Raw genomic sequence first — 72,089 nt, 5'->3', positions numbered from 1 at the left:
AATTATATGTGTGACAATGTGTTTTATCATTTGCCACCTCTTAACTATCCTTTAAGATTAGGCTGTTCTTAAATATTGCTGTACATCGTGCCTCACTCATGCTGTTCTTTTTTCAGCTTTAACATCTGAACTGTGAAGGAATAGAACGTTTTAGCACACTATATATGCTGTAACCAGTGGTGACATAGTTACTATGGAAAAGTAATCTGATTACTGATTGCTCCTTTAAAAAGTAACTTTACTTTATGGATTACTTGATCTCAAAAGTAACTTACAAGTTACTTTATTACAGAAGACAAAAAATGTAAAATAAATAATAAATATATTATCAAATAAATAAATGCATAAATAACTGTATAGATGAGAAAATAAATTAATAAATACATTTTATCACGAAATAGTACACATTTAAAATAATATCAAGAATCTATTTCCATATTTCCATGCATGGACCTTTGTTTGGGGGGTGTTTCTGCATTTATTTATTTGTTTCTACATTTATTTATTTATATATTTCTGCAATTATTCATTTATTTCCACATTTCTTCATGTATTACCATATTTCTGCATTGATTTATTTATTAATTTCTGCATTTTTATATTACTTAGATAGGCGGTCCTACCCTTGCTCTAAGGCAGGATTGGTCAACTGGTGTTTGTGTGTGTGTGGAGAGAAAGGGGGGCTTGCTGTGTATGTGCGTGTGAGTGTGTGTACAGGCCTCGTAGCTTTTCCCTTCCAAACAAGAGGACCTGGCTTCAGACAGCTGGGACAGCTTCACGCTGGGCAGGAAGTGACGTAGCTCCAGCCTGGGGCCGGAAACGGAGAGACGCCCTGATGACGATAGAGCTTAATCTAGGTCCGCGGACACCTATCACTTGTGACTCTTTCTTTTTTATTGTAAAAAATATATATATCATCTAAAACCTATTAAAGACCCAATATTTACACTGTCATATCCAGTAACAATTTTCATACAGATAACTTAGCCCCACCCACTGCACTGGAAAAAAGTAAGAAGTAACAGCTAATTGTTTATTAATATAATGTGATTTAGAACACCTTTTAATCATGTTTTTTGTACTGTTTAGGGATGGTTTATAAAATAAAAAGGTCAATATAAAATATTACATACATGCTTTCAACTGAATTGAAATAAAAGAACTATTAAATATTTAAGTTAACTGAATTTATTTGTTACATAGATTTCATAATAAAATATTAGTCTTCTTGTCTGTGCATTACAGACAAGTTTCATTATCTTAAAACAGGAGTCATGGCTTTTTGTCTTTTAAAGGTACAATAGTCAGCCCCTGTGAACACACACAAATATGTCAGATAGTGCACAAAATACTGATTAAATAACTTCATAACAACTTTGAAAAAGAGGCCTTGAAACCTACCTTAGCCAAAATGAAATACCGCACATATAAATGTTCTACCAATAGTTACATAGAGATACATACAGATCTCATTAAGTAAAACTGGATAACATTTTGATCATGCAAAATATATATACTGAATATTTATTTATTCGAAAATAACACATTATACAATAGGACAAAACTCATATTAACAAAACATAGTCTTTCACACTGCATTAAGTTGCTAAAAATGAAAGTACAAAACATTAAAGAAGCAGGACAAGTTTTTTAAAATTTTTTATGAAAGCATTCTCCTTTTGATTATTATTTGATGAGTAAATTTAATTAACCAGAGTATACCATCATATAAGGTTGAACAATCTACTTTAACTGCACACCTTCAAATTAAAAATATGTTATCTATATATGATAAAAATATATAGAAAAAAAAAGTTTTTAGCCCATTCAGACTAATATTTGTTGGAACTAAGAGCTTTAAATATATTAAAGGCAACCAGGTTTAGACCTGTTCATGAGACTGTGTGCACTGACAGACCTTACTCCTTGTAATGAGCTAAACTCACTGTAATTGTAAAGATGTTGCAGTAAATGGCTGCAAAATTAACTTTCACTGAATTCAACAGTGAAAAACACTGCAGATCCTTTAACACCTCCAAAGCTAATGAGGTCTCAGATATTCTGCTGTGCTGTTCTTTACAAGCCTTCTATATCTGTTTTAGGGCTTCAAGAAAAATTAGATCAGTAATTTAATTTGTGAGTTTTACTGTTGTGTATGTTTTCTCAGTTGAAGTTTCAGAAAAGCCAGTAGTAGGCATGTCTACAGCAATTGTCATATTTCATGAAGAACATTGCTTTGACTGGTCTTAATTGGGTCTAGCTTACAATTACTCAGTTTCTTCACATCTACGGGATAATTTTTCTTCAAATTTGTTTTGCATTTTCTTAAAGTTAAAAACAGATTTATTACATTGTCATGACACTACAAATTACAATGATTTACAGTAATCCCCTTTACATAAGGCCTCTATATACAATACAAACTCAGATGCTGAGATTTGCCATTTCCTTGAGAACAGTCTCAGGAAACACTGTTTGTTCTGCCTCTTGTCTGCTTTCTGTGATCTTCTCATTATAATATCGTTCATACTCAATCATAACCCTGTTCTTCCGTTCTTCTAAAAGTTCCAGCTCTTTACTTTTCCTCTCTTTTTCCTCCCCAGATACTTTCAGATTTTCTATTTTCCTCTTTTCCTCACTGAACTTGGATTCCAGCTTCAACTTCTGCTCCTCCAGATTCTTCTTGTGATGTTTTCGTAATTCTTCTTCCGTTTCTCTGAGCCTTTTTTCAACATCCTTATACACACTGTTAGTGTAGCACTCGCCTCCATTACGGACCACCATCTCCTCCACTTTGTCTAAGAAATCCACAACCTGTAAGCGATCGTTTATTCTGGTGTTGTCAAAGACGTGGTACCTCCTACCACACTGCTGGATGACCTGACGGAGTTCATCATTGGCCCGACGTTTGACATACCCATCAATACCCATACCACCTGTCAGGTGATCTCCGTGAGTGAAGAGGATGATGGTGTATTTGTCTGCTTCCTTTCCAAAAACAGCTCTGATCTTCTGCACAGTTTGGAGATCCTCTTTGGTGAAGGGTCCGAGCTCTATGGTCAAGATGATGGCGTGGGGTCCTGGAGCCGTCATGTTAATGCACTTACTGAGCTCTTCCCTCAGTTCTTCTTCAGAGAGATCTGTATCAAACAGACCTGGAGTGTCCACCATTATAATCTTTCTCCCAGACACCTCTCCAGTCTCCTTCCTGCACTCTCCTGTGACTGAGATGCTGCTTGTGGCAGATTTGAAAGCATTTCGGCCAAGGATGGTGTTTCCAGAGGAGCTCTTTCCTGTGCCTGTCTTTCCCACCAACACCATTGTCCTCAGAGACACTGTTACAAAAATTAAAAAAGAAATCAGAAAGAGAAGCAGAAGACTGTGATATAGTTACAGAGTTGAGACATTGCACAAGGCCCTGTAAAGTAAGTTCATATGATGAGCAGATACAGGCAGTGATGCCTTAATTTAGGTGATGACTTAATTCTATGCCTACGACAAACAACTCATCTGTGTCACATATGATGTAAAAGATCAGATTATGGTCTACTTTTACCAGCTGTGTGAACATTGCTTAGTGCAGCTCTGTTCTGGAGGGTTGGAACATCATTCATCCAAAATTATTTGGTGTCAGTCTAAAATATCCCTAGACATATCTCCTAGACAGATCTGGTGATTGGGAAGAAAAAATGACTTTGACTTAAGCCGTTGACTGTCTCCATGTGTCAGTTTAATCCGCACCACCATCAAACCATCAGCTGAGGAAATACTGTAATGGATTTCTATTCTTCCTGTACAGTTCCAAAGCTTTTCTGATGGCTCATGGCAGCCCAGCACCATACCTAACAATTCTCGTTGATTTTCCGTTAATTTGTCCCCGTACACCTAAACACAGATAAGGCCTAAAGAGAATGTGTCTGGAAGACACATTCTCAAACAGGCTGTTTCACTGCCTGTTTGAAAAGTGTAGACCCTACTTCTATTTTTTATCTGACTCACACAACACTCCTTTCTTTGATGCTAGGAAAGTTTTGTAATTTGTGTTTAGCGTAAAAAAAATCCATTACCTAAAATGCATTTAAAATGTAAAATTTTTAGGGTTTGAGTTCATAGAGTGAAAATGAATGTAAACCCATTTCTTGGACTGTTTTGGGTGTTTACTGCCCATCCTTCTAAACACAACACAGAGACCTCAGATAGGTACAATTCTATCGCTATGCACAATCAAGTCACAATATTATGAGCACATCCTTGTTTCTACACCCATTATCCAGTTTTCATATAGGACACGGCTAGCTCATACTAATACAAATTAGGACTATGCGATATATCGAGATTTTAAAAATATACCAACCAATATATTAAAATAATAAATAATAAACCAATATATTTTCATATGCGATATAAGACGAGCCAATATCGTGTAAATCGATATAGACTACGCCGCGTTAAAGTGAGCTCATTTCCAGATTTGAAATGACTTTCAGTTGATTATATAAAATGCTGCTAGAACTGCTAGGCTACTCTAATATACAGGATACGGCACTGAATAATAAAAGTACCAATATATAATTTGGAACATGTAACTTTGTCTGAAAAGTAAGTATCTTTTTGATATTATTTTATGGGATAAAATAATATTGAGATATATATTGTATATCGCAATTCAGAAAAAAATATTGAGATATAGTTTTTAATCCATATCACCCAGCCCTAACACAAATTACTAACACAAACTAACACCTTATACACCATCAGCATGCCAGTGCTGAGAATAACCCACCATCCAAATAATAGCTGTTCTGTGGGGGTCTTGAGCATTGTTGAAAGAGGATAATAAAGTATGCAGAGAAATAGAAACAAGGACTACAGTATGTTATTATAAAATTACAAAATGAATAATGAGTGTATGAATAAAGAGGTGTTTATAATACTGTGACTAAACTGTAGGGCCATTTCACTGAATGGGTGCCATTTGCTTGTTGTAACTCTTCCAAATTAAACCTATTTATTTTTATTTTGTCAACTCTGAAATCTAATAACACATATTTAACTATTCAAAACATGTACTGGGTAAACTCAGCCAGCTTTGCCTAATTTTTAAAAGCAAGTTCACTCATTTCTTTGATTTTCACTCAAGAAAGTCTTTATTTTAAAGAAACGGTTGACTGCATGTTCAAATAACATTCATGACAAAAAAAATCACTTCTGTTAATGGCACTCATTCCTGTTACTTTTTATGTTTTGAGTAACAGGAATTAAAGTAACAGGAATTAGTTTTTAGCATAGAATCAGCAAAAACATGAAAAATAGCTAAATGGCGGCTATGCTAATAAGTCATAAGTTTTTAAAAAGAAACAAACAAGATCTAAGAATTATTTCAGGTAACAGGAGTAAGTGTTGAGATTGACCTCCTCAGTCATAGCTACAATAAGATCAAATATGCAGAAAAAATAATTAAGGTACTTAATCTTGGTCTTCCCATGATCTTCAGAAAAAACAGCTTATGTAACTTTCTGTTGTAGATGTGACTTATAGAATGTTCCAGATGTTTCAGATGGGGTAGTGCTGTACGGTAACAGGACTAAGTGAAAACCCAGGGACACAACTAAAATGTGTATTTAAACTTAAACATTAAGGATTTATAATTAAAATATATTTTTAAAGCATAGATGGCATTTGGACTCACACAACAATGCAAAAAGCATTTTTTCATTATAATTCATGGTAATGCTTGTAGTTAGAAAGTGAGGACATGTAACAAATTTAATTGCATATCTTACTTTTGCAATTAGGTCAAAGTACAAGACAATATGCTTAATAATAAAATTTATTTTAAAGTTATTTTGTGTGCACATTTATGCAAGTAATTTCCTGGGGACAGAAGTGGCACAGATTCGGTAGAATGGCTCATTAACAGTATAAAGTTAATGTAAAATAAACAGTCTACTATTCTGTTGTGACTTACTGTTTGGATGTTCAATTTCACTGCTGCTCCACCGCACCAGCTTACGAGGAGCATATTCACTGTGTTCAGCTAAGAGAGAAAGAAAGAACACAACACTGGAGTACATACAAAATTTAAACCTTGGTCAGAATGAATGCACAAATGTGCTGTCTCGATGCTTCTTCTAATACAATAATTCATGATACATAAATTATTATATCTTTTTGGGGGTAATTAGTTGCTGTGTGTTTGTGTTTCCTGACAAAGCTGAGTAATTATCTGAACACTGTGTGATAATACAATAAATATTATGGAGTGCTTTGCTGAGAAGATTATAAACATTACTCTTCCCAGTGGGGGTATGAAGGTCTTTTTCAGGACCACCCTCCGGTTCCGCCCTCACTGTAAAAACAAGGCTTGTTTTATTTACAATTAAATATCAGTGAGCAGAATTTATCTACAATAGTGTTAAAAACATTAATCCAATTTATTCAGTCACATCCACTTTCCGGAGTTCGTTTCTTTCATTTTTTGTGTGAGTTACTTATTACTAATTAAAATACAACAAACTGTTTTGTGGTGCAGCCAGATTTAGTAAAAGTGCCCTCACTAAAAAACATTAATGAGCTGCTTAATGAATTAATTAGATATAATTTTAAACTTGGTATCAATATTCAGAAGTATGTCTGGGCTAAACTGATCAACCACCGCAGGCAGCGCAGGCCTATCAGGAATAACAGACGAACAGGAAACTTGTACTCGACTAAAAACGAGTGAAATGAGTCAAAAAGGACACAAAACAGGGTATATTTGATTAAAAAAAGAATTGGTGACTTTTACGTTAAGTTTTCAGGTCATTAAATTCTTTAAAAACAGTAAAAACTGGACACACTGTTTACGACTGGCTCTCGACAACACGCGCCAACAAATAATCCGTGTTGTTCCGTTTAGAACCATTTTAAAGCTACAGGAACCCTCGCCCTGCTATATAAACAGTAGTGTATTTAATTAATGAAATACAGAGAGATTTACCTTGTAGTTTGGGGGGAATATTTGCCATTTGGGCATTTGTTGATCACGCAGGAACAAAACACATCCAGGTCCGTTCGATTCAAGTTCAGCTCTGCGCATGCGCTTCCCCCCCAACAGCTATGTGCGGCCAAAGTACTGACCGAGTAAAGAAATACCATTTGTACTTAATAATGTTTTATTTTAGCGAGTAAACTATACTTAAACACGTAAATACACACACACACACAAATATATATATATATAATGCACTTTTTAAAATCTGACTTTAAGGCTTTTTTTTAAAGAGGGACGATGTTTTACCTTTTAGCGACACCTAGTGGAAGTTCATCGCTCTGCAGTTCAGATAAACCATTGCATTTACTGTTTGTATCTGTAAACTTTTTATCTCCCTTAAAATGAAATAAAAATAAAAATAACTCTGATTATTATACACGATTAGACTGAGTTAATAAGACTCACATTTAAGTTCCTATAGATTGATGTGCACTGGGCCTCACTCATGCTGTTTCATTATCAGCTTCAATAATACAGTGGCCTGCAAAATGGTTTTAAAAGTATTCATCACCCTTTACTCTGAAACCCTTAAAAAAGTCACTTAGTTACTTAATAGAAAATGATGTATCATTTTTGTTCCACTTCACAATGATGTGCTACTTTATGTTAATCTATCACAACAGCTAAATAAAATACATTTAACTCCCTGTCCAGGCAGGATTAGTTTCTCTGGGGGTCCTGGGCTAATTTTTTTTGGGGGGTCCTCTGTGATTTTATTCTCGTCCGGTTTGACCATGTATGTGTTTTTCCCAGACATCCTCTGATACAATTACAGGCTGGATTATTTACTCCTTTTCTCTGAACTCCGTGGTCCTCCGGTAAATGTTAGTCCTGTCCGGATGCACATCTCTGAGTTTCGTCACCTTACGTTTAATAATATACCTATTTGTCCAAAAAAATGTACAGGTCCTCGTGTTTTTTCAATTGCAGTCCGGATACAAGAGTTTTATCACTGAATAAGAGTAAAGTGTGAAATATTTTTCACAGATGTCCCCCTGAGAAACTAATCCCGTCCGGATAGGGCTTAAGTTTGTGGTTGTATGGGAACAAAATGTGAAAAAGTTCAAGGGTTATGAATATTTTTGCAAGCCATTGTATATCTGTAAACTTTTTATAACTGAAAAAAATAATAATAGTTTGTTCCTTTTCTTGTTCTGGCAGATAATGGTATGCAACAATTCTCCTGCAATATATACAGGGGTTTGACAATGAAACTGAAACACCTGGTTTTAGACCACAATAATTTATTGTGGTGACGGACAGTTCTGGTGGAAACAGGAGAGTTGAGGTTCACATTGAATTCTGTCGTGATTTGATCAGCCGTGGTTTTATGTTTTTTGGATACAATCCGGGTTAGTACCCGAACATCCCTTTCAGACAGCTTCCTCTTACAGCGTCCACAGTTAATCCTGTTGGATGTGGTTGGTCCTTCTTGGTGGTATGCTGACATTACCCTGGATACCGTGGATACTCTTGATACATCACAAAGACTTGCTGTCTTGGTCACAGATGCATCAGCAAGACGTGCACCAACAATTTGTCCTCTTTTGAACTTTGGTATGTCACCCATAATGTTGTGTGCATTGCAATATTTTGAGCAAAACTGTGCTCTTACCCTGCTAATTGAACAATTGCACAATTTATTTATTTATTAACTATTTATTAAGGTTGATGTCATTGTTCAGGAAATAAATAAATAAATAAATAAGCAAATTCATAGATTTAGGCCCAGGTATTGCTACATTTGCTTTCTACAGTCATATTATGACATTTTTGTGATTAAAGGTGTGATAATATGTGTGACCATGTCTAGTTCCTGTAGAAAAAGTACTGCCAATAGAATAGAACTCCCTGGAGCAGATAATAAACATGAACCTATTTTAAAACAAACTCTGCACCAGGAAGTCTTGCTTTCTGCTATTTTTTCCAAATTTTCATAATGCGTATGTAAAATGTTCTGTCCTAGAGTATGTAGCAGTGCCAAAAGTTATGTAATTACTTTAAATTAGTCTCTTGGGGTTGAAACATAGTGAAGGCTGGCCCAGGGCAGTGGGGGACAGCTTCCAAACCAAAATGTAAAGAAAAGCAACAAGAAAACTGTTATATTATATATTGTCTTCCTCCAAAATCCTTCATCTACAAACATGCAGTCACCCCAGACCAGTATGGATGAGACTAGTGGTCCCTGGTCTAGATACGCTCCCTCTCTGTTAGAAGACAGCACCTACAGTACCTTAAAAATATTCATACCCCTTAAACTGTTCCACAATTTTTCATGTTACACCCACAAACTAACATGTTTGTAAATGAATTAACCTTAATTTTATTAGGATGTTATGTGATAGACCAACAAAATGTAGCAAGTAATTGTAAAGTGAAAAGAAAATGATCCATGTTGTTCTTTTTTTAAAATAAATAAAAATAAATAAATAAAATAAAAAGGTACAGTGCATTTATATTATCTATATTATATATTCATCCACCCCCCCACCCAAGTTATGTGGTGTGAAAAAGTGTTCCCCCTTTATGAAACAATGAGAACTAGTCAACTAGCTTAGAACTATTTTCTAAACAATTGCAATTATAAAAGAAAACAAGCAAATTCCATAAACAGTAAAAAACACAATATGAATTTAAAATTTATTCAGTCATTGTCCAGTAAGTGGCGCTCCGGTGCTTTTTAAAAAGTGTTTTTTTTTTTATTTATGTTCCTTTTTACGTAATTGGTTGGTAATTAGATCGAGGACAACAGTTCCTATGATGCCAAACTAAAGTTTAGCTGACTGACACTGCATGACGATTAAATAAGTTGTGTTTTTAAGCTTTTAGCACCATTGCATTCATTCGTTACTTTTCATGCCTTGAAGACGTTCTCTCCACAAAAGCTGAAAGATGAATGCATTTGAATGTGCAGTGGTGTCTCCAAAATCTCTAAATGTCTCTAAACATTTAATATTAGACACATAAACAGAAACTCTTATTAAAATAATCCTGCTTTGCAATTGATGGTGTAAGACATGGACGGAGCTGTTCTGCCAATGAAATTTTTATTAGATTAGATTAACAAGATGAAATACAGGACTCACAGAAGAAACCCAATACAACACAAGTCAATACACCTATCAATACTCGATTTCAAATATTTTATTTTCCTAGTATTTGTGTCCACCTTGGCAGGGAAGATAGCACTGTTGTATGAATTTTTCAAGCTATTGCTTCAGATCAATTTTTAAAGCTGCTTTCTCTTTAAAATCCCATAAGGTGTTCTGTTTAATTCAAGTCAGGTGCATTCTTGGCCAGGCCCCATTTCTTACATTTTTGTCTGTGATTTTGGCAGCATGCCCTGGATTGTTATCATGCTGGAATATTCCTCTTCTGCCAAACTTCTCGTGACTGAAAATCATCTTGTCAGACAGTTTTTATTGTATCCACAGGCATGGTGCAAGCTTCTATAAATGCAATCTTCTTTTTCATTTATGCAGCCTCATATCATCACATTCCCACCTTTGTCAGTTACTTTAGAGCAGGGGTATTTAATTAGAATTCAGTTCGGTCCAGTTAGTGAAAAATACGCCAGGCCGAGGTCCGGACCGTCGCCATTTTTAACTTGTGTTATGATTCAGTCTTATATACTTATATACCTATTACTTCTGTCAGTGTTTTATGTCATCAACACCTGATAGACAAAACAAATGACGTACTAGTATATTTCAACAATATGTTTTGTTTTAAATAGACCTGTCACAATAATTACATTCAATCTATCATAAAATAAATGGAAACACCCTGAACTTATTGAGTCTATTAATGTGAATCTGTATGTTACCTTTGTTTAAAAATGCTATATTTATTCTATTTGATTTTATTTATATTAGATTTAGGCCTGCCTGTCATGATAATTACATGAATGAAAAATCATACAATATATGAATAAATGTTTGCTGAACTTGGCCAAAATATCAGCTTTTAAAGAACAGCAGTTTATTTTATGTAATATTATTACTGTATCAGACTTTATTATGTTGTGGGTAAAACTAATGGGGGGAGTTGCCAATGCTTTTTGTCCCCTGGGGGTTACCGTAGTTTTGAGGTAGGGTTGTTTTGGGAGTAGAGAGCGCGCCTGCGAGCGAGGGTTTTTTTTTCTTGCTGAGGAGTTCTGATCAGGTGGAGTAAAGTGGAATATTTTGCTCTATTGTCTCGGTTGTTTCTCTTTAATTCATCCAGGTAACACCGCTCGGTTACATTACTGTTAGTATGTCTTATAAAGATACACTGCACCAAATAAATATAAAGAACAGAAAGCCAACATATTTCCATGGACTTGTATGCAATTTATACAGTGGCCTCATGAAGTCAAAAACACAACCAAATACTTCTGATAATAGTGCTTTGAATCTATCTTGTCAGTGTTTATTTGATGCTCTGCAAGAGATAAGTATATAAATAGCTGTGTGTGTTGTTTTGGTAAAAGGAATCAGTTTTGCTAGAGATTTGTGGAGTTTCAACAAAGCAGTTCATCATTTTCAGTTTGTGTTTAAAGTTTTGAGAAACTGAGCCCAATTTCTAAAAATGTGTTTAAATATTTGGGAAAAACTGTAACTGTCTGACCTGTCACAGGAACTCTCATTTCCACTGATAACCCCCGGGTCAAGTCTGAAGCACAAGTCTGAAGTCTGTTTGTCAGAGCTAGATTGTGCAATATAGCACACTGTCTGTGGACGGTCACTGCAGCTGTGATTACTGGTACTATGCTGCTTTGCATACCAGTGTAAACCAAACCACATTTACTACATGAGATTACAAAGGTAAAACACTTCATATAAACATCTGACTGCATGGCAGCAAAGTCTGGGCCCTGTACACTCTTGAAGTCAGTGGGCCCCTATCCATGCCGGTACATGAATAAAGTGATTGAAAAAAAATCAGAATTTTAATGGGCCCATTTCCCCTGGGTAGTCAGGTCCACTTTTTCCCCCAATACCACGCCCATGTGTCTGAACCAAATGTTCAGTACAAGAAGCTCTGATCTTTGAAGAATCATTGAGAAAGAGATTGTTTTTTTTGCAATATTTAAAATACAAGTGCTAGACAAGATTTTATTCTTTTGAACATGCATTTTTTGAACAGTAAAGATTATTTCTAAAGACTGTATGATCTGGTCGTTGTGTTTTCCTTTTTCTATGTTGTGTGTAATGACTGTTCAGTAGTGTTTTTTATTTTGATTGACTCAGGGTCTGATCTGACATCATTGTTTTCTTTTAAACACAGTTTGAACTGTGTTTTGAATGTAGTTTGAAAATTAAGTTTTGTGTTAACAGTTTAGAGATATGCAGACATGGTTTCAAGAAATGTGTCTTGGCAATTGGGAAAAAAACTGTAAAAGATCATTTTAATAGAATTCAATGTCCCCTTTTTTAGCATTCAGAAAAAATGCAGTACTGTGTATTTGTTCTAAAACTCAAATAAAAAACTAAGCCTGTTTTTATTTCCATGAAGTATATATTTTCTGATACAATTTACACAAGACAATAGAGATACAATACTGACAATACTAACATTATCCCCACTGGGGCATCACTGGAGATTTATAATTAGGGGAGAACAGGTTTAACTTAAGGCACATGTGTCAAACACAAGGCCCGCGGGCCAAATGTGGCCCGCCACGTCTTTTTATGTGGCCCGCGAGAGCTTGTAAGATCTTAGTGTCTATAATAAATAAGTCAGAAGCGTTCTTTGACCAAAAAATACATTTCCCACAATGCTTGTCGATTGTATTACCCGCAAAGTTACGGCTTACTGCCACTACACGGCAGTGTAGTCATTGATGTGGAAACCCTGCCGGAGGGAAGGTGTAACTTCGCGGGTGGAATTGAGACATATAAATGTTTATCCCATAATGTCCAGAAAAAGACAAGTTGATGCAGACGGACGGCTGTGCTTCAAGGCGAAAGACCGGTATGCCTTTTGTGTTACGAAGAGTGTTACTGACCAAAATGAACGCTTTTTAGGAGAGATATAAGTTCTGTGTAAATATTTATAAGTCAATAGCTGACAAAATCTGTTTTAATGACGTTAATAAACATCACTGTGACAGCGCTAGTCGCAGTTTCACCGCAGCAAAGGAGGAGCACGTGAATCACTTATCTAACCAGCCTTTACTGATTTCTGCCCTCAATAACCCTTTCAATAACCTCCAATAGCCTTTAATAGTCTTCAGTAGCCTTCAACAGTCTAACCTTGCAGCCGTGGTGTGTCCACTAAACTCCGTAGTTATAAACATCCTGAGGTTAGCAGCGCAATAACTGACCTGTTTATAATGTAATCCCAGCAGTGACTCATGCTCTAAACGGCTGCTGTTAGCTGATTGGGCTGAAAGATGAACTGTAGAGAGCTGTATTATTCGGTTACAAAAATCTTTATTTCATACACAGAAGAACTTTTTAAAAACGCTCCAGACTGGCTGAGCTGAGCCCTGTAGCCCGTGGCTGGGCTGTAGCTCTGACTCAGTAAAGACTGCGGACTTGTGGTGCTGCTGCTGCAGCTCCCACTAGTGGTTGGATGAGGAACTGCTAAATCTGAGGAAATGCTATGTTCTTAACAGCTCACAATTTTTGATTTTATATTTAAGCCTTATTTCAGTTAATAATTTCAAAGTTAATATAACTTGATGTCATTTCTATTCACTTGAATAGTTTGGTTCTTGATTGATGGAGTTTTTGGATTTCATGACATGACAAATTAAAAGGATTTATGTTAATAGAGCAACAAGCAAACATTTTTTTCCATGCAACTGTAATATTTGATTGAATAAATAATATATTGAGAGTTATTTAACATTAAGGAGTAATTACATTCATTTACATATATTACATTTGGTTACATTTTATTACATTTATAAGTTACATCTGGCCCTCGGAGGACAGCCAATATGCCAATGTGGCCCTCGGCCAAAATGAGTTTGACACCCCTGATGTAGCTGTTCAAATATTTTATTTTAGGTACTTTTTTGGTTAATTTACAGTTTTGGGCAAAACCATGGCTGTCTAGGTTTGTTGTCAGCGTAAATTGTGTTAACTGTGCTTTACCTACGGCCATACACTCCATCCTGCTGAGATATTTTTTTTTTTATCACAGAGGTGAAAAGTCTATTATCCCCAACCCCACCAACATGTACCTGTCCTCTTATTTGAGTTAGTAATTTCCAAAATTGTGCTACAATATATAATATAGTTTGTGGTGTAGTAATAGCTGCTAATCTAATTATCTCATAATTTATTAGATTGGTGTGTTTGGCAAAAATATAAATATAATAAATATAATATAAATATAATTCTGGCACGAGTTTACAGAGCTTTGGATGAAGTATTCACTTAGTCCAGAAGGGTAAAACAATCAGCATGGAGTGTATGTTGTTAATGGCTGCTGTGTGTTAAGTTTGGACAAAAGAAGAAATAATTCCAGAAATTAAAATTTGGCGAAATTGTAATACTTTATACTTGACATTTACAGCATGTAAAATTGTGTTGTCCATGAGTCTTCTATTTGAGTACTTGTCAACAGTCTGTGTTTGTGTTGAGTGATTATACTGCATGTCCTACATGTGTGCACATTTAACATTAAATGACTGACATTCTCTTTCTCCATTTTTATCACTGGCCCACTGTTTTAGTCATAAATTAAGCAGTAAGCATAACAGATATTGCTACATAAAATAGGCTGCTAGTACACTGGAAGGGTTTGTACTTGGTTTACTAGAATGTATTGTTGTATGTAGCCACACAAATCAAACCAGGGAGCTCTTTGGACCTGGCCATGGTGATACACTCAACAGCTGATTGCACAAGATTCTAATTTAAGACTTTTAAAGCTGTAATAAATGGGGGTGTCCCAAGGTCTAAGGAACTTACATTTCTAGTATTCAAAATCTGTTGACATTTCTAAATGTGCGCAGAGCTATAAATAGTTTAGTCGAGAAAAAAAAAACACTTACATTTTACTTACTTTTACTTTCATTGTTCACACTCAGACAAAATGGACAGACAAAATAAGAGCTATGCTTTTTTCACAAAAATTAGGCTTGTCAGTTTTAATCTATGAAAGCCAATTCTTGCCACTTAAAATAAAAATATATGAATTTTTGTTTAAGTAATTTAATTTCTCCATTTTGAGATTTTAAATCTTGTTTAAATTTCTCCATTTATTTTAAGAAGCTATTTCATTGTTTTTAGATACTAAATCTTTATTTTGATGCACCATGTCATTATTTTGAGCTTCTAATTTAGTATATCAAAATAATAAGTTAATAACTTAATAATAATAATAATAATTATTATTATTATTATTATTATTATTATTATTATAAACATGATTCGCAGTGGGATTTCATGGAAACCTATTGTCGATAGAAGGCGGAGTCACAAACCCCAATCTATCTTTACTGTGGTTAGACGGGTCTCACTAAAAACCAGAGCCATAGAGAGAGAGAGTCGCGACAACGGAAGTTCAAAATCCTTGATGGTCACGTGATTCATGGAGATTTCAGATAGTTCCAGGAAGTTCTTGGTGGGCAATTTGAGCCCATAAACACAGAGACAGAATTACGATTTTGGGGCACTATATATATATATATATATATATATATATATATATATATATATATATATATATATATATATATATATATATATATATATATATATATATATATTATTCCATTATACATAGATAATTCATTGAGGATTATTGTGACCATATATTGACTTATTTAAGGCTTATGTTATTCTGTGTGAATCCAATATTGTAATCCATAAGAGAGATTTTATAGGCTAAATTTGTATGTTAATTAATATTAATTTCATGACACTGTGCAAATGCAGTCGCTACAAGTAAAATTTTAGGTTCAAAAGAAGATGGAGAAGTTTTGGCTTGCATATATTTAGAGTTTACTGCAAAAATAATTTAATCAAAGGATACAAAGATCTGCAAATATTCTTAAGTCACCACCTGAATATTTCATGCAGAATTATTTGGATTAAGAAAGAGGAACCACATTATTTGCAACAGCTTTATTATTTTTTACAACAAACATGAGATGATATATAACTTTAAAGACTGATATCAGAATATAGAGAGGCTACATACAGAAAAACAAAGTACAGAACACATGTAAATCAACTAAAGGAAAATAGTACATTGCACATGTAAATAAACCAAAGAAACAGCACAGATTACATAAAATGGGGTTTACTTGTGTAGTTTGGAAGAATGAACCCTGGGGAATACAAAAGCAGGAAGAGAATAAGAAAATTGAGACATGATTGCATTTAATACATGAATACAATTAAACATTTTGGAAACATTATCTACATTTTATTATTATTATTATTTAATATAAGATGAAGACAAGAAAGATGATTGTATTAAAGTTGTTATATTTTGTATTCATTATTTACTTATTTTATATTTATATAAAACAAACAATAACACACACTTATATTTATTGGGTTTGTTTTTGGCACACTATTACTAGTGCGTCTCAGAAAACCTGAATATAATGATTTTTTTTCTATCATAGTTTAATAAAAAAAAATCTGTGCAATTTTATAATCACTACATATAAACATATCCCAAAACTGTTTTTGTTTTACTTTTCTAAAAGCTCATGAAAAAAAACAGAAATAATAAATCCCTAAAATATTTAATTTAAAACTTAAAATATAAATTGTTAGATGTGTCACTGTAAGCATAATTAATACAAAAGATGACTGTTAATTAAACAATATTAAACATTTCTTTTGAGATGCACTACTATTAAACATAACTAATTATGCTATCTTAAATTACACATGCATTGGGAAGTGTTTTTCCCTACTGTTGACAATATAGCGTATATCCTTAATCAAACATATATAATAAAATAAATATTGGTCATATCACCTTAAATCATATCTCTGTTAAATTAGTAGTTACTAAGACAAACAGTAAGATAGCTAGTTGGCGTTAGCTACCTGAGCAATAGGTAGCTATCATTTAGCTAAATTCTGCAGTACTACTTAGTGCTTAGTTTCCACAGTAGTCTGTATTTATTAAGCATTTATCTCTTGTTAGTGTTTAAAGTTCTTTCTGAAATGAATAGAGTTAAGCTTTATTTACCTAGCTAGTTAGGTTAGCATGGTCTACCTGGATATATAAGATATTTATTTAGTTAGCTTAGCATGGTCTATTTGGACATACAAGATATTTACAATATTTAGTTAGCTTAGCATGGTCTACCTGGATATATAAGATATTAAGATATTTAATTAGTTAAGCATGGTATATCTGGATATATAGGATATTGATATATTAGATATTAAGATATGTACTTAGTTAGGTTAGCATGGTCTATCTGAATATATAATATATTGATATATTAGATATTTACTTAGTTAGGTCAGCATTGTCTATCTGGATATATAAGATATTAAGATATTTAGGAATTTACAACTAATAGGCTCTCAGTCATTAATGTTAAATGCCAGTAACTGTATTCGCGTTGTCCTGGCATAGATTTACTCCCCTAAATCTGCTTTTTAAGAGGGGGTTAATTCACTAAAATGCTTCAGTGCACATGTTAGTTTGATTCTGATGTCCTGATAAAACACAATCAGATTATTTAGATAGGATGTTGACTACCGTTGAACTGAGCCAATCACAACGCTCACTTTCAGCACGTTTCAGAACATTACTATCACACACAGCTAAAAATTCAGATACTCCAATAAAATCCTGTTTACTCCCAGCCGCATTTTAGGCCGCATCTCTGACCAGTGACTCTGGCAGCCCTGTCTGACCTCAGCCTTATGAGGGATTCAGTTTCCTCATCAGTCCCTAAGTTAAAATAAATAAGTAAATAAATGAATTAATTAAAACTATATATATATATATATATATATATATATATATATATATATATATATATATATATATATATTATAAATAATATATGTTTTTATATGTATAACATGATACACATAGGGTTATAAATATAGTTTTACTGAGCATACAGTTTATCTAAACTTTAAATTATATTACTGCTTTACTGGCTGTTTAATTAGATAAGGAACCTAGTTAATTAATATGTTTATGACGTATATTTGGGCGTTGCCTTTCCCATTTTCGCGTGCTCTGTGGGCGTGGATGCAGTGATGTCATTCAAAAATCCTTAAAAGTCTTCCGGAGTAGGAAGCTTTTATGTTCCCTACGCTGGAAGCCTCCTACAGGAGAATTTTAAGCGGCTTCTTTCATCTCCTACGGTATTCGGACAGGTGGCAAGATGGCGTCACGAAATCAGTTTCCGGGTCACGGAGGAGAGGAGGAGGATCGGTAGGAAAAAGGAGACACTTTTGGGGTTTCTGGACGCAGCCATGGTGTATCCTGCTCCAGCTTCACTGCGCTGCTCGTATTTGCTGCTAACTTCCGGGAACTATTGACAGGCTCCACGGTCCGCCATTGCTGTAAAAAACTGGTCCATTGGAGTGAACGGAGTTGACGCAACTCTAGAGCCATGGTTTAGACAGGTTCACTGTTCTGCCCAGTACTGCTGCTACAGTCACACATGTAGATCAGGTGGTGGTAGGAGTGCAGATGTCTTTCTCTGCTCGAAGATGGGGAACAGTCTATGGGGAAAAAAAGAGGAAAAGATGGACTGGAGTGATTCTGAACATACGTCTGACGGACCTGGGGTAATGTACTGTATAACCTTTATATATTTTATTATAAACAGTAACATATTCAGACGATCTGACTGAAGTGATCCAGGTTGAGCTGAACAAGATTACTTAAGATTTATTCTAACGAAACACTAGTTAATACAGAGTATCATAAACACTAGTTAATATAACGTTTTTTAAATATTAAATAAATGCTTGTTTATGTTGTATTTTTTTGTATTATTTGTCATTTTGGCTGCTGCAAACATAAAGTCTTGTCTAAGAGCAGACTTTGGGAGAAACTGAGCTGCAGTAAAGTTGGTTTCACTTTCGCACATTCCAGATTATTAAGTATAATTCAAAGGGTTTTATATTTGCAAAGTTTCCGCTTCAACTTGGTTGTTGACTTGGCCATTTTTGCAGCTTTAAAATAATTAATAATAGTGTTCACCGTATTTTGACTTCCTCACCAACCTCTATCTCTGCCTGCAACAACCTTAGTCACTTTTAAACCTAACAGCGCCCCCAAGCGGTAAAAATAAACGTAAGTGTAAAAACACATTAATGGCAGTTATTTGTATAAAATATATAAACTACATTATCATGACACATAAAGCTCAATGTTGAGAAAAAGAAGCTTGGACCAGATCTCTACTTGTGTTTAGCTTAACTTGAAGGTGATTCTTTTTAGGGCTGTCACATTTACGCGTTAATTTGAATGAATTAATCACAGAACCAATAGCACATAAAATATCGCTGATTAATCACACAGATTATGTATTCCAATTTGCAGGTTGTGCTGGACATAGACATAATATAAGAAGACACCCCATTACAGGGTGGAGTGTAATCCAGGATCATCGCCATACTGGTTGGGTCTCCTTAGGGCTCTCTCTTTCTCTCTCTCTGTCTCTCGGTGTTAGAGAGAGAGAGTGAAATAATTTCAAATAAACAATACATTTTTGTCAAAGAGCAGAAAACAAAGTATTTCAACATGAAAGCTGATATTTGCAATGTGTGACAGTGTCCGGTTTTATAACCTCATCTCCGCTGTTTGTAACAAACCAAACCGTGTGAATTTTTGAGTTGTGATTATTATAGTTGTATTAAACACCTTCCTTAGTACAAATAAATGCACTTGTGGCTCATGGAAGACCCATCCAATATGGCGACTTGCTCTGTAATAGTCTCAGAGTTCTGTTTAAAGAGCAGAGAGCTTCATGAAGACCAAGGAACACACCACGTATGTCCGAGATAGTGTTGTGGATAAGCTTAAAACCGGTGTTCTGTCGAATTGTGCTACCTTGTCAAACCGTGCTGCCCTAATATATATTTAACTGCAAAAATACAAAAGAAGCACTATTTTAGGGCATGTACCCAGTGAAATTCCAGTAGATGTACATTATTAGATTTAGATAAATCATTGTATCATGGCAAAGTTATGGCAAATATAGCTCATTACACACTGCTTTTGTATTTATTTATGATAACAATTCTAATTATTAGTATATTAGTATATTTACACTTTAGTGCAATGACAGTGCGTCCAGGTTGTTTAAGGCACATAAACCCCCCTAAAACAGATTAATTATAAATAAAAAACAAGAGAAATAATAAAATTGGGTAGGTCAGCGCATGCGTAGTACCTTTGGGAAGCATGTATCGATGGGTAGGACAATTCGACAGAACAGATCCAAAAAAAATCCCAAGCTTGAAACATCTCAAGGAGCACTGTGCAAGCGATCACACTGAAATGGAATCAGAGCACTGCAAATCTACCAAGACCCGGCCGTTATGGCGTCACATCAATCGTCAAAAGTCGGGGGGCGCAAAAAAACAGGTGAAAAAAAATTAACCATTTTTTAACATTTTGTGTGTGTAAATTAACTTCTTGTGAGCACAAATGAAAAACTCGCAAGCAAAAAAAGGGAATCCTGTGCGCGCCGAACAGAATATCGCTCTTGAGCTTCATTTCTCTCCTCGCGGGTGTTTATTTTCCTCTTAAATTCACATTTTGAAAGGGGTGGTTTTGACAGTTTAGGGGCAGGGTCAGGGTCACCTCCCTCAGCAAAGGCTATTGGCTGATATCGCCAGGGTATCATTACATATTTGTGACAAATTTTGTTAAATAATTAAAACAAAAATGAAAACATCTTGTGCATTGGAATGTGGATCTGTATCGGCACTTGGGTATCGAAATTAGATTGGCCGTGAAAAAATGTGGATCGGCACATCACTACTCTATGTGGGTTATTTATTTATTAATTTACTCCTCAGCTTAAATTCAAACTGTACAGTTTGAAATACTTTGATAATGAATGCAATTATATGAGGATTATTAATTCAGAATAAATCATGGAACATGTTATTAATTAGATTTAATATTACTAGTTTAGTTTAATTAGATAAACATTTTTTTATCACCTGACAAGTCCAAGCATCAACAAAAGCAAGGCAGATACTTTAAGCCAGGGGTGTCAAACTCATTTTGGCCGAGGGCCACATTGGCATATTGGCTGTCCTCCGAGGGCCAGATGTAACTTATAAATGTAATAAAATGTAACCAAATGTAATATATGTAAATGAATGTAATTACTCCTTAATGTTAAATAACTCTCAATATATTATTTATTCAATCAAATATTACAGTTGCATGGAAAAAAATGTTTGCTTGTTGCTCTATTAACATAAATCCTTTTAATTTGTCATGTCATGAAATCCAAAAACTCCATCAATCAAGAACCAAACTATTCAAGTGAATAGAAATGACATCAAGTTATATTAACTTTGAAATTATTAACTGAAATAAGGCTTAAATATAAAATCAAAAATTGTGAGCTGTTAAGAACATAGCATTTCCTCAGATTTAGCAGTTCCTCATCCAACCACTAGTGGGAGCTGCAGCAGCAGCACCACAAGTCCGCAGTCTTTACTGAGTCAGAGCTACAGCCCAGCCACGGGCTACAGGGCTCAGCTCAGCCAGTCTGGAGCGTTTTTAAAAAGTTCTTCTGTGTATGAAATAAAGATTTTTGTAACCGAATAATACAGCTCTCTACAGTTCATCTTTCAGCCCAATCAGCTAACAGCAGCCGTTTAGAGCATGAGTCACTGCTGGGATTACATTATAAACAGGTCAGTTAGCGCGCTGCTAACCTCAGGATGTTTATAACTACGGAGTTTAGTGGACACACCACGGCTGCAAGGTTAGACTGTTGAAGGCTACTGAAGACTATTAAAGGCTATTGGAGGTTATTGAAAGGGTTATTGAGGGCAGAAATCAGTAAAGGCTGGTTAGATAAGTGATTCACGTGCTCCTCCTTTGCTGCGGTGAAACTGCGACTAGCGCTGTCACAGTGATGTTTATTAACGTCATTAAAACAGATTTTGTCAGCTATTGACTTATAAATATTTACACAGAACTTATATCTCTCCTAAAAAGCGTTCATTTTGGTCAGTAACACTCTTCGTAACACAAAAGGCATACCGGTCTTTCGCCTTGAAGCACAGCCGTCCGTCTGCATCAACTTGTCTTTTTCTGGACATTATGGGATAAACATTTATATGTCTCAATTCCACCCGCGAAGTTACACCTTCCCTCCGGCAGGGTTTCCACATCAATGACTACACTGCCGTGTAGTGGCAGTAAGCCGTAACTTTGCGGGTAATACAATCGACAAGCATTGTGGGAAATGTATTTTTTGGTCAAAGAACGCTTCTGACTTATTTATTATAGACACTAAGATCTTACAAGCTCTCGCGGGCCACATAAAAAGACGTGGCGGGCCACATTTGGCCCGCGGGCCTTGTGTTTGACACATGTGCTTTAAGCAATATTTTAAAGGTGTACCTTTATTTATATATTTGTTATTTTATATTTCGTCTTTTAAAGTTAGTGTCTTAGAGGCATCAGTATGGCAACATGGTTTCAGCCATAAAATGTGCACATGATTTATTGTTTTACACACAGAAATAGTTACACCCATGATAAAATAAACTAAAAAGATAAAAGAATATCATTGTTAAGTGTTAGTCAACGTACAACTTTATTTTAGAGCATCGCTATCCTACCATGTATTGTACACATTTTGCTGTGAAGCCACAGAACCCCTTTGTGCAGCATTACCAGCATCCAGCCTTCTGTATTGATGCTCTCAATACATCCTTATTTCCTCTTTTCACAGGATCTCACTTCTCCTGAACCAGCTTGGATGGTTCTGAACCCAGAAAGAAACTGGATCACAATGGCTCCAACTACTGCAATGGGATCACAACAGGTAAGGACATATTCAATAGGGATGCAACAATACAGTGTGGCCACGGTATCGGTTTGGTTTTATATATATATATATTAATATTATCTAGCTCCAATATGCAGCACGTTTTAGCCCTTTCTATTTTAAAATCAACAAGGTGCTCCTACTCACACTTGCAGAGCCAATATAAAATAGAAAAAAGGCACAGATTAATTCAAATCACAATATCTATTATAAAAAAGGAACACTTATTTTGACCATTAGTCAAAAACAGGCAACTGATATCACACTGTGCTTTATCTGCTGACTGTCTTTTTACCTTGTTAATTAAACTACCAAACAGCGGATTTATAAGCTGAAGGCGCCTCTTCAAATTTCCTGTTCTCCGTTTTGCGTTAACGCTCATGATCATGCAGCTGAGACAGATTTTTTAATTATCCCTTAAATATTCAGCGTCTGCCTTCAGAGCGCTGATTCGCTATTAGTAAATTCAGAAAAATTCTGATTGGTTGCTGCACGGTTGTGGAGAGACACGCAGAGAGAAGTATATAAAAAAAGTCTACCCCAGGTCCTAAGCAGTCCTGATTATCGCCCAGTACACAGAATGCAATAACCACAAATAAAACATTAAAGTTTTGTCACCAGCGATCCAGATAAAGAGTAGAACCAGACAGAGACAGCTGGATGAACTCACTTTTTTATGTTCTTTACAGGGAATTAGCAGACTCAAATTAAAGTGGAGGAAAAACAGCGGTTGGGTGGGGGGTGGTGTTGTGTGGTGGAGAAGGAGGAGTGTTGCATGCCATATTTCATAGGTGTGTAACAGTCACTTAAGGTGAAGTGTATGACTGCCCCAAATCAGGAAAAAAGTTTTGACCTAAAAAATGCAAAATTCATATCCTTTGACTTTTTTTTCATTACAGACAGTACGAACCAATTTCATGTTTCATCTCCACAACTTGACTTCATTTCAGGCCTGCAACATATTCCAAAAAAGTGTAACCCATACCCAAATGGTCATATGAGCGATAATACACACTAAAAGGGGGTTATTAAGAAATACCCTTTAATTAAAATCTGACTACGCCACCTAAGGAATTGCTCCTCAGGAAATAACTACAAGTCGTAAGTAAAAACCAACCTATTTTCCAGAAAAACTTGATTTTATTTAAACTTTTCACAAATTCAAACAATGGACTAAAACACTAAAGTATTTAGATGCAGCTATTACATTAACAAATTAACATCCATTAAAATGTTCAGTAAAAATTACTGTATCCTAAACGACAAAGAAAATAGCAATAACAAATAAACAAAGAAAAGAGAACAAATCCCAACTGAAACAAATAATAATTGACCCACAACGAAAGGAAATTCATGTTTATGGTCATTGTTTTGCTGGAACATTTGCCCAAGTCTCAAGTCTTCTGTAACCTCTTAAAAGTTTTGTTGTGGTTTACAGTTGTAGAAGACTATTTTCATTTTTGTATGATGGAATAGACAGTGCTCCTTGGGATGCTCAAAGTTTGATATATGTTTTTATAACCTAAGCCTGCTTTAAACTTCTCCACAACTTTATCTCTGACCTGTTTGGTGTGTTTCATAGTCTTCATGATGCTGTTTGTTCACTAGTGTTCTCTAACAAACCACTGAGAACAGGTGTATTTATACTGAGACTAAATTACACACAGCTGCACTAATTATTTGGCTTCTGAAGGCAATTGATTGCACTGGATTTTATTTAGGGGTTTCAGAATAAAGGGGGTGGAATATAATTTAAAAAATCATGCATAATTTTAGTTCCACTTCACAATTATGTGCTACTTTGTGTTTGTCTATCACTTAAAATCTCAATAAAATATATTTAAGTTTGTGGTTGTAAGGTGACCACATTTAAAAGTGCAAGACGTATAAATACTTTTGCAAGACACTTGGACGGCTACTTTCAGAATAAGAGTCCCTCATTATGTGCACCACACCTTTACCTGCTACAGTTGTTTTTACGTCATTACTAGCCCATCCCAACCTTTTTGGAATCTGTTGCAGGCATGAAATGCTAGAATGGATGGACAACAGTTAAGCAGGTGAAACATCTTAACATATTCGTCTGCAATCAAATAAATGTTAAATTAAATGTAAGGAACACTGAATTTTTTATTTTATAATCATTTCCCATATTGTCGACTTTTTCTGATTTGGGGTTATAAGAAATCTTCACACACACCCACACATAAGATTTCACTCTGCAGTAATGTTCTGAATATGTATTTTGTAATGTAGTTGAAAATCTCAATAATCTTGTAATTATAACATTTTTTAGCTCATCAGTAACTATTGTATTATTGTATTAATATATATAGTATTACTGTAATTATCAGTGATCAGTCTCTAGGACAAATGATAACCCTGGTTATTTGATTTAGTTTTAGTCTTTTGACTAAAATGCATAATAGTTTTGTCACATTTTAGTCATTTAGTTATCAGTTTAATCAACAAACTAAAAACATTTTAGTCTAGTTTTAGTCAATTTAGTTATAATATTTATATTTATAATATTTATATAAAATATTTATGTTTAAGTCAATTATTTTTAAGGTTATACTATTTAAGATTTTTGTTATTACTTATTAAATTAATTTTTTTTCATTGATAACATTTATTAAATTAATAGATTTTTTACCTTTTACATTTAAATTATGCTAACATCACAGTGTTTTGAAGCAACTAATCAATAAAGACAGAGAGGCAAATAAAGCAAATAAAGAGTTTTTTTTTTATATGTACTTTTACTCTAGTACAGATTCATACTAACATTACTGGCCCAAACTTTCATTACTTAACAACTAACAGCAGTGTTTAGATGTGTGTGTAAATTCACTATGGTTCGCTGCAGGTGTACATTACAAAGAAAGAAATCTCTGTTCATATGCATCTACACAGTTTAAGCAGATCATTTTCTGTACTTATACATCCAGCACAACAAACCCTCTAAAAACTTTAGAACCAAAATAAACAGCATATAAACAACAGGCACACAGTTTGCCTCCAGGATTTTCTGTCAGGAACTGTTGGGATTAGGGAACATCAGATATGTCTTAGTGTCTAAAAACATAAAAGTCTCATGTCTGGCTTTAATAGCTTTTGCTCGTTACCTGCGCAAACCATGGTGCTGCTAATGGTGCTGATACAAGAGCTCCTCTGAGATAAAGTCCTTTCTAAAAGTACTGAAAATGGGGCAAATCCCATTATTTCTGCTGTAGACTGAAAAGGTTTGGAAAATAAGCCATGCAAGCCCAACCATGACATTAACTCCTCTGTGTTTACAGATAAGCTGATATAAAATATGATATGAAAATGCACATTTTCTAGCTGGAAATACAGACCCTATTCTAAATTGTATCAGCTAAAGATGACAAGGTTGGTTGTTCACTCTGGGCTGGAGACAAAGTGCTACCTAGCTTCAAAAACACAACGTCAAATTTGAAGAAACGTTTGGAGTCACAGCAGCACACTTACAGAACTAGTCTGTAACACATAAATTACACTGAATCTGGCTGAACTAAAGATTCAAGTAGAAAATCTTTACTAAAATAAATTGTGCTGTTAATGGATAACAAAATAGCATAACAAGAGTCAGTGGAAAACAAAATCATCAACCTATGGAGGGCTGGGGTGAAATGAAATGTTACTCAGTAGTGTATATGTATGACCCACATATGCCTGTATGCACTCCCTGCAGTGTAAGGACATCCTTAAGACGGTGGATGGTGTTCTGGACAATCCCCTCCCAGACATGAATCAGGGCATCAGTAAGCTCCTGTACAGTCTGTGACACAATCTAGTGAAGTCAGATTGCAAAATGCAAATGCAAAAAAAAATGTAATAAATAAAATTGATTGTAAATCTACTAATGAAAATCAGACATTCCTTTTGAATTATGGTTCAAAAGAATAATTTTGAAAACTAATGGAACATGACTGGACAATGACTATAGTACCCATAACTTAGTATTTTTGTTGCACAACTTTGAAGCAATCAAGTGATTTCTCTCAGTGAGAATTCTACACCTCACCACGGGCATTTTGTTCCACCCATCATGAGAATACTGCTCCAGTTGTCTCAGGTTTGAAGGCCTTCTTCAGAGTGCATGTTTCAGCTCCATCCTCAGATGTTCAGTAGGATTTAGATCAGAGCTTATAGAAGGCAACTTCAGGATAGTCCAATGTTATTCTCTTGGGTGTTTTTAGCTGTGTGTTTTGGGTGATTAACCTGTTTGAGGACCCATGAGCTGTGACAGCGACCAATCTTTCTAACACATTTTCCTCCAGAATGCTTAGAGAATCTTCTGAGAGAAGCTCAGGTACACACCATGATACGAACCAGCATAGTGACTACCCTATTTTCATCCTGACTGATTCTAAGATTGAAGACACCCGTGATGTTAATTACAGGAAACACCTAATTCCCTGGGGTCAAATGTCTAAGTTGTGAGGACTTTGTAAGCAGCTCAGTGCATATGGATTAATGCAAAGTCGCTATGTTGTATATCCCGAGTTCTGAGCAGTGTTGTTTCTTTTGATTCCCTGTGTAGGGTAATTTACCACAGCATGACTTAAATAAAACTCTGATGTGAGAAATCCCAGAACATGAAATGATGACCAATGAGTCAGAGCTTAGAATTTAAAATATATTCAAGTTTACTGGAAAAATAGTTTCAGCATTACAGATATATATATATACAAGAAACATAAATTAATAAATATATATTAGAAAAGAGTAAAAGTACATCAACGAGTCAACACATACTGTAATAAAATCTTGATAGAGATTTAAGAGAAAGAGAGAGAGAGAAAGAAACTAAAGCCAGTCGAGGGACAGAGAGAACTCCTCAGACTTCATCCAAGCAGTAATACATTTATGCAAATGACATGTGATTGGACAGAACTTATCAATATGATTACGTCAGCAGAGTCCAGTTAACAGTTTGTTGTCCAGTTCCAATGACGTGATCAGCTCCAGCCTGTCTGAGCAACAGGTTCTTATCATGGTGTTGTTCAGCTCTTTGTCCTTCATGAACACAGCAGACAGTCCTTGTGTTCCAAACAATCTTTAAGTGTCCTAAAGTCTGTGAGAAGATGAAACAGAGGAAAAGAGTGGATGGAGAGATCTTCTGGCCTGTGTGCGACTTTACAGCGTGTAGAACAGGCATGCGCTGGCTATCTGAGGAGAGGTTCCCAGCACTTCACTCAGATAGCTTGTCTCCTAGTTCATATGCACTGGTCCCAGAACAGGGTGTATCCTGCCTTCTGCACGATGCCTGCTGGGATAGGCTCCAGCGGTTGACAATGAGATGAGATGAGATAAATGTATAAAACATTTAAGAATAAGAGTGTGAAGGTGTGGTTATCTCCAATCACACCCTTCGCCTGCTTTCCTGTTGCTGAACTTTAGATAGGGTCACCAGATTTGGGTTTCTGAAAAGGAGGACACCTTTTATTTTGTTGTCGGTTTTATTGAATTCATGTCTAATATGTATTTTCTGAATTTCTCTGATATAACAGCTCAATTCTAATTCTTCAGGTTAAAGGTGCTTCCTCCTTTAAACAGCTATAACATGTATTTGTATCAGGCTACAAACAGGGCTGCTTTATGAATTCATGCAACGCAACTATTTCTTAAAAGCATTTGACACTGTTTTACTCTTATTCAGTGTGGGCATACATTTTTCTAATATTACTTTTATATTTTTTGCACTTACTTTTTAAGTTAACTTATCATTTATCAGTGTTAAAATCTGTTATTTCACTTGTTTAAGTGCTTTTTAAAACATGTTGATCCACAGCAAATAGACTACAAAACTCAAACTATGCAGCCTTTTAACACCTTTAACCTAAATATCTAAAATAAAATGATGTGGCCTAAAATACACACTTACTGCTCATCCAGCACTTCTCATTCTTGACCGTTTGCTATTTTTATGTCATTGCTCATCATTTTCATGTAATAGAGCTAACATTACCTCCATCACCTCAAAGTGCCTGTGTTATCCTAACTTTACTAACGTTACTACCTGCTACACATTTCTGCTCAGTCTGTCCCTCGTTTCCTCCGTCAAAAGCCTGCTCTCCCGGTCTGCTGCTGCTGTCAACTGCGTTCAACTCTAAACGTACTCCACAGAGAAAAGGTGTAGAACCGGCGGACACACACGTGCTTTCGCTTGTAAACACTTGGGGTAGACTGCAAGCCCACGCTTTCTTCTTCACACACAAACAATGCAAAGTAGATAGATTTGAGGAGAAGGGCGTGATTAATTTGCGATACAGAGAAACCTGGAATGCAGTGGAATGGAACGGCGTGGCAATTCTAATAACAATGCACTGTACTGTGGGCAGTCAAACAAAATCACGGACGATTATGAAATTCCCCCCAGACATTTTTTTAGGTCTTAAAAGTAGGACTTGGTCTGGTCACCCTAACTTTAGACATTGATTGTGAATTTGCAATTAGTTATTTCTGCTGCCTATTTCCTGACCTCTGCCTGTCCTGACTGAGTTTGATAAATGCTTTAATAAAATTCATCTGCATGTGCAGCCAGCCTCAAACCCTTAATCAAAGAAGACTTTGCCTGCTAAAACTGGAGAATTTTTTAAGGCTTTGGCTGCAGGACTGTGGGTAGGAGTGCCATTCTTTCTTGAGAGTGTGCAGTGTCATGTGGCTGAAAATCTGCCAATTAGATGTGTCTCAGGTTTCTCAGATCAGTCTTCTTAAAATAAAGCTACAGCAGAGTAGACACCAAGAGGTGAGTGTCATCAGGTGGACTAATCTACGCTAGCCAGGCATGTAATAGCCTCTGGCTCCTCCCCTTTGCTATGTGGCCGTCCACAACAGTAGAGGTGAATGTAGGCTCTCTGGCGTTAGCACCATGGAGAGAGCCGGCCTCATGAGAAGGCAGACGGATAAGGAGAGGCGTTCAGCGTGACGTATTACTACAGTACAGTATGCTGCCTATGACCAGCATTTACACATTTCTCAAAGTTATCAGATGCTGTGGTAGATTCAGGTCTGTTGTTATCTGAAACAAATTAAAGAGCAAGATATTTCAAACTTTACTATCAAAGTAAACACTGCAAAAAAACACAGCGTTATCGGTCCATTTGTCTCCTCCTTCTCCTAAGTAGTTCGGACCTAAGAACAGCAGCATACCAAGCTTATGCCCTGGGAACCAAAAGCACATTAAAAAAAAAGAAATAATTTCCACAAACACAATAGTAAAAACACAAATGTATTTTTGCAGTTGTAACATTGATTGCCTGCACATATATTTCTGCACTCAATATTTCTTTCTTTCTCCACAGGCTCCCCCTTCTCCTGTATCATCTCGAATGCTTCCAAACGTAGAATGTAACAGGGATCCCACTCCTACAGTGACATCACATCAGGTAAATGCAGATTCAGTTCTACATTTGATGTTTCACAGGTGTGTTCTTGTAACGGTCCCTTAAAATGTATTGATGTGGGAGGTACTAGATGGCATCAATGTGCCTTCTGCTGTCTAGCTGCTTGTCTTCTACACCTGTACCTGTTATCTTCCTTGGAAAAGGAAGTACAGTACAAAGCAGGGAGGCAAAATTAGCATTTTGTGCATGTCTGTTGATTGTTTAAGATGTTGATCTTTTGGCTGTTTACCTGGATCAGAGTTGCCCTATGAGGTAAGGCACATCCTCTGCTTGTGCACATTGTTTTTATTGTACCACTATGACAGCTTTATTAGGCATATACATACAATTGCACAGGGGTGTTTTCACATGTTCCACTGTAACTGTCCTCAAATTGTAACATGCAGACCAAGTGGTTGGATCTCGCAAGGAAGCAGAGAGAGAAAGAGTCCAGGTGTATATAGAACTGTTGATTGAGCAAATGAGAATGGGTGAAAGTGGAGTCTGCCTCAATAGTCTGGAGAGGATGACCTCAGAACAGTGGAACCATGACTAGGTGTGACTCATATTGTCATGACTTGAGCAGATGTAAAACAGATTATTAACAGTTCACTAAGCAAAGGATTTAGTGTGTGTGACATTCTTTCTTGCTCTCTTTTGCTCTTGTGCACTTTCTAATGCTTGGTGGCAAATGGGGGATCTCACCGATCATCACCGGAATGATGAACACAAGTTCATCATTATACCAAGAGAAAAATTCCATACGAGGCTTACTGTGTACTGTATAAACATGGTTTATACAATGTATTTATTGTTAAACACACTTTGCCTTGCTTTGTTTTGCTTTTCTTAGGAAGGAGAATCAAGAGCCAGACTAAAAGAAGACCTGCTTAAGAGACTTGACCTTGATCTGAAATATAACAACAAGCTAACCAAAGAAGGCTTCCTTGAAATAACACCATTATTACAGAACGATGAGTGCAAAACTGAGAAGGATCTTGTTCACACTTTTATTCAGAGGCTTCTGACCATAGATTACAGAGCAAGACACCTCTCTGTTAAGAATCACCCAACAATACCAAAGTCTCACCCAGTTGGAAAAGGTGTCTTTGGTGCCCTTTCAAACAGAAATGCTGGAAACAAAGAAAAGAAACAAGCTCATGTTCACCCAATGGATGTTGAAATGGCAGTGTTTCATTGTTCAGATATTTTCTTTCAGCAGATCATGGTAACTAAGCTGTCTCAGTGTCAGTATGCAGTTCCTCTTCTGGTTCCAAATCGTTTCTCTGGACAGATTGAATTCCCTCTGTGGACGATGCGTCAGATCAGTAAGAGCTGGAAAACCACTGATACTTCTGGCAGAGTCACTAGTAAGACCCTGCCCATGTACAAAGCTCAAACTCCAATGGTGGCATTCTTCAGGATTGGTTCGATTTCTTCATCAAAGTCTCAGCTGATGAACAGGCTGATCAATGAGAAGCACGACACGTTCTTCCACAGGGACTGTCCAGGCAGCAGCAGAGAGCGTCTACTGATGGATGGAGTGGTGGAGATCGCCTGGTACCTCCCATCTGGAAAAAGCACTGATCATTTCTCAGACTGTGTAGCGTTCTGTAATCTACATGGAGATTCCAGCATCAACGAGACTCAGAGAAAGATTCTTACTGAAATGTCCTCTGTGAATGTTGTACTTTTACCTCAACTTGATGAGAATGACAACAATATGGTTATTGTGAAGGAACTTTGTGAGGGTTCAACTCCTCTCATTGTTGTTCTGACTGATGAAGAGGATGATTCTGAAGATGCTGTATCTGAGATTGGGGAAGGAAAATACAGAGTATCACTGAAGGGCAGAAACCAGTCTGATGTTTCTGTTGCTCTCAGAGAAGTTATCAAAAACTGCCTCTCAGAACAGCCTGTGACCTTCAGTGTGGAGAAGATAGCAGAACATTCAGAGATAAAGGTGGATGAGGATAATGAAGACTGTCAGAGAGGAAAGAAATCTGCACAGGAGATAATGAGATTACTGAAAAGAGAAAATCCATCAACAGTCAAAGAAAAGTATCTGCCCTGCCAGGGGAAGCTGTGGCATGACTGGTGCCAAAAAAACAAAGAACTGCGACGTCTTAAAAGTGACAACTTAGAATTAGAGAAAAGCAGAAAGGAAGCAGAAATGAAGGAAATAAGAATCAAACAGCAGAATCATGGTTTCAGTGAACTCATGGGGTTAGTTGTAGAAAGTTTAGACTTGCTGTCAGAAAGTGGGAAAATGTATTTCCTCAAGTGGCTGGCAATCCTACTGGATGATTTCTCTTCAGACAAGCTCTCTGTCCTCCTTAAAGAGTACCACCAAAAATGGTCAGAGGTGCTGGCTTTGAGAAAAAAGCATGACAAACTTGAGGATGAAAAAACAAAAACTAGCTTTAAAAATACATTACACAAACAGACTTATGATTTCTCCAAAAAAATGCATCCAGAACATAACAAAATAGATCAACTTAAAACTGAACAACTAAATCTAGAAAAGATCTCCAACAAGCTTAATGCTGCCACATTTGGTTTGGAGCACATGCTGAGAGAGATGGGTCAGATTTATGAAGCTTCAGTCTCTGAGAAAAGAGGAACGAAAAGAAAAAGAAATGTAGACTATACTGACCTTCCTAATCTTGCTGCTGAACTCATGATATCTGGCCACCCGATGGAGCTGATGGATGGTGATGCTGCTCATGTTCCTCTGGTCTGGGTTTCAGCAGTTCTGGATAAGGTCATCAGAAAACTGGGAGACCAGAGAGTCTTTGTGTTGTCAGTTCTGGGAATTCAGAGCTCAGGGAAATCCACCATGCTCAACGCCATGTTCGGACTCCAGTTTGCAGTCAGTGCTGGAAGATGCACCAGAGGAGCCTTCATGCAGCTGGTGAAAGTGTCTGAGGAGATGAAGGGGGAACTGAAGTTTGACTACATTCTGGTTGTTGATACTGAAGGTCTCCGAGCTTTAGAGCTGGCTGGAAAAGACACCATACATCATGATAATGAACTGGCAACATTTGTTCTAGGTCTTGGAAACATGACTTTGATCAACATCTTTGGAGAAAACCCATCAGAGATACAGGACATTCTTCAGATTGTTGTTCAGGCCTTCATGAGGATGAAGAAGGTCAGATTGAATCCCAGCTGTGTGTTTGTTCATCAGAATGTTACTGATGTTGCAGCTGGAGAGAAAATGATGGAGGGAAGAAGGCGGTTACAAGACAGACTGGATGAAATGACCAGGTTAGCTGCTAAAGATGAAGTATGTGATGCAGAATGTTTCAGTGATGTCATTGCATTTAATGTACAGAAGGATGTGAAGTACTTCTCTCAGCTCTGGGAGGGCAGCCCACCCATGGCTCCACCAAACCCACGCTACAGTGAAAATGTTCAGGAGCTGAAGAGAGACATTGTTTCTCGTGCATCAAAAACAAGCTGCATGAAATTATCACAGTTTCAGCAGCGAGTGAAAGACCTCTGGGAGGCTCTGCTGAATGAAAACTTTGTCTTCAGTTTCAGGAACACACTGGAGATATCAGTGTACAGGAAACTGGAGGAGGAGTATGAGAAATGGACCTGGAGTCTCAGGAGTGCCATGCTGAGTATTGAAGACAAGATGCTAAACAGAATCTCCAGTGGAAAATTAGAAGCAGTGGGAAAACAAGAGCTGATGAGAGAAATGTCAGAGACTCTGCAGAAAGTCCAAATATCATTTAAAAAGTATTTTGAAGAAGACAGTGAAAAGGAAACTCTGATTCAGTGGAAAAGCAGATTTGAGAAACAAATACAACACGTCCATGATGACCTTGTAGATGAGGCCAAAAGAAAACTGGATGAGAACATCAAACAGAAAAACATTCGGAAAAATCTGGATGAGCAGCTGAAAAATCACGAAAATACTCTTTTTGAAAAAAGTAAAGAATTTGCATTGAAGCTTAAAGTAGACAGGAGCAAAAACAGAGATCCAAAAGCAGAATTTGATTCAGTTTGGGGAAAGTGGGTCTCTGAATTAACTACAGATGTTCCGAAAATCAAAGATGTTAACATCTTAGAAGATGTCTTTAACATTCTGGGGGAGTTTTATGAATATGATCTTGTTGTTGGACAAAAGAAAAGTGCCGGTTACAAAATGATTTGCACTGTTGGAGATTATCTAAACTATGTTTCCCTGAAAAAGAACAAGTTTTTAAAAGTTTTTTCTGTCATTGAAAATATACCATTTATGGGTAAGGCCCTCAAACCAGAGGATCAGATATCAATACGCGAGCTGATTTCTAAGGTCATTCATCAAACAACAGAAAAAGTGAAATTATTTCCAGTCTCAGTGCAGGGATACAGCTCAGGCTATATCCAGGAGCTTGCACGAGATGTCAAACAACTAGTGCAGGAGTTGAAACCAAGACACGACTCCTTTGAGTTTAAGAAAGAGTTTTATGTTGATCTCTCTCTTTATGTGTGTGATCAAGCAGAGAAACGCTTTAAGGAACTTCACCGAAAATACAAAGAAGCAAATGATCCACTTCTGTACTTTGAAAGGAAAAAGGCTGAATATGTTAAAGTCTTTGAGAATTACTGGAAAGGAGCAACATCTGCAGCAGTGCTTGGAGACCAAATCTGTGTTAAACTGAAAGAAACAATGCTGCAGAGTGTGTACAACATGATCGCTAAATTCATCTGTGATCAGATGAGAGGAAAACCTCCATTTAATGGAAACAGAGGAGATCTGGAGAAACACATTCTGAAGACTCTGGCAGAGCAGGAGGGAGATAAGGAGGAAAAGTTTAAAAACTTCTTAACATACATGTACCTGCCCAGGGCATACTTTGAAATGTTCATCAAACGTAAGGTTAAAGAGCACATGGCAGCAAGAAACCCACAGGCAGTTTCTGCAATAAAAGAACACTTCGACTACAAACAGAGAATTGTCATTAGTGCAGCAAAAATGGCCAGAGATGAAGTCATGGACATTGGTGGAGATGTGAACACTTGGCTCGACATTTTCTCCAACAGTCTTGTAGATGAGTTGGGAGATACTAGTGTTCATCTAGGTGATGGTGTTACAGAAGATGTCACTGACTATGACATTCTGCTTGATTTTATTCAAAAGGAGCTCCCATCGGTTGTTGCTGAGCTGAAAGGAAGCTTCTGTAAGCTTTCAGATCTGAAAGAGGAGATGTTTAGAGAAAAGCCTGAAGAGATTCTGATCAAACACTTCTGCAGGTGCTGCTGGACAAAGTGCCCCTTCTGTGGAGCTGTTTGTACCAACAGTCAAGAAGACCATACTGGAGATCACCATGTAGATTTCCACCGTTCATCTGGAATAATTGGAAGAAAATACAGAGGGACAACAGAATTTGTCACAGAATTTTGCACCACATTAGTAGCAAGTGAGAAATCTTTCTACCCATTAAGTGATTCGGATTGGCTTGTCCCTTACAAACAGTACAGAACAGCAGGAGAACATATTGCTAAATGGTGCATCTCCTCTGACTTTTCAGAGATGGCATATTGGAAATGGTTTGTTTGTGAGTTTCAGGAAAACCTTGAAAATCACTACCAGCTTACTTTTAGTGGTAATGGAGAGATTCCTTCTGAATGGACTAAATTTACTCAGGCTGATGCAGTTGCAAGCTTAGGAATAAACTAAAAAGGAAAGAACTAACAGAAAGTGTTTTTTGACATACATTGTGATATAAGTTTTCTAAGACAAAAATAAATCCAGCTGAATTTGCATTGCTTCCTAAATAAACTTATTAAATTGAAAAGGTCAAAAAGTAACTTTAAATGTATTTAAGAAAAAATGTAGCAACAAAATCTGATACAGAGTAGCTGTTTGTAACATTCACAGAATAATTGCATGATCTTTACCAAGTGATGTGGGTTTTCTCTTTTTTCAGTACAAAATATGCTTAAATGAATGCATGTTCAACTTATGTCAAGATGATGTTTTTATATTTTTGTTTTACAATCATGTAGCTCATTTAATGCTGAACAGTCCAGCTGTACTGTCAATACAATTTTCAATAATAAAAAAATGGGATATTGTGTGAAAATAAAAAACTGAACTTTTTTTTTCATTTAGATGCATAATTTCTGATAGATGTATTGCTGAATTAAAGAATTTGTGAACTATTAAAACAAATTCACACAAGACCTAAAAAGAGTCTGGTGTTTTTAATCAATGGGATGGTAATCAGGTGTAAATGGGCAGAGTCCAGTTTTATTTAAAGAAAAGGGATCAAATAAAAAAAAAATATTACAGTTAACACAGGTGAAAAAAGGAGTGAAAAGCTTAGGTGCCAGGTCCCTCACAAATATTAGATACACAGGAATATAGAAAATATAGAATTTCACACATAACTCTAGAAATATAATATTGCACTGATAAAGACTGTAATATATAAACTACATCTATGCAGATGTATGCATTGCTATTAACATATATATAAGTGAATTATATGTAAATCCAAATTAATGTGACAGGGTGAATGGGTGTAAAAGTCTTGATTAGTGCAGTGTGACAGTAAAAAAGTAAACTGAACACTGAGTTGATAAGGGGTAATGTAGTAATGTAGGGGTGAGAGATGAGAAAATTTAAGGACTGAACACTACCAATGGATGTTTAGCAGTCTGACAGCCTGGGGGAAGAAGATTTTTTTTTTTGCTTCTGTACTTCTTTTTGGGAAACAGGGAGAACAGACAGTGATTAGTGTAGATAAGGTCCTTTATGAAGAATAAATGAAATTCAGGGGTGAGCGATTTGGCCCCAAAATAATATCTCAATATTTCATGGTATTTTCACAATAACGATACTCTTGGCGATCTGACAAAACACTGAATTAGAAAAATTATTTCAAGAGTTCAAACAACAAAATGAAAATAAAATTTTATTATTGCATACAATATGATATGGCACACCTCTAACTGTTTATATCAGATTTTTAACAGAATTCAATGATCGAGAATGTCATGATACTAATAATGCACTCCAAATATCTCCATATATACAGGATTAAAGTAAAATAAATTATACTGAACAGATATAATCTGTCTCTAGTAGATATATAATGGGAAATGAGAACAGTGTGAATTATTTTTTGCTAAAAACAGCAAAAATGTAGTACCCTGATGTGATAATTAGGAGTGGGCACAATATTTCAGGGTATAATATCGTTCATGATATTGAAAAATGTTGGCAATATTATTGCGTACAATATGATATGGCACACCGTTAGCTGGCATATAATAGTCCACAAGGTCACAAAAGAACCCAAGGGAACTTCTAATCTATTAAAGGCCTTTCTCCCTTAACTTTTTTCTAATGTTAATTAGAAAGTTAACTAGAAAGTTTACTCACATTTAACACTTTTTAAGTCTCATATTGACACACCAGAAGACTATTGGAAGAATGCTTTTTGTACAGATCAGATGAAAATAGATCATGTTAGTTTACATCCAGGACAGAATGGCTTGCCATCATTGATGCAACAATAAATTCGGAATAATCTTATCAAATTCAGAATGAAAATATTACATCTGTGCGTAGACTGAATCTGAATAAGAAAAGGTGGGTCATGTAGCAAGACAACAACCCTAAGCACACAAGTGTTTCTACCGAAGAATGGTTTAAGAAGAATAAAGGTAATGTTTGGAATGGCCAAGTCAAAGTCCCGACCTTAATCCAATAGGAATGTTGTGGGTGGATCAAAAAGAAGCAGTTTCTGGGAGAAAACCCACAAAATAACTGATGCTGTTTTGTATAAAGGAATAGGCTAAAATCACTCCAAGCCAATGTGCAGAGCTAATCAACTGTTACCTAAAACATATAGCTGCAAATATTGCTGTGCAAGGGGGGGCACACATTCTCCATTACCGGGGCTGGAATAGCATTAGCTGTTAACCTCTATTTCCCAGTTTAGAGGTGTATTATTGGCCTGTAGCTTGCTCCTAACCCCGGCTAGCACTGCTGGAGCAGCATTAGCATTAACCGCTAGTGGTTAGCCGCTAATGCTAATCATCCAGTCTTAGTGCTGGAGAAATTCGGAAATCTGTAGCATGCTTCTAACAGCATTAGCATTATCCACTAACCACGCTAGCTATTTCGTTGTTCAGAGGTGAGTATTATCGGCCGGTAGCCTGCTCCTAACCCCAGCTAGCACTGTTGGAGCAGCATTAGCATTAACTGCTAGTGGTTAGCTGCTAATGCTAATCCTCCAGCCCTAGTGCTGGAGAAATTCGGGAATCTATGCTTACTGTAAATAAACGGAAAAGCTTTACTCACCCAAATAAACAGTTTTCAGGACAGCAATCTGTGTAGACTAACATCTAGTGCTCGTTTGACTTTAAAAGAAAGTCTTTTTTTATCACAGTTTTGTTTACTTTAGCTTTACTTAACCCCCCACCACCACCCAGTAACAGACCTGCTGAATTAGAAGTTACTTCTATTGTCTCTGAAAATGTGCCTTATAATTCAGTGCGCCTTATGTATGAAAATAGACCAGAAAATAGACAGCCCCAGTGCCCTCCCCCATTTAAAAAAAAGTAAATGAATTTGAGAAAAGTTCTCAGGAGAGGTAAATAAATAGAATAGAATAATTTAGATTCAAATCAGAGACACAAACTTTATATACAGGGGACAGGTGTGTTACTTTCATTATAAGCTTTATTCAGCAGATAAGAAGTTAAAACTTTTGAGTGCACATTTTTTACATATTTTTAAAATAAACGTAAAGCTGCATTCTCCATTATCTGGTTTAATTTAAATAGCTTAAAGAAGGAAGCTACTAAAAACTCTGTATGGATTTTTCAGGGCATCTGCCCAACCTACTCTGGGCAATCAAATTGTGTGGGACATCACCTTTCTCAACTTAAGTTCTATTATCCAGTATCATAAATTATCTGATACACATACAGACTAGCACTTTGCATTTAATATAAACACATAAACATAAAGTGGCTGATTATTAGTGTTGCTTTTTTGTTTATTTACGTTTTGCACTACTAAGGGCTAATTACTTAGACTAAATGACATAATACAGTAAGTTCATTGCCGTGTATTAATTGTGATAGGCCCCTGGGGTTAGGGGCGTGACCACTGTGACCCGGAAGGAGGAAGCACACAGAGAACAGAGACACGGGGAGTAAATGAACTCAAACATACATTTATTTGGTTTTTAAATGCCCTCCACCACACCCAAAACAAACTTAAACCATAATGCTATCCCAGTGGGGCTCTAGAGTCTGTAGAATTAACTTCAGTATTGGTTTAAAGGTCCGTGCAGCCTCAGCCCTCAGTTCCCCAGTGAAAGTCCTCTCTTAGTGGGGGCTGAGGCTCAGTATATATGCCTGTCCCAGCTGGCGGCTCAATCAGTCCTCATGCGAACCAGCTGAGACAGGCATGGCTTTGCGCCGGCGTGGGGCGGACCCACAACTCCCCCGCCTCCTCACGCCACATAATGAACTCTTAAGAAGTAAACTGATATTTTATCCATCAACCAAGAGACACACTTTTCTTTGTTCCACAAAACAAAGTGTCTGTAAAATATCTTTTTTTGTCTCATTGGCCAAATGTACTTGTAGATATAAAAATTAAGCATATTGTTTCTGGCCAAAGTAACTTCAGCTAAGCTAACTTTAACATGTGTTTATTGTTCATCTTCTTAACTCTACAGCGCTGTGTTTACTGTTTACATAACAAGATGGCGGCACACAGTAGTGCAGCGGCTACTCACGCTCCTAGCGAAAACCCTTTTTTGAGCTGTTTTTCCGTCGGTTCTGAACCCAACTTCACGCACCCCACGCGTGTGAGTTATAGCAGAACCGAACTTTTGAGGATTATGGACAGTTTGGTCAGTAAAACAGCAACTTTGGACAATAATATCCGAGCTACGCTGGGCGAGCTACAGCTCCTCCGCGCTCCGGCGTGGGGGAGTGGATCGCTGCAGACAAAGGGCAGGAGGAGGCGGTGCCAGCGGCGTCAGAAGAGAGGAAAACGCGCTGGGGTGCTAGCCAGGCTAAAGGCTAATGCTAACCGGCCCCCGATTCCGTCGCTTTTCCTGTCTAATGTCCGCGCTTTGGATAACAAACTGGACCTGCTGCGGCTGAGGATGAATGTTTCTGAGGAGATGAGGAACTGCGCTGTGATTTGTCTCACGGAAACCTGGCTGAATTTTAACCACGTAGAACTGAAGAACACGCTGCCGAGGTTTTACCAACACGTGAACATCCCAACGCGAGGTAATAATACGTTAGACCGCGTTTATTCCTCCGTGAAAGACGCTTACAGGGCATTCCCGCGCCCCCACCTCGGGCTTTCAGACCACATCTCCATCATGCTGGTCCCCGCATACCACCCCCCGCTGCGACGCTCCAAACCCACACAGAAGACCATCACTGTGTGGCCCAGTGACGGCGACGCTGTGCTGCAGGACTGCTTCGGCTGCACAGACTGGCAGGTCTTCAGGGATGCTGCTGAGTGTGAGGGGGAGCTGGATCTGGAGGAATACACATCTGCTGTTCTTGGGTACATCAGCAAGTGCACTGAGGATGTCACTACCACCAGGACTGTGACTTGCTACCCCAACCAGAAGCCCTGGCTGAACGCAGAGGTGCGTTCTCTGCTGAAAGCCAGGGATGCTGCCTTCAGGTCTGGAGACCCAGACGAACTCAGGAGGGCTAGAAGAGAGCTGACTGTTGGAGTTAAGAGGGCAAAAGCTGCATATGCTCAGAAAATCCAGGGACACTTTTCCTCCCAGGATCCATAGAGCATGTGGAGGGGCATCAAGTGCATCACGGACTACAAATCCAACGCTGCACAAAGCTCCAAAGACCCATCCCTGCCTGAGGCTCTCAACAAGTTCTACGCCCGCTTTGAGAATCCTGATACCCCCCCCAGCACCAGACTCCCACACTCACCAGGAGAGGAGCCCCTCAGCGTGACACCAGCAGAAGTAAGGAGAACGCTGAGAAGGATCAACCCCCGAAAAGCTGCTGGCCCGGACAACATCCCCGGACGGGTGCTAAGAGACTGCGCAGACCAGCTCTCGGACGTCCTGGCCAACATTTTCAACGCGTCCCTCATCCAGGCAGCTGTCCCCACTTGCCTGAAGACCGCCACCATCATCCCAGTCCCCAAGAGCTCCGCAGTGACAGGTCTGAATGACTACCGGCCAGTGGCCCTCACTCCGATAGTCACAAAGTGCTTTGAAAGACTGGTTCAGACCCACATCAAAGCCACCATCAACGTCACTGTGGATCCACACCAGTATGCATACAGGAAGAACCGGAACACCTGGAGGGTTGGTGCAGAGAGAACAACCTCTGCATCAACGTAAAGAAGACGAAGGAGATGATTGTGGACTTCAGAAGAGGCCAGCATGCCCACCTCCCCCTGCACATTGGAGGATCTGCGGTGGAAGTGGTCGACAGCTACAGGTACTTAGGGGTGCACCTGAGCAGCAACCTCACCTGGAGCAACAACACTTCCACTCTGGTCAGGAAGGCACATCAGCGGCTCTACTTCCTCAGGAGGCTGAGACGAGCTGGACTCGGGAGCGCAGTCCTCACCTCCTTCTACAGATGTGTGGTGGAGAGCGTCGTGTGCTCCAGCATCAACGTGTGGCATGGAAGCTGCTCTGCTGCAGACAGGAAAGCTCTGCAGAGGGTGGTGAAGGCTGCACAGAGGATTGTTGGAGTCAGCTTCCCCAGCACCACAGACATTTACACTTCCAGATGCAGGAAGAGGGCCACCTGCATCAGGAAGGATCCCACCCACCCAGCACATGCACTTTTTGTCCCGCTTTCCTCAGGACGGAGGCTGCGGAGCATCAAGTGCAAAACAACCAGACTGAGAAACAGCTTCATTCCGGAAGCTGTAAGACTCTTAAACTCCACTTAACAACACACTGCACTGACACACAAGGACAATTACTGTACAAACACGGTCACTTTACCCGCACTGAGACACTTTATTTTCTACTGCTCTAATTCATTTCATGCTGCTATAGCACATTTGCACTCTGGACTTGTTGCTGCAACCTGTCTACTCTTTCTATTTATTTCATTTTGGGGTATTTATCTTTAACTATTTTGTATATTCTATTTTTATTGTATTCCTCTATTGTACTTTCATTTATATATCTATTTAATAACAGCTCTTGGGTGTAAACTGGATCGTGAGATCACAATTTCGTTCCACCTCATGTACCACATAAGATGCGAATGACAATAAAATCTCCTTGAATCCTTGAATCCTTGAATAAAGCCTGTATTAATTTGAGAACTTGTCTTGGTTATAATAAACTAACCACATATTAGACAATATTCCTATTAATCAGCACTCCACAGGGCTGTCGGTATGTTATTAAGGTACATTAATGTTAATTTCATTGATTTGTTATAAGTTAAATTTACCTGGTTTTAGCTCCACCGCTCCATTCCAGGTGTCCTCTGCCTTCTTTTTTTATATGAGCTTGTAAAGCTGGATTGTTGTGGCCAAAACAAAAGTTGACGTGGAAACACACACCTTCTGTGCTTCTGCTACTTTTTTCTGTGCATCTGACCATTTGCAGAACTACACTACCCATAAACCTCACAGCACTGTTTAATAACATTCTTTACTGGACACTAGTGCCAGTATTCCAACAAAAGCAGGATAAACTTTTTTTTCTACCTATTAATGTTTAGACTTACTTTAAACACATAGATCATTTTTAAGACAGTTATCAGAAGTATAATGAATACTAAATAGTCTATGTATAACACAAAGTCATTATTTACCTAAAGTAAAAAATATTGACCTGTAAAAAGTGCATTTGGGCCATTGCACCGAATGAGTGCCATTTGCTTTTTTTTTTTTTTTTTTACCTTTTTCAGCTCCATAACACATGCATTTAACTATTCAAAACATGTACTGGTCAAAACTAGGCAGCTTTACTTAAATTTACAAGGTTTTTAAGCCGAAGATTGTTACAAAACTTGTGACATTTAAATTTCTTTGATTTTCTCTCAAGAAAATATTTATTTTAAAGAAATGGTTCACTGCAAGTTCAAATCATTGAAATTTATCACAAAAAAATCACTCCTGGCACTCATTCCTGTCACTGGCACTCATTCCTGTTACTTATGTTTTGAGTAACAGGAATGACTTTTTAGCATAGAATTAGCAAAAACATGAAACATAGCTTAATGGCGGCTATGCTATTAGCATGAGGACACTGATTTTTTAAATTTGTATTTAAAAAAATAAACAAAATCATCTAAGAATTAATAAAGGTTACAGGACAGGAATTACTTCTTTAGTCATAGTTACAATAAGATCAACTATACAGAAAAACAATGAGGGAATGAGAGATACGTTTTAAAATCGTCAGCGTCTTGTCATTACTTTCCCACCACGCTCCGCAAACCAGCAAGCTGATTGGCTGTTTCTCTGGAGAGGAAATTTATTTGGGGCTTTGATTTGGCACCCCCTCTAGTGCAGCGCCCCTATGTGTAGCATAGGCTGCATACCCCCTTTTTGCGCCACTGGTGACAGATAAGTGTCAAAATTATTTTTTCCGTCCAACCGACCCAAACTCGAGATTGACATGAGCCGGCCCATCGGAAATCCTCCCGAATCTCCCGATTAGCCACTCCAGGCCTGCTTTCTGTTGTAGATGTGTTCAAGATATTTTACATGGGGTAATGTTTTACTGTCTTATCTGTGTTTCTGCTGTGGCCTTGCAAAGATGCGTCCACCATTTGGCATCACTTGCAAAGCCCACTGGGAGTTGTAGTTTTGTCTGGGTCACCATCTTGGAAATTATTATTGTAGTAGGCAAATTTCCCGTCAAAAAAAAAACAACCTGAGCAACCCAAAACTTAATTAAAAGAACTGGAACCACAATTCTGTCAAAATGTACATCTTAAAACTGCTCCTAACAGCCTTTATCTATCTAGGCTAAGCCAAGCACCTAGCACAGTCACATCTGATGAACACACACAGAGTACCTTCATGCTTACAGAATTAAATATCACATTCACTCCAATTCCTTAAGTTTTGTTTGCTCCATTTTGTTACTGAATACAATCAACACCCAGTCCCTCAATATAACCAGTTCTGCGACAGCTTAACTAGCTAGCTAACTAGCATGCTATCATGCTATTTCATTATTAACCAAAACTCACCAGGGTTTTTTTAAACAGTGTAAGGAGATGAGAATGATTCAACTTGTGTGAAAAGAGGAATTGAGGAAAATTTCTCTTCATAATCTTTTAATGGCTTAATTAATGGACTGTTCTTTAAAGAGTTGGATAATGGTAAGAGTCTTCCCCTGAGGAAAAAAAATGTGTTTTTTTTCTGTATATAGAAACAGAGCGCATATAGGCCATGCCTGTAATAATAGTACTAATAATAAGGAATAGTGCAACTATACCTGAGTATTTGATTGAGAGTGATAGAGGTGTAAATTAGATGAAGCATAATAAGCTATACATTTTGATCACAATGTTAGCTAATGTTAACAGCTTACTCTGCCTGGTTTCTCAGTAAGGTAAAGGTAAGTTACATAATAATACACAGTAAGTGATGGCTGCTATTCCGTTGTCATTTTTTAACAAATTTGGAAAAAGAACACGGAGTCCAATCATATCTAGTTCTAGTGTATATATTTCCCTTTCTTCAGAAGGGTAGGAAGACATGCTGGTGCTGACACTTTATGTTAAAGCTGTTTGCCGTAAAACACAGTAAGCCGTAATTTCCCATTCACATCTACTGAAACTGAGCGGGATGTTTCTCCTACAATAGCTGTGGTTTTCCTCTGATGACAAAGCACTCTGTCTCTTTCCAGTTTATTTCTTTGTGAGGATAATGGGCAGCGGCATTTATTTACACAGACCACTGATTTAGGTTACACCCACAGTGTAAGTAATATAATGTTCCTTAGTTAGTTAGTTAGTTAGTTAGAATAAGAGGAGAACAAGCAGTGTTTAAAACAACACAGAAATACCTAGTCGTGAGGAGGTCCATTTAACTTATATCCACCACCTTCCACAGAAGAGAAGCTTGTAAAATAAGCTAGTTATCTAATTAATGAAAATGTAGAGCTTGTTGTTATCTCAGCGTTTTATTATATATATACGAGTATATATATATACTCAAGGAATTACTAAAATGGTTCTGTTTTGAACTAGCTAGCTAAGCTACTAGCTAGCTATTGTATAAACAACTTTCAAGATTGGTATACAGTGCTGTTGCCAGATTCCACATTTTTACCGAGTCCCATGGAGCTGTGTCTGTAGCTGACAGCTAAATTTAACACATTTAAACAAATACCTATACATCTGTACTTACACCATTTTATAGATAATAAACCAACATCAGAGAAATGGGTTCCCAGTTCTAAAGCTCCAGTAAAGTGGGTGTGCTCTGAGGTTTACCTGCTACACACATCCCTTACCCCTGCACTCCTGCATTAGCTCTAAAGCTAACGTCTTCTCCCACTGGTTAGCACCAACCTGTCCTTCACCAAAGCTTCAGAACAGAGTTTTCCTCCATAGAACACGACGCTGAAGTTAGCTTCTTATTCGCCAGTGTCTTATTCAGATTTCTGTTCCACCTTAAATTCTGGCTGAACATACATGCGGCCGCCTGTAGATGGCGCATTTTAACAGTAAAAAAACAGCATGTAAGCAAAGCGCTGTGCAAACGATCTGAATAAAGGGGAGAACACAGTGCGAGGGACAGAGTTTAATTCGAATAAAATGTAAATACAATTAGATGATATGAATTAAACGTGGCCTAATTCCCAGGCCATTATCTCTTCAGTCTTAAGTCGTCTAGAAAACTATCATACCTAATACACAATACATAAGACTGTCAAAATCCAAAAAAAGGTCAAATATTACTGTTGATTTTTTTCACAATAACCCTGTGAACACAGCATGTAATATAATATTAATTAATTAATATTAATAATGAATGGTGAAATAGCACGTTTCGCCTAATTCCAAGACCATTATCTCCTCAGTCTTAAGGCGTCTCACAAAAATGACTATCAGACCTAATACCCAGTACCCCACACTGTCAAAATCCTGAAGAAGAACAAATATTACAGTGGATTTTTTTCCACAATGACCCTGTGAACACAGCATGTAAGATTATTTAATTAATGGTGAAATAGCACTTTTCTCTTAATTCACAGATCATTATCTCTTCAGTCTTAAGTCGTCTCACAAAAACGACTATCAGACCTAATACCCAATACCCCAGACTGTCAAAATCCTGAAGGAGGACAAATATTACGAACAGTACTTTAGACAGTCTACTCATTCTCCTCATTAATTTTTATGTTGTCACCTTTGGCTTCTAAATTATGATGTGATACATTTGCACACCTTAAATGTCTTTTCATCTCATTATTATATTAATGATAATAGACTTTAACATTTATACAGATTAAGAAATTCACTTCGGAAGTAAGAGTTTATTCACTATATACCTATCATACTATATATAATTATATGTTATGATAGTTTATAGTTATTTTCTAAATTTGAAAGCATACATTAATTTAGTGTCAAACTGTAAAAGCCAAAGATTTTTTTACAACGTGTGGTTTGATATCAGGCTGTTGACTGAATAACTGCTTTTTCCCTTTCCTATAATGTTTCATGCGGTTTATTAATTTGTCTGTACCAAAGGAAATGATGCTTAGACTGGTAGAATATCTAAAGAAATCGCACACCAATCCTTAGCCTCCTCAGTAAATACAGGTGAGTGACCTTTCTTATACACAGAATGAGTATTCCAGTTCCAACCAAGTTCTTATCATGTGTGACACAATATGTCCTCCTTCAGGATTAGGACAGTCTGAGGTATTGGGTATTAGGTCTGATAGTCATTTTTGTGAGACGACTTAAGACTGAGGAGATAATGGTCTTGGATTTAGGTGAAAAGTGCTATTTCACCATTAACTATTAATATTAATTAATATTATTTTACATGCTGTGTTCGCAGGTTCATTGTGAAAAAAATCAACAGTAATATTTGTCCTTCAGGATTTTGAATGTATTATGTATTGTGTATTAGATATGATAGTTTTGTAGACAACTTAAGACTGAAGAGATAATGCCCTGGGAATTAGGCCAAAAGTGAGAGAACTCTGTTCCTCGCATTGTGTTCTCCCCTTTATTCAGAGCGTTTGCACAGCGCTTTGCTTACATGCTGTTTTTTACTGTGAAAATGCGCCATCTACAGGCGGCCGCATGTATGTTCAGCCAGCAGTATTATACTGGCTGTCTGGATGTGTCACGTTTTTTATTATTATTCAAAGTGAAAACCACTTTGAGTCTGATGTTAAGCAATTTAGCTAGATTTTTTAACAGGCTTCGTAAGAAACATTGAATGAACAAGTGTCAATTAGCTTTAAATGGAATACAATTTGTATATTTAATATGAATTGTTTGTATATTAAACTCTTGCACATAATTATTTATAATTATGAACAGTAACATCACTTTTTGTGTTACAACAAATGTTTGTTTATACTTAATATAAAGAGTGTACAATATTTGTATATATATCTATATAAAAAAACTTTACGCATGATGTTTATAAAAAAATGGATAACAATATGCTGATGGTGAGAATCAGGTAGCTGAATGATTATTTTTTATGACCAGCCTGTTTTTTAGTGATTTTATTTTAACATCAGCAGTGAATCTGTTGCGCCCTCTGGTGGGTATTAATGCTGCAGCATCCACAGTTACTACAGAATCAACACCACTATTACACTCTCAGATAAATGATAATAATCTTATTATAAAAGTATCTTATCCTATTAGAAGAAAAGAGACTATATGCTATAATGAAAATAGCATATTGCAGAACATATGTCTTAAATACACACACAATGCATTCACAGTCTATAGACCCTTTCACTTTTTTATATTTAAATATGGTCTTATATGGTCTTGTGCCTAAATAAAAGAAACTCATAAAAGACTCCTCTTTATATTAGATGTCACAACTGACAATGCGTATCAGCTGGGACTCTTTCTAAGCCCCCCACCCAAACTATTCTTCCCACCAAAGTCAGTAATCGGGGGAGAAGGGTTGGACTCCATAAGAGAGGTAACTAAGAACAAGTTTGACCCTTATTGCAGCTCCACCAGTCTGTGCTTTATAATAGATTGTCCAGACAGAATAATCTCCTTAGGAAACATGGACACATGAAAGGACCTAAACACTCTTAAATCTGGCTGAAATAACAAAAAAGATCCAGGGCTTTTAGACCTCAAACAATAAAAAATAAAACAAGTTCATATTCATAAAATTCAGAAATCAATATCAGTTTTCAAGCATCTTGACATGTTCTCCTCCACCAGTCTCACACACTGCTACTTTATGCCACTCCTGGTGCAAAGTTTCAAGCGGTTCAGCTTGGTTTCATGGCTTATGATCATCCATCTTCTTCTTGATTATATTCAGAGGTTTTCAGTTTGATAAACTTAAAGAAACTCATCATTTTAAATGGTCTCTTATTTTTGAGCTGTATATATTAGATATATACAGTATATATTAGATATTAGATATTATTAGTTGACAAACACAACATGTTGATGTGAATTAACATGGAAATATGTGATTTCTTCCAAGCTGTGCAGAAATGTACATAACAATAATAAAATGTGCATGAGTGGAGTTCCAGCTCACAATAAGATGATATTTAAGGCTGTTTTCAGTTCAGAGTCTTGAGTTTTGGTTGATGTTTATTTGAACAACTATAACACAATGATGAAAGTTTTACAGTGTTAAACTGGGTGGATGCTAAATCTACCCATTCTTTTTATCTCAAGGACCCCAATTACCATCCAATAAATGAAGCAGTTGATCTATATGCACCACCAGAGGGAGGTATTTTGTTGATCAATAAGGTTATAGAATATTAAAAATAACAAAAAAATGTGAAAATTAGAGAAAAGAAATGAAGATTAGAGGTAAAAAATTAACAGGGCTCCAAAAGGGGGTAAATAGCTGTCAGTGATTGGTAGGCTTGAACTGTTGATTGGTGCTGAGTCTGTAATAAACACAGACAGACAGTAAAAGATAGTCAGGGTGCTCAGCTGTGGTGTTTCAGGTGGAGTTACTCTTCCAGTGAACAGAACCAGCAGGAATCAATAACTGTTTACCAGCTCATATTCATCACCAAGCAGTGCCTAGATCTCCATCTGACTGCTAAAATACTTGTTACTGAAGTTTACTACAGTCAGGAGGGAAAAATCAATAGAGACTTTAAATATAGCGTATTTTAATTTGTTAATATTTCTTTGTGTAAAAATGAATACATTTGAAATAAATTCTATAGTTAAATCCAGGTTATTAAATATAGTGTTTTTATGACTTGCTGCTTATCCTCTTAGTGGATAGTAATAAGGTCATATAATATCCAAATAGACTTGCTACTATAAGAAAATTTCTCCAAATCACTGCATGCTTTTAATTAAAAATTCATAATATTTATGGACTTTTGGTATTATACCTGTGAGAGGCGTACTCCTAGACCCCTTATAAATGTATGAATCTCTAGTGACAGTCCTGTACTGCACAAAAGACTGTGTACTGTATTCAGCATATGAGAAATAAACAATAAATCAATAAGGATAACAGAAATGAGAAAAACAAAACCTGTTTGTTGGTGGATCGATAGTAGTTACGTCAAAGAAAATCTGTACCTATTAGAACATTTCTTCAAGTTATTTTGGTTAAAAAAAAAAGATTTTTTTTTCATCATGAAAGGCTTAATCCTTTCCCCCCTAATCAAAGCATAATTTATTAATCTGATTAAAAGATGCCATAAGAGTACAATAAATATAAATTATATGGAAAAAACAGACTAAACAATTGATAATATGTAGGGGTACTGTCGATCATATGATGGTGCAAATAGCAATCATTTGTATTCTAAAACATTCAACACCATTCATCATAAACATTCAATAATTACAATGTATTGATTGCAATGGAATTCTAAATTTGACTTTATTAGTTTAATAGAGCTCTCAGGTTTAAAAAATGAAGTCATATTTTAGATGTAGATCATACAACTATATTCCATGTGTACATGAAGAGTACAAGAAGCTATAAGAATAAAATAACTATTAAACTATTTGTAGAAAACAGACCAATCCATTGGATAATGTCTGAGTACTTTATCTTGTATTATTAGTTCAGGCTGGTGTAAATAGCAGTCATTTGTAATGATTCTGCAGGTTAATTTTGAAGAGATATAGCAGTGAGATACAAATCATGTAACCATATTACACATGTGAATGATATTTAAAGGCTGTAGCCTGGGTTGTAGATTTTATATATTCTGTGAAGTCTTTTGTAGTTCTTCTGTGTATTTTTTCCTCGGTACAGTAAGATGGTTTAGGGCTGTAGTTGATGGAGTAAAGAGATGTTATGTGCAGTTCAAATACAGCCAGGTTTAATTGTGCCAGGTGAGATTCATGTGTTATTTGTGTCAAAACCAATGTTCTTTAAGTACCAGACTTGTAGCAGTCTATTTAAGCTGTCCATACAGGACTTTAAAAAAAGACTCTCTCTCACATCTAAAGACTTGTGACAAACTTTTTAGTCACAGGCTAAGATTGCAAAGACTGGGGATCACTAACTGCAAGACTGCAACTAGATTCTTTCTGAGATTATTTCCCCATCATACTTCTGGTGGAGTTTACATACAATACATACTACATATTAAATTACAAATAATGTGAATATCAATACTATAGACTCACAGCTTTTGTCCCCATTAACAGTTTCTTTTTTCTGCCACACTGTTAGTTCTTGATATTTTTTAAAATAATATTTTTTGTGTTCAGCTCTGATTATAAGCTCCTCACTACAACCTTTTATAGCAAAGAATCACAGTTTCATTGCCATTTGCCTTTTAGATAAAATTAATCCAATAAAGAATGCCATTCTTGCTAAATGTGTATTTATTAAACATGTTTATTAAAAATAACACCTCAAAATAAGACAAAGTAGTGCAAAATAAAATTCTCATGGACTTAACTTTTTTCTTTTCAAAGTGAAAGAGGGGATCATTTGCTTTCTTGTATTTCCTGTGTTCTACAAAGCGAGGTTCTGCCCATTCACAAACTCTTTCCTAAACTCAAAAGTCAAGATTAAATTCCTGCACTAGTTGTTTGACATCACACACAATCTGCTGGATATAGCCTCAGCTGTATCCCAGCTCTGAGAGTGGAGATGATTCCATTTTTTTCTGTTGTTTGTTGGATGACTTTAGTAACCAGCTCCTGTATTGATATTCAATAATCTGGGATCAAAGTAACATGTCCCATGAAAACTCAACTGTAGTAATCAGCACCAGTGTGAATCCTTGTATACTGTGTGCAGTCCCACCTGTGTGAATTCTTCTTTTGACCAAAAACAAGAACATCATCATAAAACCCACCAACAATGTTAATGACATAATTTGACATGTTAACATATTTGATTTGTTTATTTCATTCAGATACCCACTTCCCCAAACTGAATAAAAATTTATTTTTGGATCTCTGGAACTACTTCAAGCTTTAGAGCTTGTTAAGTTCTTTACTTTTGTCAAAGAGGGTTATCATGATTTTCCAGCTGCTTATCCAGATTTTTCCGAATGTTTTTCTGTTTGATGTTTTCATCCAGTTTTCTTTTGGCCTCATCTACAAGGTCATCATGGACGTGTTGTATTTGTTTCTCAAATCTGTTTTTCCACTGAATCAGAGTTTGTTTTTCACTGTCTTCTTCAAAATACTTTTTAAATGATGTCTGGACTTTCTGCAGGGTTTCTGACATTTCTCTCATCAGCTCTTCTTTTCCCACTGTTTCTACTTTTCCACTGGAGATTCTGTTCAGCATCTTGTCTTTTATACTCAGCATAGTTCTCCTCAGACTCCAGGTCCATTTCTCATACTCCTCCTCCAGTTTCCTGTACACTGATATCTCCAGTGTGTTACTGAAACTGAAGACAAAGTTTTCATTCAGCAGAGCCTCCCAGAGATCTTTCACTCGCTGCTGAAACTGTGATAATTTCATGCAATTTGTTTTTGATGCACGAGAAACAATGTCTCTCTTCAGCTCCTGAATATTTTCACTGTAGCGTGGGTTTGGTGGAGCCATGGGTGGGCTGCCCTCCCAGAGCTGAGAAAAGTACTTCACATCCTTCTGTACATCAAATGCAATGATATCACTGAAACATTCTGCATCATAGACTTCATCTTTAGCAGCTAACTTGGTCATTTCATCCAGTTTCTCTTGTAATCGTCTTCTTCCCTCCATCATTTTCTCTCCAGCTGCAACATCAGTAACATTCTGATGAACAAACACACAGCTGGGATTCAGTCTGACCTTCTTCATCCTCATAAAGGCCTGAACAACAATCTGAAGGATGTCCTGCATCTCTGATGGGTTTTCTCCAAAGATGTTGATCAAAGTCATGTTTCCAAGACCTACAACAAATGTTGCCAGTTCATTATCATGATGTATGGTGTCTTTTCCAGCCAGTTCTAAAGCTCGGAGACCTTCAGTATCAACAACCAGAATGTAGTCAAATTTCAGTTCCTCCTTCATCTCCTCAGACACTTTCACCAGCTGCATGAAGGCTCCTCTGGTGCATCTTCCAGCACTGACTGCAAACTGGAGTCCGAACATGGCGTTGAGCATGGTGGATTTCCCCGAGCTCTGAATTCCCAGAACAGACAACACAAAGACTCTCTGGTCTCCCAGTTTTCTGATGACCTTATCCAGAACTGCTGAAACGCAGACCAGAGGAACATGAGCAGCATCACCATCCATCAGCTCCATCGGGTTGCCAGATATCATAAGTTCAGCAGCAAGTTCAGGAAGGTAAGAAAGATCTCCATCCTTCACTCTATCCTCTCTTCTCTCAGAGACTGAAGCTTCATAAATCTGACCCATCTCTCTCAGCATGTGCTCCAAACCGAAGGGGGCAAAGTTAAGCTTGTTGGAGATCTTTTCTAGATTTAGTTGTTCAGTTTTCAGTTTCTCTGAAGTTTCTTTATCTGTTCTTTTCAAAGCCAACGTTTCTGACCATTTTTGGTCGTACTCCTGAAGGAGAACTGAACATATGTCTAAAGTAAAATCATTCAGCAGTATTGTTGTCCACTTGAGGAAATACATTGTCTCGGTGTCTGACAGTGACCTTAAACCCCCTACAAACAAGCCCATAAAGTCACTGAAACCATGATTCTGCTGTTTCCTTCTTATTTGGTTTAACTCTTCTTCTTTCTCGCTTTTCTCTATTTCTGCTGTCTCACTTTTGAGTCGTCGCAAGTGTTTGTTTTTCTGGCTCCAGTCATGCCACAGTTTTCCCTGGCAGGGCAGATACTTTTCTTTGACTGTTGATGGATTTTCTCTTTTCAGTAATCTCATTATCTCCTGTGCAGATTTCTTTCCTCTCTGACAGTCTTCATTATCCTCATCCACCTTCATCTCTGAGTGTTCTGCTATCTTCTCCACACTGAAAGTCACAGGCTGTTCTGAGAGGCAGTTCTTGATAACTTCTCTGAGAGCAACAGAAACATCAGACTGGTTTCTGCCCTTCAGTGATACTCTGTATTTTCTCTCTCCGATTTCAAACACATCATCTTCACCCTCATCATCTTCATCAGTCAGAACAACAATGAGAGGTTTGGAACCATCAAAAAGCTCTTGTACAATAACCATATTATCATCACTCTCATCAAGTTGAGGTAAAAGTACAACATTCACAGAGGACATTTCAGTAAGAATCTTTCTCTGAGTCTCGTTGATGCTGGAATCTCCATGTAGATTACAGAACGCTACACAGTCTGAGAAATGATCAGTGCTTTTTCCAGATGGGAGGTACCAGGCGATCTCCACCACTCCGTCCATCAGTAGACGCTCTCTGCTGCTGCCTGGACAGTCCCTGTGGAAGAACGTGTCGTGCTTCTCATTGATCAGCCTGTTCATCAGCTGAGACTTGGATGAAGAAATGGAGCCAATCTTGAAGAACACCACCATTGGAGTTTGAGCTTTGTACATGGGCAGGGTCTTACTGGTGACTTTTCCTGATACATCCGTGGTCATCCAGTACTTACTGATCTGGCGCATCGTCCACAGAGGGAATTCAATATTTCCAGTAAAAGGATTTGGAACCAGCAGAGGAACTGCATACTGACACTGAGAGAGCTTAGTTACCATGATCTGCTGAAGGAAATTATCTGAACAATGAAACACTGCCATCTGAACATCCATTGGATGAACTTGAGTTGGTTTGTTTTCTTTGTTTCCAGCATTTTTCTTAGCAAATAAGCTACCTTTTCCAGCTGTGTGTTGAGACTTTGGTATTGGTCCTTCAGTTTTAACAGAAAGATGTTTTGCTGTGTAATCTATTCTGAGAAGCCTTTGCATGAAAGTGTGAACCAGATCCTTTTCAGTTTTGGACTCCTTGTTCTGTATTGATGAAGTATTTATTTCGAGGAAGCATCCTTTGGTTACTTTGTTATTATAGTTCATCCCAAGACCAAGTCTATTTAATAGTTCTTTTCTTCGCAGTGCTGTTTTTTCTCCCTAAGTATTAAATAAATAAATAATCACCATTAGAATCCTAGCCATAATCTGTGTACTCAAAACATTATATTGTTCTATTAATTCTGTTAATATTATAGTAATTATATAATTGATTTGTATATTTTAACTGAACAATACTAAGTGTATAAAACAAATTATACAACCTGAAAACAAATGCTATTTTTTTCTTGGACATAGCTTCGCACGTGTGCATCGTGGAAGTGCTTTCCATCTAGTTGATTTCCACCTGGTAGAGCAAAAAACATATATATATATATGTTTAGTTATTCTTAATTTCTTATGTGCATCTAAATCACTGACACAAACTGAGTATTAAAACTGTGGGAATCCACATATAATCCACATATAAACAAAATCCAGAAAGCCAAGATACAAGATCATGTCATGAATACAAATGTAAATTCATTTTCTTTAAAAGTAATGTAATTTGTAGACAAACAAATTTAATAAACATAATTAAAATGAAAAACACAAATTATTGTGATTAAGGACAATGCTGTAGTGTGGCACAGGGAAGAAAATTCAGAAGTAGTTTGGGTAGGAGTTCAGTGAAGCTTCAAGGTGGCATAAAGCTGAGCCCCCAAAAATGGATTAAAGTCAGACGTTCAAGGGCTGTGTGAAGGTCATTAGTATGTGTACAAAATGACCAGAACCAGTGTTAAAAAGCAGGGGGGTTGTGACATGAACCAGTAAACAAAGTAGAGATTGAATTAAAAGGATTGTGATTTTAAGGTGGGCTATGGACAATTATTTTATAAATCACCACTTGCAAGTGGTGCGAGGGAAACGAAATAGAGAGGCGAGCCTTTTAATAGGATAATTTTGGTGGCTCAGTTTTTGTTGCGTGATTAAAGTTCCCAGAATGTTGAAGGGAGCCAAATGCAACTCCAAGAGCAGAGAAAGCAGTAATGCAGAGCAAAAAAGTAGTGGAAAGATTAAAAAAAGAAGAATATGTAGTAAAAAAAAAGAGTGCGGGATGAAAGGTAGGAATAAAGGATGAGATATAAGATGCAAAAAAAAAAAAGGGACGGGATAGTAAGGGAAGGTTTTTTTTTTTTTTTTAAATCATATTTTAGATTTTTTTTTTAAAGAAAAAATAATATTCAAACCAATCTAGCCCTGTGTAAAAATAGCGTTTGCCCCTAAATCTAATAATTGATTGTGCTACGCTTGGCGGCAACAACTACAATCAAGCTTTACTGATAACTGCCAATGAGTCTTTTTCACATCTCTGTGGAGGAATTTTGTTCCACTCTTCTTTATAGAATTGTTTTAATTCAGACACATTTGAAGGTTTTTTGCAAAATGTGCAGGCTTTTGAGGAAAAAGGTCTTTCCAAATTAACAAGAAGAAGCTACAAAAATGCTTTTTATTCACAAAGTGAGCTTTAGACTATAATATTGACTATAAGAATTTTTATGGCAGAATGTAGAGCAATAGAAGGAATACACTTACTGGTAATTCCAATTCTTTTTTTGATTTTCTCTATCAGTCCTTTGACTTGATCAGGATTGCGTGTGATGTTGTTGAAGACGTGGTATCTGTTGTTAAATCTCTGTACGACTCTTTTCAGCGCTTCAGTCTCCTCTATAAACATTTCTATTGAGAGACCCTCCCTCTCCAGCTCATCTCCTATGGTGAAGAGGATCCATGTGTTCTGAAGGAGATGACTTGGTATAAAGTTTTGAATTAATTCTACAGTGTTCTTCTCTTCTGGAGAGAATCTGTCAATCTTCATCACCAGCAGAAACACAGTGGGGACTGATGGGCATAAATCCAGAAGATGCTGCCATTTTCTCATCACATCATCATTGTTTGTTCCAGGTCCAAAGAGTCCTGGTGTGTCAAAAACATCAAGTCTCACGCCATCAGAAGTCATGCTCTCTTTCTGAACCTCCTTAGTTACAGTTTTAAAGCTCTCTCTGGAATCAAAGGAATTTTGTCCTACTATGGAGTTTCCAGAAGCACTTTTTCCAGCTCCTGTTTTTCCCAGCAGGATAACATTATAGCATAATGGTGTACTCATTTAGACTGCTGGCATTACCTTTAAAACAAGAAGAAGAACATAAAATTTACACAGAATATACTAGTAAGATAAAAATAGAACCACACAATCACAACACAATACATTTAAAATGGTAGGAGGCTGATGTACTTCAACCTGGTGGATGTTATTGTATACAGCTACAGCTAGAATATACATATGAAACAACTTTTGGATCTGATTTCTTCCAAAAAACAAAAATAGTAATAAATTATATAAATGACTTGACCAGATCATCTTCTCATTGTGTTACTGTGTGAGGGGTTCTTGGCTTAAGTTATCCTATTAATTATTTTTTTGTTTCTCTAAATAATTATTTTTTAAGGCTGCCCCTGACAAGTTGGCAAATTCGCTCATTGTATGCAGGGTCTCTTTTACTGATTTTTAAATGCTCAAAACATTTCAGTCATGTTTCAGTGACTCTCTTAATCTGATGGACATCCCTATACCAGTAAGCGCTAGTTTTTAGCATAAATAAATGCACATTGCACTACAATTTAATTAGGCTGCAACACAGATCATTTATCGCATCCATTTTTTTGTGTGGCCATAAATAATTTTAATTCTGTTTTATGATAGCATATTCTGTTTTATGAAATAATTAAATGCTAACATAATAGCATAAAAATCACAGTTACACAATTTTAAGACAAATACATTTTAATTAACAAGATTATTCCATTAGCATTGGAGTATAAATATTAAGTATCCTAAATACATAAAACAAATTTTATAAAACATTGTTTTTCAAGTCAGCACATCAGCGTGATAATGTGCTTTCTTTTGTAAGAAAATCAATAGACAATATCAAGGACATCAACTTGTTGTGGTCATGTCTATATATTGTATGATTTCAATAATACTATACTTAAATATACATACATATCAGAAAAATTAGACATTTTACCATTTCATTCTTTTATTTTAATTAATGCTTAATTCATTCATTAACTATTTAATGCTGTATTCTTACAGTTAAATAATACAGTGTCCAGAATTTGCCCTCAAGGCAAATCTACCGATAGAGCCTTCTGCACCCCCACCACGAGACGTGCCCAGTCGGCAGAGCAAGCGGCGCACAGAGCTGTTACCTTATATTTTTTTTGTAACTGGTTTTAAAGAAATTACAACACCTTTTTACTCTCCCCTTATTTTTTTTTAGGCTTACAAATTAATTATATTAAAAATATATCCCTGATTTTTAGTGTAATATCATGATATTATTTGTCCTACCTCTTACAATTATTTGGGCACATCTAAAACACATTTAAAATATTGAAATAAATGATCAAAATATAATTCCCCACTCAAATTAACATCTTAAATTTTTTTTTTTTAGACCAGCTAAAATAATTTAACATATTGCTACATATGTAAAGCAGGTCTCATATGAGCCATTTATAGAACTGTCCCAAATTCCATTATATGCATTTTTATATAATTTTTCTTTCCTCATTTTTACAGATGGAACAAAGTCAATAAACACAATTCCACATTGTATCATGCATGTTATGCTTCACAGTATATTCAATAACACACAGTCCTCCGGCATCATAAAAACATTATTTTCTGATTGTGTTTATGTTCTTTTGATCTCAAAAAATAAAGAAAAGCAGCTAAAGACCTCCGTGGACCAATGCGCTCTCCGGACACGGCATCACGAGGCGGGGGTGCCGAAGCGCGGTACAGGCGAGGTTACGGAAAGGAAGCCTCGCAAAAGCTAGACACTGTTTTATTTAACTTTAACAATAGAATATTAATATGCATCAGGTTATAAATGTAGATAGTTGATTTTATAATACGTCCCTTTTTATATTAATTTTAATATCGCAGTGTTTTCCCGTTTAACAGCCACCTTTCTTGCACACACACTGCATGTTGCCTTATCTAAACTGGCTCTAGTGATGGCAGCATCATGGTTTGGGCCTGCTTTTCTTCAGCAGGGATGATGGTTAATTTTTTTTTTTAGATTTATCTTTCAACAAGACAATGATACAAAATATAAAGCAAAATCTACAATGGAATGATTCACAAATAAACCTTTATCCTTCATTTTTACTTTAAAACTTTATTTAAAAAAAAAAAACATTCGTTTGTATTACTAAATGAAATTTACACAGGAGTCAAAAAGGAACTGCATTCCTTTTTACTGTTAATGTATGGCAATTTATCTTTAGAACAAATCTTTACTTAATGAAGAGCAGCTTTTGTATTTCTACAACAGGTTTACACACACAGGTCAGACACAAGCCACATTTACCATTTGATGTTACGGATTTATCAATATTGTTTTTTTTTAAGCTTTCTGATTATTTTTCGTATCTAAAGTACAGTTGAAACACAATTAAGCAATAAAGAAATTATTTAAAATCACACCTAAAGGGCCTTGGATTTAAGAGTTTTTTGTAAAACTTATGAAACAGATGCAAACCTGCCTGGCCATGGAGGTAAAGCCCTTTAAGGGCTTTTAGCAAATTGGTCAGGATAACTGACCAAAAACTGTAGTGTAATTGCAAGACACCTATGGGATGACATGATGAAAGCTTAAATAAGTTAAGGAATTGTATGAACCACTAGTATGTCTGGCATGTAAAAGACCAGACTTAAGATCAGAAGAATACCATCCCCACAGTCAAGCATGGAGGTGGGACATTGATCATGAGGGGCTGTATTTCTGTAGCAGGAAGGAACTGGCAATCTTGATTGTGTATAGACCTTAATGGATTCCGAGAAATACCAGGCCATGAGGTCAAGAGGAACGTGATGCATTCTGTTGATAAATTACATCCTTAATTATCATTGGACAATTATTCCAAGCACAAACAAAGCCTGGTTGAGAAAGGATGCTGGAAAGTCCGGCCTTCTCAGTCAGCAGATTTAAATCTCATTGAAAATCTAAAGAACCCAGTTGCAGCACCGAAACAATCAAACATCACTAAGCTAGAAGCATTTGCACGAAAAGAATGGGCAAATATTAGGGTTACCAACCGTCCCTTGACGGTAAAATACGCGTTACGTATTGAATTGATCCGGGACGCGATTTGTCCCGTATTTTTAAGGTGAGTTATTAAGGCGGGTGATTTGTTTCAGAAACACCGCTGGAGAACAGCCACTCCTTCTAAACAGAGGCTGTGACTCTCATTGGTCATGACACGGAGACTCACAACCAATCAGAAGCGCAGCCTCTGTTCAGGCGTGGCTGTTCTCTGAGCGGAGGAGGGGCAGCGTGGTGGCGCGTACTAAATCACTCTCTTCCTATCACAGAACTAGTGCACTATTTACCACCGGTTAACACACAATATAGTGCACTATTCCTGTGATTTAGAACGCAGAGACCAGTGCTCACGTACAGCGTTTAACAGCACGCAGCAGGAGAGAGACCAGAGGCTGAGGAGGAGAATACAGGGAGAGGGAGCAGTGTCGAGGTTCCCTGTGTGATATGCGTCTCCAGAAGCTGATATGGTATAAAAAAAAAAGCTCATTTGAAAGCAAAAACTGCACAATTTAATTTATTAGATGAAACATATTTCTGTTATGAACAACATATTTCTGAACGAAACATACATTACTGTGCAAAAGTTTTAGGCACCTGTGGGGATTTCAGTAAAGAAAAAGCTTCTTATCTTTGCAGTAAGTGTTTTTTTTATCTCAGTAAAACACTAAAAATACAATAAATACAAACAGCACTTTTACAAATAGCAGAGCTTTTACAGCCCTGTTCTCCTTAATAAAACATCTCCTAATCTCTCCTCCTCATCTAAGTTTTATAGAGATATTTCTCATCATATCTACACCTGGTTTGGTAAATTGGTAAATCAGGTGAGCTGCTGACGGAACTGAACATATACACATGCTGGCTGAGGAGCATCCAGGAGAAATCTGGAATCTCTACACTTTGTTCTTCAGCTCGGATCACAAGATACAACATACTTAGTTAAATATGAGAATTCCTTGTTATGTTTTACTGTATTCATGTTTATTTGCATCTGTTCAAATCATATGTGGTGCTTTTTCCCGGTAAAAACAGTCATATTACTTTGGTGCCTAAAACGTTAGCACAGTACTGTATATTATACATGTGGTTTGAATTAATCTAATACTAAAAGTGTCTGCCAAAACTTTTTTTTAACAAACTTAGCATACTGTTTCATGGTTTTATGGAGTTATGTTATAAGATTTATGGACATATATATATATATATATATATATATATATATATATATATCATAGTCTGCACCCCCAATCCCCGTCCCTTAATTCATTTTCGAAAAGTTGGCAACCCTAGCAAAGATTCCAAATGAAAGGTGTAAGGAGCTTGTCAACACTTACTGAAAAGTTTTTTAGAAGTTGTAAAATCTATAGGATGCTTCACGAAGTAATAAAGCTAGGGGTTGAATAATGTGTGCACATCCACCATTTTTTTTCATTTAAATTTAAGTTTAAATCAAATTTGGTTGTCAAAGTAACAAACATATGTCGATATTTTTTAGTTGTTTAATGAGTTTTTTTTTCATTTAGTTTCATTGTCTTTCATCCACATCACTATCAAGTTTTTTGAGATTAGGGGGTTAAATATTTCTGAATGCAACTTTAACTCAGTATTGTTCTAGCATAGAGGGTAGATCATTTTGACATAAATTGGCATAAATTGGCCATGAGGTGGCATTATAACTGAGGCATATTTTACTAAACTTAAAGTTGTAGTAAGTTTATCTGGTGTGTTTCTATAGACAAGTAATACTTTAAAAAATCATAATAAATAAATAATAATAAATAGTCTCTGTTTCTATAGACTACAAGTGATTTTATATCTGTACAACATATGAGTGTGTTACACTGTTGTGTATAGTTTGATACACCCTGATTTAATACATATTGCTTTATTAAGGTTTTTGTATTGTGGGGGCACCTTTAATCTGTATTTTGATTGGATAATGTGTATCTGCACACTTGTTAAGTGTTAAGCGGTGCAGTGGCAGGTGTGTGTAATGGCGGTTGAAAATGTGTTGTTACAGTCAGCAAATAAAGAGCAGGCATCCACTCAATATATGAGTGTTTTTTAATCTGAATACACAACAGATTCCGGCAACGAGGATGGGATTGTCTGCCTTTATGTTCGATAGGTAGTTCCCCAGTTTGACTGTTCACCCATCGCAGAGAAATTATAAAGCTATATTTGATGCAAGCTGGATGTAAAAAAGCAAACTTTTCCTCATCATTAGCTTCCAAAGTAGGCTATGTGTGTGCAACCATACGGTGTCGCTAGTGCACCAGCAATTTTTCAGCACACTTTGGATCAAATCCTGCAGGGTCTAAAGGACATTGTATGTTATTTAGATGATATATTGATTACTGGAAAAACACACAGGAGCATTTAAATAATTTGAAAAAGATACTGTTGAGGTTGGAAGAATGTGGATTACGAGTAAATCAGGGGAAATGCTAATTTTTCCAGAACAGTGTCACTTATCTCGTTGCATCCTATGAAGGGGCAATTGGAGCTAAAAAAATCTTTTCTAGCAATGCTCGATTATTATGGTACATTTATATCAAACCGGTCAACTAAGATTAAGCCACTAACTGAAATGTTGCACAGACACAAAGAATAGAACTGGTCAGACACGTATTTGAGAGCATAGAGGCAAAACTCATGTCTGAGTTAGTATTTACTCACTATGATCCCACTTTGCCAGTAATCTTAATCTGTGATGATTCACGTTATGGGACAGGGGCAGTTATTTCACATCTGTTACCAGGTGGGCTTGAAGAGCCAATAGCATATGCATCTCAAACTTTGACTAAGACTGAGGTCAGTTATTCTCAAATTGAAAAAGGGGCGCTCAGTAACATTTTTAGAGTAAACAAATTTAATGAAAACTTGTACGGGCGCAAGCTCACATTGGTCACAGACCACAAAACTGTGATTCCTACTTTAGCTGCTGCTAGACTGTAACGTCAGGCTTTGATTCTAGCCGCCTATCAGTATGACATATAGTACAAGCCTTCCCTACAACATGAATGTAATCCCATTTTCAAGGAATCTTTTTTGGGCATGGTGCCTATATCCTGGGCAGAGATTGCTAGAAACACCAGGCTTGATTGAGTGCTGCAAAGGGTAAACTAATTTACCTTAAATGGTTGCTAAAACTGGTTTCTGAGAGAGATCTTAAACCATATTTTTAGAGAAATACTGAACTGACAGTGGACGATAAGCGTGTGTTGTGAGGGTTGTGGATAATTGTTACAATCACATATGGTGAGAGGACAACATGCAAACCTTGGGGTCGTCCTGAAGAAGTGGTTTCGGATAATGAATACCAATTTACATCAAAGGAATTTCAAACATTTTTGCACAATAATGGGTTAAAACATATCAATAGTTCAGCTTTTCATCCTGCTTCAAATGGAGCTGCAGAACGTTAAGTGCAAACGTTAAAAGAAGTACACCACATTGTACTACCAAAACTCCAACAGAGTTATTCCTCAGACGTGAATTCAAAACTAGATTGACTCTCAGTAAACCTAGTTTTACTGAGGGGTTGCAGCAGAAACATGATGTATTACAGAAAAACAAAAAAACACTGTGCACTTTTTAAGCGTTAAGCTGTGCGGTGGCAGGTGTTGTTACAGTCAGCAAATAAAGAGCAGGTATTGACTCAATCTGTGTGTGTTATTTAATCTGAATACATGACATACAGTAGCAATTTAAAGTTGTCCTTCTGCTAAAATCCACGTTTTTCTTTGTTCTCTGTAAAATACAGTAGGTCTGTCTAAATTGTTAAATTCTTCCTCAGTCTCCATTGGATTTCAGCTCTTGCTCATAAATATTCATACATGCAAACATCTCGTCTCTGATTGGCTAACAGCACTGCAGTACCAGCGAGACAGATAAGTTAGAAACGTTTTAAAAATGTCTTTGTTTTAAAACGTTTCTAACTTATCTGTCTCGCTGGTACTGCAGTGCTGTTAGCCAATCAGAGACGAGATGTTTGCATGTATGAATATTTATGAGCAAGAGCTGAAATCCTATTGTTCCCCCCCAGCACCCCCCTAAAAATTCAACTGATGCCTTTTTTTTAATTTATTATTTATAGTATGTTTATCAGATGTGTCTCTGTAGACTACAGGTGATTTTACATCTATATTTTAAATTGCCTTGTTACAGTAGAAATGTATTTCCTTAAAAGAAATCTTAAATATTCAACCAATGCATATATTTGGTGTGTCTCTAAAGACTACAAGTAATTTAATATCGTATGTCCTATAGGTGTGTCACACTTGCAATTCATTTACTAAAAGCACTGTGAATGTTTAAGTTTTTAATCACGGTCCATACTTTACAGACAGTCCTCAGTGCCCGCCTCGGTGATTTTAAGTAAATGTCCTCGGAGAAACGGAAAGTTTGGGTGTTTTGAGAAAATAAAGTTTGTAGTTCGTTCTCTGTTCCTCTGTCGTTTGGGAAATGTAATTTAGAAGAGTTTAGGACGTTGCGTGGGAGCAGGAGAACGGCCGAAACGCAAATATCCGCTAAATATCGAACTAACTAATTTCACCAAGCTCCGACACAGAGCCAATATTTCACATTGGTTTGAGCGATGGAAGTAAACACTTTCAGTTTCAGGAGGAGCTGCACACACTGAGCAAATAACCTTACCACCTATAATACTAAAAGCAGAAATACACTCACCTTAGAAACGACACAGGGTGACTTACAGAACGCGCTGTGGAACCGTTCTACTGTGCTTTAGTGAATCTGCTGCTTAGACTTTAAAACGCTCCTCCTCTTCGGCTAACAGCCCTTCTATAGCCCAGTCAAATTTACGCCAATAGCGTTGCGATTCTAGCAACACTTGGCTTGGCCAGAGTCAAAATCGATTTTCTGTCAAAATAAAAGTCCACCCTAAAAATATATTCTGTACAGAGCCTGTAAATAGGAGTGTTTGCGATACTTGTACTAAAACAAGTGTTGCAGAGAAATAGTTTTGCACTGGCACTTTCTTAATATATTCAAACTCAGGAAACATAACTCTAATAAAAGTTGCATTATAAAGTTTTATTTTATTATTTATTTAAAAATTACATTTATGAATTGTGACAACAGATGCTTCAAATTAATGTTTTTTTTCAAAGGCTACATAAAAATATAAAATAAAATACATTTTTGGAAAGCTGAATAAAAAATGTCAGGTCTGTTCTTATATCCATGTAAAAGAGTTGCTTGGTGAGCCCTCAGTTTAGGTTTGAGTGGGTCTCTGCTGGTTCACACATTAAATTAAAATATAATATAATTTAAGTTGTAATAAACCTAAAACAGCATTATTTATTAAAAAAAAAAATTAGACAGTTCAGGAAGGTGCACAGTCCTCCTAATGTATGTACACAGATGCAGGGCCAATAATTAACTACAGTATAGCAAGCTTCTGTATTAAAGGTATAAATATACATACGGTATGTTTTTTTTAATATATCTGCATCAAGATATAGTATTATACTAAGTACAAATTATATAGGCAAAATTATAAAACATAGATTAAATATATCAGTGTCAAAGTTTAAAATAAAATTAAATGTACTTATGTGATACAAAAACCTTTCCTCTTACAGGCTAAATGTGCAAATAATTGTAATAAGAAATAAGAAGATAAGAAAATTCTGTGCACAACAAAGTGTGGATCAGTTTCTCTTACAGTTCTACTGTAATTGAAAGCTCATCTGCCAGTTATATGACAGTTATTGAGTCATTTGCTCTGACTCAAGTTCAGACTGTGTGAACTGCCAGGATAAAACATTACTGTTTTCTTAGACACGGGCAGAAAATGCCCATGAGGAATATAAAATATAGTTCAACAAAGAATTGTCATTAAAACCATTAATAATTTCAAATAATTTCAAACTTCTAAATTCCATATTGTATGTATTTTTCTGATCCATACATGCATCTGATTATTTATTTTTTTTATTTATGCAAATAATTCTTAAAGCTCAAATCCAGTGGGGTTGGGAATTACATAAATATAATACAATGATTTGTTCAAATGGATAAACATTTTTTGTTTTTTGCAAATATTCACAAAATATTTGATGCCTGCAACACGTTCCAAAAAGTTGGGACAGAGGCATGTTTACCATTGTACATACAAATGTAAAGAGCAGGTTTGTCCAAACACATATGTTGCTGTAGTGAATGAGCAAGGCTAAAGTCAAGCCTCGTTTGTGGAACTAAATTTAAACAAAATAAACCAGGCTTGTACCAAAAAGCCCAGCTTATTGATTTAGCTCAGTTGGTGGAATACCCGCCTGGTCAGGTTTACACCAAACAATGTGCTCCCAGTATTCACAAGTTCTTAGATAGACATTGGCTTTATGCAATGTTCTTCACACTGTCTTAGAAATAATACAATTATTGATAAAATTTTAACTTAATTTTATGTGTGTGTGTTTCTATGCAAATTATGTCTCCTTTTAAAAATACAGACCACATTTTCGATATTTGCAAAAACGATATATTTAATAATTACAGATGCAAAATTTATAAAAATTTTAACTGTGTGTACAGAGGCATAAGATATACAGATGTACGTGCAATAATAACTGTCACGTCTGGTGCTGTTAGCTCCTCTGTCCCTTCCACACCCAGCTCTAACGGAGGTTCTCAGGTGAACAACTACACTACCCAGAATGCACCACCCGCTGACATCACGCACTCACCTGATCACGTGACACCTCACCTGCTTCCTCCAGGAAGTCCCGAATACTGATTACTGGCACTATAAAGGTGCACGCCAAACAGACTTCCACGCCGCGTATTGTAGGTTCTCCTCATTACAAAGCGTTCTATATCTCTTGTCTCAGTTTACTTTGTGTATGACCTTGCTTTTTGTTTCTCGACGCCGATTCTTGCCTCTGCCTTTGATATTGGATTGTTTGTGTATGACCTGGACTGTACTTTCACCACCGCCCCTTGGATTATCTCTGATATTGGATTGCTTGTGTATGAACTCTGGACTGTCTTTCGTTTATGGTATGGTTTTGTCTTCATTGCTCTGTCTACTGGTGATCACCCTTATTTCTGTATCGACCCTGATTACATCTGTTTATTGTTGTAATAAACATACTTTGTTTTTATCAGTATCTGCGCTTGTCTGCTATTCTGTTCTGACCATGACAATAACATTTTATGTAATAAAATTTTACTTTAACCTGTGTTCAAACGGAGAAAAATATAAAACACAGTATAATTAACATGAACTAGGATTATTGTCTTAACCCTGTGGGTTCACTTGCATAATGCTGGAATCAGATAAAACTAAAATCTGTAAATAATCAATACAATTTAAACCATTTCATTCTTCTTATTTTATAGCCATTTATAAAAGTCCATTTGATGGCATAGACGGACTTCTTCAGATACTGTGTACATGCAGACCTGTAGTAAATACCTTATTCTAATTCAACTTAACGCTTTACTATAAACTGTAATAGAATGTTTTTTTTTCATTCTTTGATAAAGAATTTTCTTAACTTGGTACAAACAGCTTGTACTTGTTTAATGAATTGAGTTTTTTCTGCCTTCAGTCTAACATTCCTACACTTTTCCTCATAAAAACGCTTGTATTCATTCAGCTCTCGATCCTTCTTTTTAATCAGCAGTTCCAGCTCCTCAACCTGCCTCTCTTTCTCCTGATCAGATTCTTTCAGCTTTCCTATTTCCTGCTGTAAGGCATTCTTTTCTTCATTGAATTTTGATATTAACTCCTGTAGTTTGTATTCATATTCAGTCTTTAATTCATCTTCCTTCTCCTTCAGCTTCTGTTCCAGATCACCAAACATGGGGTTGGTGTAGTGTTCACCCCCGTTTGCCGTCATCATGTTTTCCACCTTGTCCAGGAATTCGAGAACTTGGGAGCGATCATGCCTTTTTGTGTTGTCAAATACATGATACCTTTTTCCACACTGTTCTATAAGGTCTTTGAGGTGTCCTTCAGCTTGACTCAGATGTTCTTCAATGGGTATCTTGAGTTTATCTCCATGTGTGAAGAGGATGATGGTGTATTTGTCTGCTTCCTCCCCAAAAACAGCTCTGATCTTCTGCACAGCTAAAACCTCTTCTTCAGTGAAGGGTCCGAGCTGAATGGTCAGTATGATGGCGTGGGGTCCTGGAGAAGTCATGTTAATGCACTTACTGATCTCCTTTTGTAAATCTCTTTCTGAAAGTGAGGTATCAAAGAGACCAGGAGTGTCCACCAGAACCACGTTAGTGTCTCCCACCAATTCTGTCTCCTTCCAGCACTCTTTAGTGATAGACGATGCACTAAGAGCAGCTCGGAATCCTTTTCTGCCCAGGATGGTGTTTCCTGAAGAACTTTTCCCAGCACCAGTCTTCCCAACCAGGACCATTCTTCTGGTTACAGACACTGCAGAAACAGGGGGTGGATTTTTTTAGAGATGCAGCTTACGGTTCACCATTAATTAGCAAACATTTACATTTTTCACTATAAAAGTGAAAAAATACAATCTTTTCTACACATTTTTGATGTGGGCATTCATGTAAAATATTGCATTTGCTCGCCTATTTATTTTGCGTTAAGTATTGGTTTTAGTTAATAAACCTGTTAATTGGGACCAGTTAAGGTATGGAGGTTAAGGTATCAGTTAAGGTGAAATTTGTGTCTAAACACAATATTGTACTGAAATCTCTGATGAGTTTTTTTATAGTAAAGGTGACATCAAATCTTTAAATATATATCACAAAAACTCAAAACCTCTGTACCAAAGATGAAAAAGATAATATATAAAAGACAAATATATGCATGATTTATTTAATGCTGCCTGAGAATAGAAAACTGTTTTCATATTGTTGTAGATAAATAATGAATTGGAATAACATGATTTTGATATGGAAGTGACAATTTTTACTCATCTCATATACACTGTTGTTCCTCCTTTACAATAATTTCCAGCAGAAAAACAACAGCACAACAACAGTCCAGTTCTGAAACCCCCCTGAAACTGTTACAAACAGCTGGAGAAAAGGTAAAATGTGATGGTAACAATGTATTAAGCACACTTTGCACAGAGGAGACAGCAAGGCAACAGCAGCACTATTTAATAAGACTCTGAAGTATTTCCAAGGGATGCACCAAAATATTTTTCATCTGAAAATATTCAGGGCATATACTTTGGGGGCTTCCCTTTGACTAATTTATTAAAGGATTTTTATGTAGAACCTACAATATATGGGGGGTGGATGGGTGGGACATGGTCCAATGTTAGAAACAGGTGGATTTGTCCCCCCCAAAAATTATATCAGTTCGCTCAGATCAGCGAACACAGAAACACACTCAGATCAGAAACACACGTCTCTGAATCAAAACACACAGATTAAACCAGCTGTGATTAATAAACTGCAGCTGTGTTAGTGAGTTAGCTTAACTTTGGAATTAGCTAGATTGGGAGTCAAGGTTAAAGAAAAAATAAACTATATATGTAATGTTCAACTTTCCCTGTACCTGATCAGCTAATCACTATTTCATTTTCAAACTGTTTATTAATTTAGGATTACAGGACATACTGTGAGCTATAATGAACGAAAATTCATTTAGCTAACTAGCTATCTAGAAGCTACTTTATGTTTGTAGTTTAAAGCAGTTTCTTAACCCTGATCACTGCCCTAAAATAGTGTTTTCCACAAGATCCAGCTGATCAGCTAATAAACAGTCATTTGCTGAGTTTACCTGTTAAAATCCTTTAGCCCCTTATGGAGCCTAAATTAATCATGTATATACAGCAGTGTGTTAAACACATCATACCACCACTTACTTTATTAAGTGCATTTAAAGCAGAGGAAGCTCTAGAATATGCAGAACAGTGTTAATATGCTGTAGAATATGTAAGAACAGGGTTGAGAAACACTGATCTATTAAAAGTAAAATTTAAAAGTAATTTCCACAAATGTTGTTCTAGGAAACTGTGGGCTTGGGTTCTTATTGGCAAAGGCTTTCTTTTTACAAAGGCTGTTACTGGTGCCATCTGTCCTCTCGAAAATCACAAAAACACGCATTTATTGCCACCTTTTATTAAAGATAACAAGGTACAAAAACAGCAAAATATATTTTTCTTACTGTTAGGGCGATTCCAATAAGGACTTTGTCTTCCTGTTATCACTGCACTCAGGGAAAATAGACATTATTAAAAACACAAATAAGGTAACAAAATTGCAATATGTAATATCTTGATACATTGATATCTTGATTACAGCATGTCCATACATGTTCACAAATTCCACATGGAGATTAAAGTGCTGTATTCTACTTAAACCACAAAAACCTGAATCGAATCTCTGTATAGATTTGGTTCATAATTTATACACAGAAGTAAAGCACAGTATCTGAAAAGCTAAATACCCGATCTAGAATCTAGGTCTATGTACAAGAAAACGTATAACCCTTGAGTAAATAGAACTACTGAACCTCAATAATAAAAACGGAACCCAGGAGAACTAAACCAAAAGTAAACTATTATTACATATACTGGCTGTTATTTTGCTAATGCCGCTGTAAGTGTTAATATTTTAAATATAAATTGAAACTTACCCTGCGATTCTTCAACAGGATCGGCCATTCTGAGAGGACCTGTTCTCCAAATAGATATTTTCTGCTGTTCCTCGAGCGAGAGAAGAGAAGTCTGACCACCTTACCGAAATGTGACCGGCGTGGCCTTTGGTGGGCGCTGTTTCTCAATTTCTGACAGACGTAAATTACTCCGCCATAGTTCATCTCCTCTTTGTGCTGTCTTCAACCAGCCTACTGACAAGAAACCTTTTGGTGGTTTTTTAATTCAGATGTGTGCAGACGTGAGGGTTTTATTTTCCTCAAAACTAAAGGAAGCACAAACATTTTCCACAGAAATAATAATTTTATGTCTACAATGCAAAATGCCTGACACAATAAAACATTTTCTACATAACCAATACATCAGATATAAAAGCATTAAATAATATGATTTGTATGTTTATTTCCTTATTGGTCATCTGTACAAGTCTATTAGAACATTAATAGAATTATATTTAGTGTTGTGGCAGTTCACAGCTTTTCTGAACTAGTTCAAGTTCAGTTCATACATGCTCAAAGTGAACAGTTCACGTTCAAAGTTCACAATTTTAATTCTAAACTAGTTCAAAGTTCAGTTCATTTTACTTTTTTCGTGAGATATTCAAATAAATACTTTTTTCACACTACAAGCTAGAAATCACTATATGTTCTTTGAAACTGCTCATTGTAGACATTTGCTCATGACACTGCAATTGTGGGTTTCTTACCAGGGTTTCTTTCCGCGCTCTCCGCGTCGTTGCTCCTCTCTCTCTCTTTCTCTCGCCCTCGCTCTCTCCGCGTCGTTGCTCCTCTCTCTCTCTCTCTCGCCCTCGCACTCTGAGCTCTCAGCGTCGTTGCTCCTCTCTCTCTCTCTCTCGCGCACCCTCGCGCTCCGCGCTCTCCGCATTGTTGCTCCGCATCCTCCGCATTGTTGCTCCGCATCGTTGCCAGCATGTTATTAACTAGCCAACTTTCATTTACAGTGATGTCTGCTGTTCATGACACATACTGTGAACTAATTCACGTTCAAGTTCTTTATTAAAAAATGTGTTGCATTCAGTTCAACGTTCACGAAATAATTCGCGTGTTCAATGAACGCGTTCTTTTGAACTGGTTCATGCACAACACTGATTATATTCTACATGCAAATTACAATCCCAATCTGTGGCGCAAAACGGGGGTATGCAGCGCAGCAAAGAGTTTAAAAGCCTTCTTTCTAATACAGCAAAAAACTCTGATTTTACACAACTCTGGTAAAAAACCTCTCTTACCAGCTCTGGACAAACATATTCCCTGCCAACCCTCAACAGACACAGACACTCTTTGCTATCTCTGTCCAGACGGCGGAGACAGGAAGGGAAAAGCATTTTTTTTTTAATCTCCGTAGATGATCGCCATCTCCCT

At 36.6% G+C, this 72,089-nt stretch overlaps 4 protein-coding genes across 9 annotated transcripts in view; 1 reads left to right on the top strand and 3 right to left on the bottom strand.

Annotated features, from left to right (window-relative positions):
* LOC111197354 (GTPase IMAP family member 7-like) overlaps positions 1–7,074 on the bottom strand; it is a 12,616-nt gene extending 5,542 nt beyond the window's left edge. The window contains exons 1-4 of one of the 6 annotated variants that reach the window (XM_049473478.1): positions 6,980–7,070; positions 6,293–6,349; positions 5,969–6,037; positions 3,193–3,335 (exon numbers count right to left, since the gene is read on the bottom strand). In XM_049473478.1, the coding sequence (XP_049329435.1) occupies positions 3,193–3,335; positions 5,969–6,037; positions 6,293–6,349; positions 6,980–7,007 (297 nt within the window). In that variant the 5' untranslated portion in view covers positions 7,008–7,070. Of the gene's footprint in view, positions 1–1,170; positions 3,336–5,968; positions 6,038–6,292; positions 6,350–6,979 lie in introns of those variants that run through there. The other 5 variants (XM_049473476.1, XM_049473477.1, XM_049473481.1 and 2 more) reach the window with 5 other exon arrangements.
* An 11,034-nt stretch (positions 7,075–18,108) lies between these two features.
* On the top strand, positions 18,109–36,505 carry LOC111188536 (interferon-induced very large GTPase 1-like). Its single transcript, XM_049473454.1, has 4 exons — positions 18,109–18,756; positions 22,905–22,997; positions 30,332–30,415; positions 31,266–36,505. Exons 1-4 carry the CDS (start codon positions 18,679–18,681, stop codon positions 36,084–36,086), a joined length of 5,076 nt encoding a protein of 1,691 aa, XP_049329411.1. The 5' UTR covers positions 18,109–18,678; the 3' UTR covers positions 36,087–36,505.
* A 15,532-nt stretch (positions 36,506–52,037) lies between these two features.
* Positions 52,038–64,877, bottom strand: LOC111188534 (interferon-induced very large GTPase 1-like). The gene is made up of 4 exons (XM_022662341.2): positions 64,784–64,877; positions 56,508–57,096; positions 55,196–55,278; positions 52,038–55,031 (listed from the first exon to the last, which is right to left on the bottom strand). The coding sequence occupies exons 2-4, from the start codon at positions 57,076–57,078 to the stop codon at positions 52,047–52,049; spliced, it is 3,639 nt and encodes a 1,212-aa protein (XP_022518062.2). The 5' UTR covers positions 57,079–57,096; positions 64,784–64,877; the 3' UTR covers positions 52,038–52,046.
* A 1,813-nt stretch (positions 64,878–66,690) lies between these two features.
* On the bottom strand, positions 66,691–70,289 carry LOC111188535 (GTPase IMAP family member 7-like). The gene is made up of 2 exons (XM_049473487.1): positions 70,218–70,289; positions 66,691–68,510 (listed from the first exon to the last, which is right to left on the bottom strand). Coding segments are annotated over exons 1-2 (921 nt in total). The 5' UTR covers positions 70,219–70,289; the 3' UTR covers positions 66,691–67,590.
* Positions 70,290–72,089: the final 1,800 nt, after the last annotated feature.

This window comes from Astyanax mexicanus, unplaced genomic scaffold (genome assembly GCF_023375975.1).
Source record: "Astyanax mexicanus isolate ESR-SI-001 unplaced genomic scaffold, AstMex3_surface scaffold_38, whole genome shotgun sequence".
NCBI lineage: Eukaryota > Metazoa > Chordata > Actinopteri > Characiformes > Acestrorhamphidae > Astyanax > Astyanax mexicanus.
Note: the sequence above shows the minus strand (reverse complement) of the source record. Positions and strands in the feature narration are given on the sequence as shown.

What these genes read in the sequence shown, in the direction of transcription:
- LOC111188536 (XM_049473454.1), top strand. Translation starts at nt 18,679, where the DNA reads ATGGGGAACAGTCTATGGGGAAAAAAAGAGGAAAAGATGGACTGGAGT. An exon ending in ATACGTCTGACGGACCTGGG is followed by an intron (nt 18,757 to 22,904) that starts GTAATGTACTGT and finishes CTCTTTTCACAG; the next exon opens with GATCTCACTTCTCCTGAACC. An exon ending in CTGCAATGGGATCACAACAG is followed by an intron (nt 22,998 to 30,331) that starts GTAAGGACATAT and finishes CTTTCTCCACAG; the next exon opens with GCTCCCCCTTCTCCTGTATC.
- LOC111188534 (XM_022662341.2), bottom strand. Translation starts at nt 57,078, where the DNA reads ATGAGTACACCATTATGCTATAATGTTATCCTGCTGGGAAAAACAGGA. An exon ending in AAAAAGAATTGGAATTACCA is followed by an intron (nt 55,279 to 56,507) that starts GTAAGTGTATTC and finishes TTGCTCTACCAG; the next exon opens with GTGGAAATCAACTAGATGGA. An exon ending in AAAATAGCATTTGTTTTCAG is followed by an intron (nt 55,032 to 55,195) that starts GTTGTATAATTT and finishes TTTAATACTTAG; the next exon opens with GGAGAAAAAACAGCACTGCG.